The following is a 72,089-nucleotide window of genomic DNA, read 5'->3' as shown; positions in this document are numbered from 1 at the left end:
TTTTCCTAACATCTAAACTGAGCCTGCCCTGGTGCATCTAAAGACTAGATGGTCTTTAAGGCCCCTTCCAATCCAAACCATCCCATGATTTTATATCATACAACACAATATGAATATAATGACACATATGGAAGTCAGTAGCCATGATAAGTGCTGAACTGTTGTTCACCAGGAATTAGAGGACACTCAAGGAAACTGGCTGGAAACCAGCTTAAGAAATGTTAAAAGAAAACAATTACATGCATAGAAGGTAGCAAACTTCTGGGACTTGCTGCCACAGCAGAGTGTGGATGTCAATAGTGTCAGCAGGTTAAAAGAGGAATTAAACAAATTCACAGAGAATATACAGATCATTTCTTTAAGGACTAGGCAAAGCTGTACTATGTATAATTTCAATGATAGCATTGTGGATGTTGGAGAAGTATGAAGGGCATGACCAACCAAACGGGAAGGCTTGCATAATCTTAAACATCACAGCCTGTTGTCATTAAAAATCTGTGCAAATTTTGCAATCCTCTTCAAATGAGGCCAATATACCATAGAACCAGTGTGAACTCCCACGTATCATGAATGGGACTAGCTGGTAACCCAGTAGCTAGCTAAGGGATGTGATGGATTCAAACCTGCTTGGTACAGACCCCTTACTCTCAGAAACCTCAGAGGACTTCTACCATTTTGATTGGATAATACAGTCCAATCATACATGGTGCAGAGTGGACCTCATCAGATCTTAAGCAAAATCTGAATGCAAACATGAGTATGGATTGCTTACCAAAACACAAGAACCACATTGTTAACACTCCACAGTGTCGTTTTTCTGTTGACATCCAAAAGACACAGAGTGTCCTGACCTTCAAATTTTAGGACAGAGGCAGACAAAATAACTCATCATTTGGGAAAGAGCCATGAACAAACTGGGATTCACTGAGCTGCATCAAGGTTTATCAAAGCTTTTTGTTTTCTTGGTTTAGAGGATTGTTTGGGAGCATATTGTAAGGACACTCTCAAGTTCAACATTCCCATTTCTAAGTATCTGCAAAACATCCCCTAATGTTCCTGCCTTTATATCATGTATTTTTAAACATCAGGAAATCCAGACTACAAGGGAAAAAAAAGCATACTCAGCTCTTCCAGCAAATGCCAAATCATGTTATAGCTTATTCATCTGTTTTGAGTTGAGTTGAGTTGAGTCAGAAAGAATGAGCAAAACTGATGGAAGGGGCCATTTATGATGGTTTACTAAGTCTTCCCTATGGCAGTTTTCAGTTGGAAGGGCGGTACTGGTCACTGTAAAGAACCTAAACCGTGGCCTGTATGTCAGCTGATAATGTCAAAGACAAGACACAAGGGAAACATTCACCCTTGCAACTGCTGGTGAGAGCAAAGTCCTAGGTTACTAATGGGAAAAGGGACATCTGGCAGCAAGAGGACACTGAGAAGCATCACAGGCAAAACCCCCAAGAATCTCTTGGCAACACAATACCCAGGGACCACAGTACATTGTACTCTGCTTGCTAAGGTGTCTCAATCTCAGACACTCAGTAGGCAACTCCGAGTCTTCCATAACTCAGGTAGGTTAACTGGGAACTACTGGCTTCAGTTTCACTATCCCAGAGCCTGTGTGGGTTGCAGGAATTTTCTATGTCTAATTTATGTGTGCCAGCCTACAAATTGCCACCAACATATGTTGGTAAGGAGATCTGAGAGGAGGCTTGAAGAAATGCACATGACCCTTATATCTCAAAAATCAGAGCTAAAATTATATGTTTAATCCACTTCCAGAGCCTATTTCTCATTTCAACACCAGTAATCACACCTGTGGCTCTGCTAAATTGACTGGTCTGTTCCAGTCTTGCACCACACCAAGTCTGTTTAGATTCCTGTAGATTAACCTCAGTTTTGAAAGGTAGAGGTAGCAATAGTTACTTCTAAGTGACCCGAAACACTAGTTACAGGTACTATATGCACTTAAAATTGTATTGATATTTAGTTCCAGGAGCAGTAACCTTTTACCATGACACACAGACACCTTTTTACTCCATGTGAACTTGTGACTTCTGAAAAAAACCCACAACCCCAAACTAAACAATCCAAACCCAACCCCAACTAAAAAAAAAAAAAAACACCAACACCCTGTTTGCTTCATTCCAGCAATTTTGTATTGCATAAGCTAATGTTTATTATTGGCTAAATCCCCCCTTGCCTCCTTACCACAACAATGCATTTGCGTGGGAGCAGTATCATCCTTGCTTTTTAAAGTTCAAATTACACAAACTCCTCCTTTACTCAGCTGCCAAGACACTTTGAGGAATTTATTAGGAGATGAAGGAAGGAACAGGTCAAAACAGGCTGTCGCCCTATGTTGCCCATCCTAGATAAACCCTGGTGCACATACTTACCTAGAAGCCTGGACAGAGAGATTCTGTTGTCTCATCACGCCTTTTTGATGTGGTTGTGCGTTACAGCATCCTGAACTCTCAACGCCTATTTCAAAGCACTGAGGCTGAGCTGCAACTTTCAACTCCTTTGAGACAAACATGGATCTGTGGGGTTTTTTTGGGGTGAAGGGTGGGGACAAAATAGAGTTTGAACTGCTAAACAAAAAAAGGGTTACATATGTGGTAACAGACGTTCTCCATCTGCAAGCCAAGAGTCTCTTCGTCATTTTACTTCCTTGAACTGATTAGCTCTGATTAACAACTGCTTCTTAGAAGCCTGTGTTGTAACATCAACTCCTCTCAGCTTTTTGGTTATTCCTCTCCACTTTATTTACAAAAATATGAGCTTGTGTCTGGTGCTCGCTTCTGAACTCTGCTCCCTTGCTCAGACAAGAGATCCCCTATGCACCCTATTTTCAGAGGTGCCTGGCTGAAGGTCAGCTCTTGAGCACATCTTTCACCATGGAAGTGGGTAAAGTTCAACCTTTATGAAGCTTTCTGTCTCTGTACCACACCATACCATGGCAGTTAGGTGTTGCACACTCTCTTAATGCAATGCTGTCTACATGAACTCTGGGTCTTGTAATAACTGTATTTCCACAGATACAGCCTGACAAGATGGGAGCATGGATGGAGCAGAGTGGATCAAAGGAACCTCTAAGAGTGGAAGGCAGGAAGCAAGGGTGCACACACAAGCCAACACTGCTCAACACATCAGGAGCTTTTCTGTTTTGATTTGGCCAGTAGGTCTAGGGAGGTGATTGTGCCCCTGTACTCGGCATTGGTGAGGCCACACCTCAAGTACTGTGTGCAGTTCTGGGCTCCCCACCATAAGAAGCACATTGAGGTCCTGGAGTGAGTGCAGAGAAGGGCAACCAGGCTGGTGAAGGGGCTGGAGGGCAAATCATATAAGGAACGGCTGAGGGAGCTGGGGCTGTTCAGCTTGGAGAAGAGGAGGCTGAGGGGAGACCTTATCACCACCTACAACTACCTGAAGGGAGGTTGTAGAGAGGTGGGCGATGGTCTCTTCAGCCAGGTGACAGGAGACAGGACAAGGGGAAATGGCACAGAGCTGTGCCAGGGCAGGTTCAGATTGGATATTAGAAAAAAAAATTTACTGAAAGAGTTGTCAGGGCCTGGAACAGGCTGCCCAGGGAGGTGGTTGAGTCACCTTCCCTGGATGTGTTCAAAAAAAGGGTAGATGAGGTACTTAGGGATATGGTTTAGCATAGGATGGGAATGGTTGGACTTGATGATCTTCCAAGGTCTCTCCCAACCTTGTGATTCTGTGATTTAGCTTTCACAACAGCTACTTAGTGGAATACAGACCAAGTTCTAAACTACTTCAGCTGAAAAAAAAAAAAGCCAGATGGCACTAATCCCACCCATGTATGACAATAGTCACTTTTATCCATAAACATGAGTGCAATTTTTCCATGTGATATAAGGATATTATATTACTTCCAGTGTGCTGCACAGTACTGGTTGAGAAAAGATGGACCTGAAGTCTGGCCTGCTCAGAGTATGGCACTATACCTGCTCCCAATATGTACGCACTTTTTTCTATGTGCAATCACTTTTTCTAAGTTTGTTAAGCTTCTGCTCCCTTTTTAGACACCTTGCCCTCCAAAGGACTTGCCCAAATGCTTGGAGAGACCACACCACTGTGCACTCCCAGTCAAGTAAAGGAAAACCCAGGCACAGTGAAGAATTTGCAAACTGCAGATTAAGGCCTGAGAACAGAAAGAAAAATGGACAGAGAAATTACATTGTCCCCCTGTAACTTACTGTTGCCAGCATTCAAAGAACAAGAATAAGATTAATGGAGGCTGCTTGGGTAGGAGAAAAGTAATGAAAACGTGAGGGCTGCACATCAGCTAAGCAGAAATGCACTCGGATGGCCACGTACCTTCGTACATACAGTCTGCATGAAGCAGATGATGTGTACTTGAGACAATCACTTGCTTCACCTGTTGGTGTGTATTAATATGCATATACTCCTACTCATGGACCTTGCTTTGATAAGGGCAATGTAATCCAAAGCGTGCTTAATACAACCACACTTTCAAAACACTATTGGTAACCTTGAGTGCTGTTGTTATTCCAAACCTTTGCCAGCTCTGGAGACTTTCATTTAATGTGAAACCAGAGCTGATTTTCAACTGAGTTCACTCTCTTCATGTGAGACCAATATTACTTATCTAGTTAAAAGAAGTTCTACCTCCAGGGTTAGACATGTGATTTCCCTTAGACTTCTGGAAGCATTTGATTAAGGTTTCTTCCTCTTTCCACATTCCTGAAATCACCCAATATTGAAAACACCAGTGATTATCTCAGTTTGTTTTTGTCCTTTAGGCTTTATTGCACATAAAATAACAGGTTTGGAACTTGCAAAATAAGTAACCTTTCCACCACGTTCAAAGAGCTCACTGATTCCCATCAGAAAGTATCAGCTGAACCCCATGCACCCACCGAGGCCAGAAGACAAGCGCAAGCCCACAAGGGGGTGGCTTAGCTACTACAGACCCAAAACGAGCAGGGGGGCCCGGCAGGCAGAAAGGCACTTTCTGGTACTCAAGCTCCCTGGGACCTGCTCGCTGGGCACTGAGGACATGTTTTCAAGCACCTTCTGCCCTGTGTGCTTCTCAAACATTGGACCTTAATAAGAATTGATGAAAAGAATAGCTGATGTTTATGCATGCCTGGAAGAATAGAAGAGCTGAATGCCATGGTACTGAGTGTATCGTATAGAGCTCCTCTGGAACAGAAATATTTAAGCAGTGTTTTACCCCAAATGAAACAAGAACTCGCTAGCAACAAAGATGAGGACCTCATCTAGAGAAGTGGTGTACCTGGTATGTTTAGCAGTCATCAGCTGACTCAGGCAGAGGAAGACTCATAGAATGATAAAATGGTTTGTGTTGGAAGGGACCTCAAAGGTCCATGATGAGAAGATGAGCAGTTTTGACTTCATGACTGATCCAGGGCTGATCTTGACCAAGCCTTCCTGACTTGGCTTGAAAACAAATCAGATTGCAACAGGACCTAAAGCAGCAGCCATAAAGAGACTGTACTTATCCCTGGATAACTAGATTTGATTCCTGTAGGTTGCACACAACCTAAAATGAAGCTGATGCCTTGATGCTGCAGTCATGACTGCCTGCCTCCAAAATCCAGCAAGAGGAAGCCTTGCAGAGCTCAAAGCCAGCCAAGCAAGCTGTGGTGAGCTCTGCAGGTCAAGACAATATTACCACATGGAGGAAAGGAAAAAAAGAAAAAGCATGTAATGGGTTACCTCATTTCTGGCAAGCACGAAGTGGACAGCAAACGATCACCTCAAGCACTGGGAGCTAAGAGGAATTCACAGTCTGCCCATAACCTGCTGCAAAGCACTCTGAAAGGCAAATGAGATTATTAATGTTAAATAGGACACTGTTACACAGTTACAAGTCTCTTGCCAAAAAAAAAGGGTATCAAGTGGGAAAACGAAGATCCAAGCATTGAGAATTTGTCAGGGATTTCAGGGTCTGTCCTGTGGGAGGAGAAAGAAAACTTGATGTGCTGCAGTGAGTGAACCCCCGTTGATATTAATGAAGGAGAAAATATTTGTACTGGTGTTTGGGAAACAGTACCTTACCTTTACTGGACAGAAGATGGGAATACTTGCTCATCACTGCAGCAAGGAGGCAGAATTCCAAATGTTCAAATATATAAACCCCAAAGACCTGTTTAAGTCAAGTCAATGATGCAATTGCACCCTACAAAGCTTCACCTCCAAATATCTCCCTCTTAGGATGACCACTTGTATCGGACAGCATGAGGAGTGACAATTGGCACCTCAAGAAAGAGCCAGGGCAAACACAAACCAAGGCAAGTTTCATGTAATTGGAACTACATGAAGTAATGAAGCAGCAACTGACAATGGATGTGAGGCTAAACCATAAATAATGCAGCTAAATTTAGAGCAGATCTACAATAACACAGGTTTCAGGTAAATAAAGTGTTTTCAGATCAAGAAGAGCGTTGCTGTGATGCTGAAAACTGAGATCAGAGGATATATTTTTTTATGGCTATATAAGAAGTAGATAAAACTTCATAGAAAGCTCTTTGATTTTTTTTATTCTGGGACCTGCCTCCAGTTTCTGCAACAGAAACTTTCTTGCCTCTCCAGAAGAACACGCGTTGGGAGATAAGAGGCAACACTGTTCCCAGCGTGGGGGCAGAAGCATGCCAAGAGAAGCTGAGAACAGGACTTAGCTTCCCTGGAAGGCCTCAGGCAACAACCAGAGCAGATTAAACAAGGTCAGAAAAGTGCAACAATAAACAGATAAGAATGCTTCTGTTGCAAGCCCAGGAAGCCAGGCAAAGCATCAACAGTAAACCCAGATGCGAGCTCGGGAGCTTGTGTTGTACTGCAGCAGCCCGAGGAGCCGGGTTTAGCTGAGAAAAGACGGATGCGCCATGGGGACCACCATCCTCAGCAGGCTACCTACCCCTCTTTCAAAGCCCTGAGATAACAATTTTGCTGACACCTTACCTTTCCATTGTACAGTATGTTCTGCCTTCCAAGAAAACACAGGAGGTAAGGGAAAGAGAGGGAAAGAAAAGGTCAGATAACACATCCTGCCTATTAGGAGGAGACAATACTGATAACGCTCCCCCGCCAAACCCCTCATGCAAAACCATCCGCAGTCTGATGGAAACGTTGCCTGACAGAGCTCAGGAGGCTCACAGGGAGCAAACTGAGGGAATCAGCACAATGCAAATAGACGAAGGGAAAGTTCACCGTAAGCGGTGCTCAAACAGAGGAACAATAACGCAAATTTATTCAGTAGCCGGTGGTCAGGGGAAGCTACCCACCCTCTGAGTGGCTTTTGAGACTGAAACACCCCAAATACTCCCCTAAGCTCTCTTTCTAGCCAGAACTAGATATATAACAGTAAAAAAAGTAACAGAAACACATCCAAATAAAAACATAGCTATTGCACTTCAGATTAGTTCCATATGAAGCCTTAATTTCAAACAGATGACAATCACTATGTGAAGCAAACAAGAGTGAGAAATGCTGAGTAATGGACTCTGAAATACAGTAATTTTAAACCACCTACTTAAAGAGTAGCTGGCACATGAAATCCACACATAGGCATTTAGGACAGTGGAAGCACTAAGACTGAACACTCACACTTCTTGACGTGGCATCACATGCACGGGAGGCTGATGGGACAACATGTGCTCTGCTCTCCGTCCCCCTTTCTCTTCTCCTTTGAACTCTGGTATCATTCAAATGCAGCTGAGGAACTTTCTGTAACAAAAGCCTGATCTAACTTTTAAAAAAGTCAAACTCAGGGTGTGAAACAGTTTCCCCACCTTAAGTCTTCGACACATGGTACAGTTGTTGGAGGAGCATTTCTGGTAGGGCCATGCCTCACGAAAGGAGTCCTACTGTATCTCAGTTAAAAAACAATGCTTTCCTCAGAGGGCTTTATTTAGTCTTCATTTACAGGTTCAGAGCAGTATTATAAGGTTAAAACCAGACCATGTTAATTTATTCAAATCCTCTCTCTCTCCTCTCCATTGTTTTTAGTCTATCAGGAATGACTGAAAACTCGCCTCCTTCAGCTGAGCAATAGGACAGGCTAAGTCGATTCTATGCCAGTTCTTGAAGTACGGTAAAATATAAACACAGAAAAGAAAATTCCTGGGAATGACCCCTATTTTCCTCCTGAAAAGCAGGGTGGAAAAACCACATAAGATTCTGCACATTTCTTTTTCGGTTTTAGAACAAACAAGACTTAACTGTACACAGCCTCATCTTCAGGGCTGAGGTTCTGCTTTACATAGCCAAACAGAAAAGCAAAGCAGCAGATGATTTTTGTTTTATAAAACACAAGAAACTGTATTTCTTGCATTCCTCCCCAACCTCTCCTTCCCACCCCAAAAAAAAAATTAAAAAAAAAAAAAGACTATCACAGATACTTTTGATTTACTTACTCAGAGACCACAGGAGAGACCATTTATCAGCAGTGAGAATTATTAAGTGGAGCTACCTCTAGTCTTTAAATTAGGGTACTTGCCGTCTGTCAAAGCAAAATTCACAAACTAGGTCAAAGTCACGACCAGAGTCTTGAAAATTTTAACCATTACGCTCCAAATGTGGTGTCAACTGCAAGAACTGACTGGTTTTACACAGCCAGCTGCAAGCAGTTCCAGTGTTGTCCAGAAAGCTCTTTGATAGGAACTGGAAAGATTTGCTTTCTCATTCCTTGTATTCCCTGGCTTTTTTTGGAAAGGGGACGGAGCCGAGCAGTTCGGATGAGGAAACTCCACGCTTACTACAGGACTAAGCCAGCTATGACAAAGCCTGACAGGACAGCTGGTAATTACTGCTAATTCTACAGAATCCTAACATTTCAGGTCACAGAATTTACAACATTATTAGGTACACAGAAAAGGTTTTAATTTATTTCATATGATTTTATGGCTGCCTCTGGCCTTGCACAGTTATAGTAACCGATGCTCCTGGCTTTCACAACAAAGAGGGCACCAAAAGTAAGTCCAATGCAAACACTTCAAATCTGTTTAAAACAATTGTAAAATGGTTTTCCCTGAGATTTGATCACTTGCTGCTCTGCAAAAGATTTTTGCTTGAAATGCCCAGAAGTTTTCTGAAAGGTTTTCGTTACGCAGAGGAAAAGAAAATACCGTATGTCTTCGGAGAAACTCACAATGCAACTCCACGCAAGGAGAACGATAAAGGGACCTAGTTTGGGCCGGTTTACATTCGCTGATTTTTAAGTTAGCCTTTCAGAGGTGCTGCTAGCAGTATGAAAACCATGCTGAGGCTAACAGCCACCAGCAAGATCACTTCAGCCTTCATAGCACCAAACCAAAGAGCTCTTATTCCCCCCACCCCACCCCTTTAAAACGTCAAAAGATCAAAGTGCTCACAGGCTCTTTTTATACACTGCCTGGAACCAGCGCTGCCATCAACCTGTTTTTGCCTTCGCCAGCAGCGCTAAGCTGCCACTTTGACAAGGGCTGGTTGCACCTTACAGGTGGGTGCAGCAGAAGCCATTCATGCCAGGAGTACCCAAGCGATGCCAGTCAAGGCGCAGTCCCTCACAGGAGGAGCCAAGGACGGCCAGAGCCGGGCACCCACAGCGTGCCAGGGCCGGCGTCAGTGCCGGTCCAGCTGCCTCCACCGCAGCGGTTCAGCTACAAAGGCAGTCAGATGAGACCACAGAAACAGATCTTCCCTTTGAACACCGCGCTGGCTTTTCGATACACAGTAATTTTGCAACAGGGAGGGAAAGCAGAGAGGGGATGATAAATGTCAGGGAGATATAACCAGCGCTGGGGAGGTTTTGAAATTTAATGGTGTCTTTGGTTACCCCTGGTTTGAGATCAGAGCAACCACCCACCCTCCTCTTTCTGATTTGGTGAGAGAAAAACCACATGAAGCAACTGCCTGCTGCAGCGCAAACAGCGGGAGGCAGCGGAACAAGAACAATTACATCCCAGGGAAGTGCTGAGCGATGGAAGAGCAGCAAGACACCACACCTGCTTACCTCCTGCTCTGCCCACGATTAGGTCTCTGATGTAACCACAGAGTTACATTTTTGGCACTCAAGACGATGGGGGGAGGAGTGGTGGTGGAGGTGTTGGGGGAGAGGAAAGGGGGAAGCACAAAGACAAGTTGCAATGCCAAGAAAATGGGACCAGACCCAGAAAGGAAAAAACAAGCTCTTCAGCTGCCATTGCCTTCAAAATACTTTCCCAGTTCTTTGCAACATGACACACTGGATCTTCTTCGTTAAGGGCAAGGAGTTCAAAATAATTAGCCGTGGAGGTGTTGTGGTTTTTGTCTTTAAAAATCTGTGGCTTTTCCTTCCCATGAACTAGATACTTGTGCTGACCGCTGCAGAATCCTGCCTAACGAGGCTTTCTGTCAATGCACACATTTAAGACTAAGCACAGCATCTTACATTCTCTGCTTCCCTGTACCTGCACCCTCCCCTCCCACAAAAAGGACATCTAACCTTTGTTTTTCCTTTGACTGTTAGGCAAAGCTGCCTTTTCTTTGAAAACCAGCCTAGTCTATGCACGAGGGGGAAATGAGGGAGAGGGAGATGAGCGGTATCTCTTCCCTGAGAAGAGAAGGATGGTTTCTGTGAGCTACCCCTTTTGTGAATGACACTCGAGCAGGGCACAGATCAACAAAGATGGCCCTTCTGACACAACCACTGCTGCTGTGCTTCAGAGGAACTCCTGTGACTGAAATTCCAGTTCCCAGGGCTGGTGCAGCTTCAACCCTTAGACAGACACTCCCCCAGCCTCAGCACGCCCACCTCATTCAGGGTATCCAGCAATCCCTCCTGTGAAGCAGGCACAAACAACACCATGAGAGTGACGAGAAGTCACGATGAGCAAATCTTCAGAGGGATGCTGCTTCAGTTCACAACATTCCATGTTTGTTTCCAGTTGTCATCACGTTTAACAGACCTCTGCTCTTGTCTCCCAGTAGCCTGACCCCGTGCCTACCACAAATAGGCCGGAGCCTGGATCCCCGGGCTCTGCTCAGCAGCAGCAGCTGGGAGCAGAAGCGCCCTGCGTGTCTCTGTGGTGGCAGCAATACAGAGCTGGTCTTTCTCACTGAGCTGGGTGGTCCCCAAGGATGTGACCAGCATTACTTACCTGCCCATAAGGCACATGTGAGCTCAGTCACCTGTTTCAGAGGAAGGATCATAAAACAGTAGGTTTGAGTTTAACTGAAACTTACAAAGACATCTCTTTTTCCAGCGTGGCTCTTCTAACTTAAAGGAAAATAATCTGTCTTTCCTGGGACCCAGCTGTATGTATTTATTGCAGGTTATTTGAATCAACAGAACAAGTCCCAGGAAAGCATAACTTGCCTCTGTGCTCACCTGGAACATTTCCCATTTGGCGTGGCTACATATTCAGCAAAAGTTGGTTAAGAAGATACGTTACCTTGGACTAAAACAAAAAAATCCAAACCCCAGATAAAATCCTGCTTTCAGTAAGTAGAGAAGTATTAGAAATCAATCTTCAAGAAATTCAGAGAAGTAACATATTCAACAGTTCACTGGGCTTTTATTTTTACTACCCCCCAAACTGTGAGAAGTTATTCAGACACTGTATGGTCACTAGCAGGGCTGGCTTTTTTTGGGATGGTCTTTTTTTGGTAGGCCAGTAAGGAACAAGTCTGTTCCAACTCACGTTTGTTTATCCTGTTACCTTTTAATCCAAGCTCCATCAGGTAGAATATGAGCTCCTATTCCTTCTCTCCTTGATTATATACAGCTATATTAAATCTATTTTAGGCAGATAACATTCCTAGTCCAGGCACATCCTAAAAAACTGAAAACAGCAGCCCTAAGTTGAAATTTACAGTCATCAAGCTACATCCACAGGATACAGGAACAATCAACTTCATTGGCCTTTTGCAACAGCTTCGTTTCCAATAAGCTTCATGCTCTGAATAATCAACACAGTCAGAAGTTAAGGTTCACTTCATCAGTTTAGGAAAAAAAAAGGAATCACAAATTTGTTTTAAAGTGAGATTACCTCTAGCTGGAGCTTTTCAAGTTGTAGTCTGCTGGCACATTTGCACCTTGGTTAATTATGTATCACAATTCTTTATTTCTACTTCCACAGTGGGAAAAGCAACTCTTCTGCTTGTCATATTTGGGGAGCAGATGTGCCTAAGCACCACCTAAGTTCCTTCTCAGCCGCTTCACTCATAGCCACAAACTGTAGAGACTCTTATGGAAGGGGGGGCAAGGGGAGGCAAGTGAGTAGAGATATCTGAACTGATTCCAGTTGTGGCTTTTCAGCTATTCTATTATGCAGTGAAAGATGTATGGACCCACCTATGGTGCTAACATGAAGTGTCTGACACACTGATAATTTATGACCTGTCAAGAGGTTTCTTCTCACAAAGAGCAACTTCACACACACTTTACTGATGCCATGTTAGCCCTGGGCGTTCACATGATCTTCCTGAGAAGAGGCAGGAAGAACACTTGATATTACCCCAACTGCAGCAAAGTAATCTGCAAAGGAGGACAACACCTTCCACTCTCAAAACAAACCAGTGGTGTATATGCAGAGATGACCATTTCCTTAGCTTGGTCAACCAGTGTGGCAAACCCCCCTGGGTGGGCTCATTTAAAGACCCTCATACCACTGAGAAAGACAAAACTGTCTGTGGCAACAGAGTGAAGCATGGCTTTTGAGGTACGGGGTCGTATGAAAAACCCAGGAACACTTACAACGAATGTGGACTTCAAATTAGTACAGGAAGAAATTTAATCTGAACTACTGTATCTCAAAAAGGCTTCGGTGAAGGTTGGTGCAGGGTAGGGGTATTTTTATCCATAAGTGCTTTTACCTTCTCTGTATTTCTGGCAGAATTTGATCTTCTCACAGATCTCTTCGCAGGTAAGTTCCATCAGGGCAATGCTCATCTACCTTCCTTACGGAGCTGTAACATCACAAAACAGGAACACAGCAAAAGACAGTAAAGCAAACAAAACCCCACAAACCAAACCCCTTACAACACTGACGCCCACAAAACCTAAGGACAAACCAGTCCCCTTCAGTTCCTGCTGCTCTAACCAGCAGGATCAAGGACCGCAGGAACAGGAGTCTGAACATCATACACAGGTACACACTGCGTAACCCCTTTCAGCGCTGATGAGCGTACCTCACAGGGCAGAGGAGATGCACCCCCCTGGAAGAGCCGTCTCGTGCCCACATGTGCTATCAGCCATGGGAGAATTGTTAGGCACAGTGCTTTACAGTTCTCCATCAGGTCTGGGAGAAGGGGTCAGCATCCCTAAGGCGCTTTGAGAGCAACAGAGACATTCTCACTATGACTGCAGACCCCACCAAACCACCCTGATTATTACCACACTGCCATCGTTGCTATGAGTCACTCTCTGTGACACCTTTCCAAACGGGCAGAAAGCTGTACACCAGCCTTTCCGGTCCTACAGCCAGAATCACCTCTATTGGAACTCTTTTGTAATTTCCCACACACCACTGACAGGAAGAGAACAATTAATGTGTCTTCTCCATGTCCAAGTCAAACACACAATTAACAGACAGACTGAAAGGGCCCCACTTCTGGAAAGACGTCAGTTACATGTTCATCTGAGATTTCCTACCCAAGATACAGAAACCTGAACCAATTCAGCCCAGGCACCAGCATATTCAGAGTATGCAGTAAGTGAACCACAAGCAAATCTGAGGCTCGGTGCACCAAAATCACCGATCAACTGCACTGTTGCACAGGGCTGAGATGAACCTTTCAAGGCAAGAATGCAACACAGAAAGATGGAAGTAGCACACAATGCCTCTTAGCAGTCCAGAATTGTGAAAAGGAACAACAGTGAAGCATTTCGTCACACCAGGGACCTGACTGAGCAGGCTGGGATGGCACTGACACACCTTAAGTACCACACGTGACAGTGAGGGCTGTGCATGACAGCAGCTCATACAGAAGGAAAACAGCCTCAAGTGACCAGGTGTGCACACTCCTGCTCCAGGGCTGCACTTCAGTTATAATCAGTTGAAGTAATTTAATGTCTTTTGTCTAAATGACTTCAGGTAAGTACACACACATGCACAATCCACAATTGAGCGATTCTTTGCTTTTTTGTTGTGTAGTTTACATCTGAGATCGCCAAAGACCCAGGCCAGATCAGAAGAATTACTGGCTTTGACTACAAAGGGCAATTTTGAGTGCTACTACATTTAAGCAAGCCATAAATGTGGTAATACAGAGTTGGTTCCTGTGGTTTTCAGCATCTGGGAATGAGAGAAGATTTTTGAGTTTGAGACTTGCCTCCAGTTCATTCACATCTGAATGGAATTACACATGCAACTTGATCTCACCGCCCCAAGGATACATTTCTTTTTCATTTCACATGGGGAGAGGTTCTTTACCCTGGTAATGGAAATGACACTTTCCACTTCCAGCACTTCTCTGATTTAAAAGACTGCAGAAGAAACTGCAAGCAAAGGGTTCATTGGAATGCAACAAGCCATCATGTACCTCATTATGACAGTCACCTACAGCGACAGCTGTTATATCCTGAGATCCTAGAAATTTACCACCAATATTGGTCATTTGAGCTGTGTCCATCTAACCGGTACAGATGTGAAAATACCACTTCTAATACTACTAATCTGGTTAGCTACCTGAAAACACTTTCAGACTAAAAAGATCCATTACAGACCCGGATCCTGTGATTAATCAATTGACATAGAGCAAAACTATGACAGAAAACAGCAGCTAGAAAATTCTTCCAGTTTTCACCGAACCTGAAAAAAGGTTCCTGCTCTGAAACAATCCCAATCTCCTCATTGTGCAGCCAAGGCAACTACAAGCCTTACTCTCAAATTCTTTGGTCTGAATATTTCCAATGCTGAAGTCTCCGCAGCAATGAAGGCTGGGCTCCTTTCCCACTTCCTGTGGGCTGGACACAGACCCAGGAGTTTTTCTTGGCCCACTTAACAGGATAGGTGTCTGCCTTAGCCAAAGTTAAGTTTGTAGGAAAACACATTTCCAGAATATAGAGGAAGCAGTGGTGAAGTCTCTTAAAACACTGTTCTAACCTCCTTTCTATTAGCAGTTCACTTTCAGTATATAAACTATACATGGCCAACTGGATATAGTCCCAGAAATGGGGAACTGACATAGCAGACAGAGTATCTGAAGAGGGAAGATTTATTATCAACTTTGAAATGTACAGTGAAAGGATGAGAGGCAACAGACAAATCACAGAAAAGGAAAATCCAATTAGGTGTCGGAGGGGGGGAGAATCTTCACACACAAGGGGTGTTGAACACAAAGAGGTTGGCCAAAACTGAGAACTTGACTCGTCAAGGCCCTAAGCAACCTGATTTAACTTTGAAGTCATCCCTGCTTTTGTAGGGGTTGGGATCAGATGACCTGCAGAGGTCCATTACAACCCAAGAGAAAAGCAAAAGTGAGAATGTCAAGAAACTTGCAACTGAAGCAGTATCATTAAATACTGAGAAAGAAGTCCAAGTTATTTAAGACAGTAAAATACTCAAAGGTAGGTGGTTAAACAGCATACAAGGAAAGAAAGAAAAAAAATCTATAAATACAATTTAATGAGAAATGGAAAGGAGAATTGTTGTGTTATCAGCTAAACGTTCAGAAGACTAAAATGCCACTGAGAATTACTTCATGAAAACATTTACTTAATGCACTACTAGAATGCATAGTGGATAGCATAGAAATAATGTACATCTCTAACAGCAATACATGAACTCACCTGCAATCTTTAAAATAATAATAATAATAAAAGAAGACTCAAAGGAAGGTGACAAAAATGAGACAGAACTCCACAAGAGGTCAGACCAAAAAGCTTTTCCGAAGAATACAAATACAAGGCATAAATAATATCAAGATTAATACCTCCTAAAGACCCAAAGAAAATGCATTCAAAACTGAACAGAACAAGTTCTTCTGCGTGTCTTTAGTTGCTGCAAAGGCGAGGAAACCACTACAGATCATTTCAGAGGCAGGTTACCATCTCTGCCCCAAACAGCTGCTATGACAATTACTTGGTTTGTTGTCAGAAGCAGCAACTTGCTTTGGTCCCCAGTGTCTGCTTTTGATACAGAGCAGCATCACCTGGCTGCAGGGCTCGGCATAGTGAGGATCAGTTGACACTGCAGGAATCGCAAACAGAATGCTGCAAACGCACCCTCCAAGATCCAAAAGGAAAAGCAGCAATATAGTGAGTCAGTTCTCATCTCAGCCTCATAACTTCTCGTCTCAGGATAACCCACTGGTGATGTGACAATTTTGCTTTCTACATTAAGCAATTATTAAGAAGAAAAACTATTTTGTTATTCAAAGCAGCGCACACCACGGGCACCACCGTCACATTACCACCCCAGCTAAGGTCAGCTGAGCAATTCTCAATTTTTAGAGTAAGACACAAACTATTTCCTTAAGAATGTTGTAAGAAATGGTCTTACAGAGCTGAGAGCAAACAGCACTCTGACACGAAGTTCTGTCATTTTAACTTGACGTATTCCTGCCTTACCCTAGATCTCTAGTGTTACAATTACATTCAAACAAAATACAAGGCTCCTAAAGCTATTCCCATCTATTCCTCAACACACAAACTTTCCTGCATTTCTTCATTTGAAGGCATGGAGAAATTGCTAATGCAGCGAAGGAGAGCTTTGAGTAACTATCTTCTCAGACAATCTTCTGAAGCATATCTGCATCTTTTTACTTACCTTGAAGGAGAAATAAGGCAGAATAAATCTGCCAGGCTTTTTCTCATCTCTCTAAACGCATTACATCGCTTGAACAAATGGAGCAACTCAACAGCATTCTGCACAGCAAGAATTAGAAAGATTATTTTACTTTTGCTGCTAACTTCTAACAGAGGTCCTTCTTTTTTGCTTACAGTACACATTGCAGATTAGGACCACTGCTGTGATAAAATGAAACGTGACTGCCAAGCCCCATTGTACAGCACTACCGTAAGAATAAAGCTACTAAAATGCAGCTTATTTTCATATTGATAAAGCAAACCAGCAGACCGAGAGAAAAACTTTCATGGCTGTACGTACAGACAGATAACTGCTTTGTGCCTTTCAGTACTTAAACAGACTCAAGACAACCTGATCAGACCTGGCACAGTGTACTCACCCAAAGTCTGCACCATAATATGTAACACCCTTCAACTCAGCTAAAAAGGCACTGGTGTTTCTCAATAAATGTCTTTGCACAGGCAAATGAGAAGAGATGGAGAACAGAACACTGGCTTTAGAGCACGCATTGGCAATTCATGCGAAACACGCGGAGTGCAGGACAGAAGGAGAACAAAAAGTTTGCTAGTTCTCTACAAAATACAGCTACCCACCCTTTCTGCCACTTCACCCATGTGTACTGGCTGTCAATGTCAAACAAGATAGCAGTGGTCTCATTGTTCCCCTCCTACATCTGATCTGAACGAAGGAGCAATAAACACAGAGGCACTTCAGATCAGAGTGGGATTTCTACTGGAAATTATTCATAGGTCTAACACAGGTATGGTACACAGCAAGAAAAAACACAGGTTAGGTTGTGGGGTTTATTTCAGAACAGGTTAAATAAAAATAGCTAGAGGTTCTAAAAATCCCACCTCAGACTTCAGTACGAGAAGGCACATCAGACAGAGAGGAACTAAGTATGCCTAAAAATCCGAAGGGACAGAATCAGCTAACACTCCTATTCAGAGCTGGGATGTAGAAGCACGATGCCTGTGAGTGAAGGACCATCACTGGGAGACTACAGCTGCACAGACACCAAGGAAGCTCACTATCCTCATTTGGGCTAGGTGAGGGAAGGTAGAAGAAAACCATGCTTGGCATCACCATGCTTGACTGGCTGAGAGAAGGGGTTTGAGCCAGATGCCTAGAGAGTGCAGATGCTCTCCCCTCCTCACCTTCAGCAGGGCAAAGGAACTTCCTCTGCAGCTAAGGGTCAGTAAGGTATAGGCAGGAAATGGGCTTGCTACTTCAGCTTTCTGAAGCCAACAGCTTCATATGTGGGTTTTATTTGACCAACTTATAAAATGACTCATCAAATTAACAAGGGTCAAAATCATGGTAACAGTGAGGCCTGTCTACAGGTTTAGTTGTGGCACAAGTCACAGAACTTAATTTTTATTAACAGGATACCACAGCAGTATTCATAAGAGCTAAATATATAAAGTGAAGATACATTCCTTTTTGTCCGTTCAGTTATGTGCCATGTACTTAGGAAATCTATAAAAACACCCCACTTTTACACTTTGCTTCTGATGCTCCCACTTCTCATTCCATGACTGGTTCCACACCTCTGATTCAGTCTCTCTTCCCTGAAGATGTTTAAGGGATGTATTTTGGTTTGGGGAAATTGTTTCTGAGCTAAAACATAACCTCAGTTTTACTCACCTGCCAAAAAAACCCAAAGGTAGTTTGCTAAGAGAAGCTAAAATAAAGTCCAAAACATGATCCAAACCATCATGCGTTCGTGACACCGCAGAAGGCTGCAAACAGTATTTTGGTGGGATAATATGCAGTATCAGACAGCTACAAAGTGTATTTCAGAAACAGTATAAAAGCAGGAGGGATTGCAAAGGATCTAAGGAGCGAAAAAATACATCAAATGATGACAACATCACCCACCCCACCCTTTTCAATGACCATACCAATGGCAAAAGTCTTCTCATGAAACTATCAAGACAGTTGTTTGGGGTTTTTTTGTTTGTTCCTTTTGGGGGCTTTCTTTTGTTTTGTTGGGTTTTTTTTCCTGGGTTTTTGTGGTTGGTTTGACTTTTTAAAGTCATTTTGGCACAGTTCAGTACCTTTTTGATAAATGTACCACACCGTTACTTTTGTAAATCCACTCTGACCTCCTAAGATTTGCAGGGCTATCCAAATGAGGGGTCAATGAAAGACAGTTATGATATTTAGATGCTTTATCCGATATTAACCCCACATCATATTACCCTGGGTATTTTTAAAGCAGCAGCATAATACTGCAATTTCTTAACATTTTCCCTGTTTGGTGTATGAAAACTCTCGTGCACTGCTGCAGAAATAACAGAGTAACATGGACCAAAGCAACCTGGAATAGCAAATCTAAAACGGCCACAACAGCCAAATATAATTCCACACAACTTTTGCATGAGTCTAGGTTTAATTTGCTTTACAGGACAGTTGGCCAAACAATGACATTGATCATAAAAATATCCTCTCCATTGAGCAAATCTCATTTTTCTTTCCAAAAGAAAATTCAACATATATTCTGAGCTTTCAGTGGCTCGTTTTCAACATCAGCCCACACAGGTTTTTCTTAACAAAACAAAGCAATTCAGTTAAAAAAATGCAGACCAATGTAATGACATAGTCATGTTGCTTTTGGTTATGTTAACTTTAAAAACCATGCCAATTTAGCTATTTTTCTTTAGATTTTATTAGAAAAAAGCAGCAGATCAACATTACAGTTCAGAGTCTAATCTAAATATGCACTTGACAATGAAGCACATCTGAATATGAAGTGAAAAAGGATTCCAGAAAACCTGCAGTTTTCCTGATCTCCTGCTACCCAAATCAGGCATCGTATCTTCTGGCTTTCTGATGACTGAAATCAAACAAGGAACAAAAGACTTATTGCTATGAAAACAAAATTGTAGTACAGTAGTATGAGTCTTGGGCACTAAGTGTGTTCTGTCAAGTTAACTTAGTAATTTCAAAGTGTACTTAAATCTTTTGTTTGGCCATGAAAGTCCATAAGCTGACAGACCCAAGGATAAACTGAAATGGCAGGTCTGGACAAAAAAAAAGTTAGACAGCATGTTAACCTCCAGTTTTCAGACAGTAATAAAAAGATACAATTTCAACAGCCAAGAAACTAAAATTTAAAAACAAAAAAAAAAAGTTGATCTGACATTCAAGAGCTAAGTTTATTCTTATGCTCATTTTGTTTGTGCCCAAAATAATTTCAGACCCACCAGAAAAAAAAAAAAAGTATTTATGGACTATCACACAATTGAAAAAGAGAAACAATTGCCTTTTGACTTGGATATTTTTCCCCACTGAGGTATAAAATCTACATATAAATTTGATACTTCACTATAACAAATTGTACTTTTCATAGTTCTGATTTAGTTTCCATTAAACCCTGTTTACTTTTTGTTTTTAAACCACAGAATTCTTATTTCATGTTACTGAACCTGGTTTCCAGCTCTCTCTTTCATTTATTTGTGGATCTCTATTTAGTAGTCCAGTTACCACTGCTAACCAGGAAAAAAATAATAATTCTTTCTTCATTACAACAGCACTTTCAGCAGAGGATACTGATGTGCAAGCAAACTACAACGATATGCAGCTCTTCAGAGAGACTATTTCATTGATTATGTTTCCACTGTCCAAACGTTCTCTACGTTATTTGCTGGAAGAAACTCTTTTGATCTTGTAAACATCAGTGGGCGCAGTTTCACTAGTACGTGTGGTAGTTTCACATCCTCACACAGGAAGGCTGGTTCACAGCTACCCAGGAGCTGCAGGAGTTCTCACAGCTGACCAACTGTGGGTTCTGAGGAGCAGAAGTTTCTTCTGTTGCTACTTAACAGTGTAGCCAAAGTATCAGCCGAGGTAGCCCAGTCAATCCTTGCTTTTCTTCAGAACCTCTCAGAATATTTCTGGAAGGGTGACATTGCGGAGCAGCCACTGCTGAGAGCGGCTGCCGTTGCAGTCTCTGATGCTGGGTACCTGGCTGTCCTCTTCGGTGGCTTTGTCCAGGCACTGGTTACTGTTCACATGCAACAGGGTTAATTTCTTGAAGACAAAACAAAAACAAATTAGTCTTACAAAAGTCACCAGGCATAAGCTAACCAAAAAGTTTCTAGTGGCCGTGAAAATTCTTCCACAGGTAAGCAGAACCTAGGCAGAACAGGTGGGCCTCATGTGCACAAGCAGCAAAGGATAAGAAAAAAACCCCAACACCACCAGCAACAAAAATCCTCAGAACCATCAAACCAAAAACCTGAGTACAGCCTCCTCCACTCATACAGCAGCTGAAGGATTAAGGGAGACAGAATAGACTTCAGAAGACAAATAACACAAAGCTTTTTTCTCTGCACACACCTTCCCTCCTCTGTTCTTTTTTTCCCTAGTACATACAAAGGTAAAGGGGCTTTTTTCCTTCTGCCTCTGGTCAGGAGGCATGCAAGAACCCCCCTACAGAAAAAAATTATTAAAAACAATCACCCAACTACATAGGCAGGAATTCTTGCTTTTAGTAAAGTTCTACAGATTGCTCCTAGATTCTCCATTGACAGAATAAGGAGAGAAAACCACATATGACCAAATTTATGGCTGAGGATCAGCACAGGGGAAGTTTGTTTTACAGCCTGTGGCAAACCTTTCAAGGCAGATTATTGCAATTTGCTGTCTAAAGGATGCAATGATCTTACCATTGAAAAGGTAGAAAGAAAATAAAAAGCACTTGCTGCTTGATGAATCGCTGCATGTAGTAATATTACTCCACTTATTTACTTAAGCCAGGTAAACTAACTACATTAAGAACTAGAATGAATGGTTCCCAAGACTCAAATTTAATCATTTCAATTAACATTCGTTCCTGAAAGCCTTCAACAGCTTTCTTCAGTCTCCCATCAGCAGTTGCTAGCAGTGTGCAGAAATCCTAGCTGACATCCACATTAACTGCCACCCTAATCGAAAACATCACCATTCATACGTATTTCCTTTTAGTTTTAAAGGCTGTAGGTTTTGCTAACACATCAGCCCCTAAAATCTATAGCAAGCCTATTTAGTTAGAAATACTCCCCCCCCACTCCATTTTCTTTCCTTTTACATCAGTGAAATGACGTGTTAGTAGCGAAATATCCACACGTTCCCTTTACAAAGGAGTCATCCTGATTACACTGGCAAGATTCTTCTTCCACAAATTGTCTGGGAACTGTTTTTCACAATAACTGATTTTAAATTAGCCAGCTTGATAACTATTTCTTTCCAGCTAGTGATTCTGTAAGTCAGAGTTCTTGACTGCACTACCCAACCACATATTTTTTTTAGAGCTTGTAAATCAAATTAGTGATGAATGGATCAACAGTCAATGATTTCTAGGTCTGGCAGTTCAACACACGAACTTCAAAACAGATTTGAACATCACGTACACGAAAAAGAATGATTAAAATAAAGCTGGTTTAAGCTTCTCTACCTTAAACATATCATGATTAGAAATGTAAAGACTTTTTATTGTTTTATAGCATACTCATTTTTTTAATTAGAAAAGTATTTCCTTCAACCTCATACAAAAAGAGGCACCAGGTGCTAAAACTGTTACAGGATCATTTTTATTATACCTGGAATATTTTCCCACTGTAAAACAACACTAGTAGACTATCTCCAGATGATCCAAAACACATGGAAAATATTCTGCTAACAGCTCTCCCAAAACTCACCAGGTAACTGCATCAACACAGAAGCACATTAAGTGACTGCACCGTGAATCAAAGACAGAGGGAACATAGTCCTGATTTTGGTTCCTGTAATAGTGGTCCCACTCTGGAATACGTTGCTCTATAGGCTCACATAAAAACACAAGTTGTCTCATTTTAATGTCACAAGTCATTAAAAGACTTACCACTGGATCATATTCCCAAAGCTGATTTCCTTTTAGATGGTGGCACTTGAGCATTGTTACTGGGCCATTGAGTTTTGATACGTCTAAACACAAGTCATCTGTTCGAATTTCTTTGTTGGCAGTATATGAGAACACCTAGGCAGAACAAGAGGAAGAGAGGAACTGAGAAAATACTCATTCAACTAAGATTCCTGAAGCAGGGAGAATGGGGAAATACTTGTGCACTATTTCATTAATATCTGCTAACCTCCTCCCACCCTGCCCTTCAGCAAGTATATATATATTTTTTTTTATGGTGTGTGTGTATATATATATACACACATGTATATGAGAAGAGTTCTTTAGACAAAATTGACATTTTCAAACTGCAGGCAGCTTTCTGCATAAAAACAGAGGATCCTCAACACAGGTAATCTTTGCAAACCTGAAACTAATTAATCAAGAATTCTTAATAGAGTGAAAAAACATACATAAAACAAATTCCAAAAGTGAAACTTGGAAAAAACCTTAATTAAAACCAGCATCTGAAGTTTCTCTGAAGGTAACAATGTCAATCAGGTGGTCTAATAAAGAGACATTTCCAGAAAACCTGCAGTAGGTGAAGCCTAGCTTGTAACAGCCTCATCCTCCCCTTGTTTCATTTTTTACTTGAAAGTTGATCCAAAACCTATTGCAATCAGGTCTCAAAACCTGCAAACGACAAGCCACCAACAAATCTCCTCATGCATTTCCTTTTGCAGGCATCTTCTTCAATCAGGCTTTCCCAAAAAGACTCTAAAATTGTTAAGTTTAAGATAACTACCTAAATAATCAGAAAACTGTAATGATGAGAAGTAGCATTCTGAGTAATTCAATGCATTAAGATAATTTAAAAGAATTGTCACCTGATTGCCTCCCATCCCATGGCAATTAAAGATTCCAACTTTCTCGTTTTCCTTTCTTGCCATGTTATCCAAACATTGATTTGTCTCCACATTTCTTATCTGGGATTGAAAAAGAGCACATCACCAAAAGTTGTTGTTTTGGGAAAAGAACCATTCCAGTCTCAAACCAGACCAGTATAGCCTTTGCTACACACGCAGAGGTTACACGAATGACACGATGAAATATAACACGTAGGATCTGTAGTACTGCAATGAGACACCCCTATCTGAGCCTCAAATTCCAGCACAACCAGGTTACAGAATCATTTGGGGACTCTTTTTGCTCAAGGACTCAGCCACAAGAAGAATGGACATAACTGAATCTCCATCCCCAAAGTGCCAAAAGTTTTAAAACACTCTCTTAGGCACGGTGGGTTTAATTCCTTTTGAAACCATGGGTGACTGAGTTCAATTTCATCCCTTCTTGAAGTTACAGCCTTAATCCCTGTATTACTATATAGTAAGCTGGCATGAGTGTCAGTCTCCTGACCGTCATGCAGCAGCACAAATACCTGCTCTATTTTGTCAAAAAATTATCTTTTAAAAACTAACAGTACAAAGTCACCCCACAACAGGCTCAATATTTGTCTCAAAATGACTTGTAAGGGAGAGTAGGTGGCTGCTTACTTAGGACAGCATCATCTGTTCTACCTCTGCAGTCACTTAAGAAACTTTAAGGGGAAACAGACACACGCCTGACAATGTTTAGGGATCAGTGAAGAGGGTTTCTGGGGGTAAAGTTCAGAGTAGTTTTTAGGTCAAGTCCCTGCTTGACCTGGTCTATTTTTTTTCCACATAAAACAGCTCATAGTCTCCATAGAGAATGTTATAAAGAAAAGTTAGCTACAACTATATATTTCTGAAGGAATATTTCTAAAGCTCTTCTATCCAACTTTCAATACTGTACTGGGTAGTACAGTACTGTAATTTGAAAACAATTAAATTACAGTGCTGTACAGCCCAGTCTTCCGCCCCATTGAGAAAACAGGTATGTCATTTTACAGATGACAGGAACATGGGTGCAAGAGACTTGAACTTGTTGGCACTAGTCAGTTCAGAATACAAGCTTACTGCATGCTGTGCAGTACATAGGGTAGATACACATCCACATAGGGTAGATAAATACGTAGGAGAAAAATCTTACCTCTCCCAGAGAAAAGTAATGGCGTGGAATTTGGGAATCAGGATAAACATTCTCCAGGTACCAGGAGAAAGGCTTGCACTGGAGCTTGCGTCTCAGTCCCAGTCGTGATGATATGTCCCCATAATCAACTTTAGTGACTCCTGTAAAAACAAAATAGTTTCATTACTGGCTGCTAGTAAACTTCCTATAAATTTCACTTAATACAAAAGTGATTAGCATTACTCTTGCAAGCATAACATAAGGTTTTCTCTCTAGAAAGTCATCTCTACACAAAAAATTATACCCATTTTTTTAATACAGCATTATGCTATTTATATTCTCAGAGAGGACAGAAGTTGCTACTTATGACTTCATTTTCCAGATAATTATGCAAAAGATGGAATCACTACATCTGTGCTGCACACGACAATTTCTTACTTGTGGTTTGTGAACCAGTTTTAATGCAATTGCTTACTAAGTTATCACAGGAAAAAGAGTGGAACCATTACTGTCACTAATGCCCTTCTATCCCCAGTGGCAACTGCAGCATAACAGAGCAGTGGCCTTCTGTGGAGCAAGGAGAGTTCCACTTCAATTTCATTCTGCAAACCAGGTACCACCTCTGCTGGACCCTCCATCAGCTGTCTCACTGCACAAAGAAACAATCAGAAGGCAGCCTTCATACAGGGAATTAATCCTTTAATAATTCAGTATTTATTCAATATAACTACAGCATTTGCAGGAAGTATGTTCACCATTAGGAACGTTACAATTTTTGTGGTATTTTGCTTGCCTTTTTTCTCCTTTGCCCCTCATTTATCAAAAGTGCTCATTCTTCCTGTATCTTCCCACCCCCCCTCTATGGTTGCTTTAATTCCTTCTGAAAATTAATTTGTGCAAGTCCCCTCTGTAAATAGGTTGAGGAAGGTGTGTATCATCAGCAGGTATTTTTGCCTCATGAGAATTAAGCACCGTTGCCATTAACATTCAACTAATAAGGGTAGGATTTTTTTTTTCATTTTCAGGCATGACATTCTATTATTTTCCACACCACACTCCATACCACAGAGGCCAGAAGTAATACACTAAAAACAATACCCCAAACCAAACAAAAACCCAAACCAAGCAAGAACCAAGTCCTAAATTCCCCACACAGACCACAAGTGGCTCAATTGGCCACCACACCTATAGATTTCCAGCTGCATACCATTTTCAGAAATCCTTCCACTTAGAGCACTGTAAATTACCTCTAAAATTGTTGACCTTTTGAAAATGAGTTTGAGACATTTCAAAGTTGGCATACCATGTTATTAAATCAATCTGCCAGCAGATGGTGTATTTCTACTCAATTAAGACACAACTGCATAATTTCTGCTAAATGTTTGCAAATATCAATAAAAAAAATTAGTAATTTCAATATTCCAAAAAGAAAAAAAAATGCTACCCTGTCTTTAAGGCTTTTTTTTTTTTTTGAACTAAAGACTTTTTTAAAAAGATGCTGGAGAACTATGTTAGTAAGGGAATGAAAGCAAAGAGAATCTTGGTTTTTAATGACATTCTGAAGACCATAAATGAAATTTTAAAATCTCCTGGGATATAATCTCAGAAAACTTACATCTGGGCTTTCCAGTCACAAAAGAAATCCTAAACCCAAAGATAACCACAAGAAAAAAAAAAACCTGACCCCAAAACACTGCCCTAAAAGCAAATATTTATTCTACACCAGAAGGAGCACTCTCTCAACAGATGAAGTAAGAGGAGGAAGCTGTACCAGACACAGCTATGTATGGAGTTTTGCATTTTTCAGTGATGAAAGAGCAGCTGATGGATGAAACAGTTATCATGCCATCCTTACAACCACCTTACAGTTTTCAAAACTCATTCAGTTTGTAGAGTTTGCTGTACTGACCTTCAGAAAACACCACAGTTAAGGCTTCATCAGATCACTGAGCAGCAATAAGGATTAAAGTCACAACCATAAAGAATCAACTGTGAAGTAACACTTAGTGGCACACAAGCGTGCTGTTTCCTAAAGCAGTTTCAAATATCACCACCTAGAATGAGAAGTGCCCGGCTGCACTTCCCTTCTTCACAGTGAAATAAAGGGTACCACTCCATTTAACCATTTTTATTCTGAATGATTGCTTTAAGAAATCCTCTCAACTTAGGTCTGTGCCAAGCCATGTACTGGCACACAGACTACAGTTAGCATTGGGCTGGCAGGCAGACTGAGCAGCAGAGCTGGTATAGTTGCCTTAGGGGTTGAATTACTCAATTTCCTAGGTTTCTGGTGCCATATTTGTTACCAAAACTAGCTTGAGAGTTCCTGTACATTTGTACTATACAGTGCAGCAGTAGTTACTTATGTGTAACAGTTCTTTTTTTGGGAAAAAAAAATGGAAGCAAACTAGGAAAGCTGGAAAATATAAATTATATAAAAAACTAAGTACATGTCAAAATTATTACTTCCTCTACAGACCTGAAAATTTATATACACATAACTGATATATGCCCTCCAGTGTTTCTGTACTTTTTTTTTTAAGGCTCAGCTGAAAAAACCCAACAAAAAACCCCAAAACAAACCACAAAACCAGAATTAAAAAAAAACTTTCTCCCAGAGGGCATTTATGCCAGACCCTACAGGTATGAGGAAGACAGGAATGTCCACTACTTGTTCTTTCAAGTATTTGGGTTTGGTTTTTAAAAAATAAAAAGCCTTAAAAAATCAGAAACAGCATTTAACAGTACTTGCTACTCCTGTCTATACTTAACCACACAATACATACATATCCTGCCCCCAAACCCTAATTACATTAAAAGCCTGGACCTCCTTGATGATTGTTTGCCACAGGGCCTGCTGTTTGCTGTGGGATGAGCATGTGTTTTCCACACCTGTGCTTAAAAATATACTAAACACACACTCAGCCAATCATAATTTCTGCTGGGCAACTGTAAGATTCATCTCTCCACTTGCTTGTGCTCTCACTGTTCTTGAAGTTTTGTGTGCCATACCAAACTACACTGATGAGTAATACATAATGGTCTTTCCTCATGCTTTTACAAAAGCATACATATAAAGATGTCTATCAGTAGGACACTTTCTTCAGTTTAACTTTTTTGCCACCTTGCATTCAAGCTTCCCATCAGCTGTGTTGCAACAGTCCTGCCATCCTCAATATTTCAAAAGAGCTGACGATGGTTTGCCAAGTTCAATGTGTGGCAACATATTTATGCTAAACTACTTTGAAAAATAGTATCATGCTTTCATTACCATTATAAATTGCTCAACCATTTTCAAAAGCACAGTATGAGAACTTTCATCTAAAACTAGTCTCCTGTTAAATAAATCACAGAACTTGTTTTTATTTAGCATTGTGAAATTCAATAAGCAATAATAATATAAAACCAATTTGAATGGCTACATTATTTGCATTTCAAATTAAAGCTAATAGGGAATACGAGCTGAGAACAAGATCACATGGAATTGCTCTGAACCTATTTAAGTGGCATTGCAAGATCTACCATAATGGATTCAGCCCCTTCTCTGTCCTCCCCATCACCCACAAATAAAAACATCATCTGTGTACATGCTGAGCCTTGATTTACCATGCTTGGATAGAGACACACATGCAGTGAGTAGAAGCTGACCCTGAAAACTGGATCAGTAGGCCAGCACATCTATGTGCTTGTTTAGGTGGCTGTTGCTTAGGCAGTTCTGCAATGCTGTCTTCTCAGGCCTTCTGCCTGCCCACTTAGCCCCAGTAGAATGGAAGATGCTTTCTGGGGCAAACTTTTGGTCAGCAATAAAATTAATTTCCATACAATCTAGACAAGGCTTAACCCAAACTCACTGGACCTGCATTTTGGGATGCTTTCAGCTCCCCAGCTTGCTGAATGACAAGGATGCATGCTAGCCAAGAAGCAGAAGGGCTGGACATCAGACTGACATGCAGCACAGGGAAACCACGTGGTCTAAAAGCATCCATGCTTCACACTTAGAATAGGGATGCCAACAATTTCAACGACTGTTAATTTATCATTAAGAAGTAGTAAGAAGAAGGTAAAGGGGAGGTAGCTGTGGGTAAGCCAAACTAATGCTTTGCAGCTGCTGCCCTGGAGGGGGGGCAATGGGGGCGGGGGCGGGGGGGGTGCAGCTTTCCTTTGCTCAGCTTCAGATTCCTAATGCACCTCTTGTGCTGACACTGGTGCTGACTAAAGCAGTAGAGAGCCAGCTCATGGGGCAAATAATCCTGACAAGGCCAGCACGTAGAATCAGTTGACAGAGATGAACAATAACTGAGCAGAGGTGAAGCCCTATCACCTGTCATGAAAAGCAAGGCACTCTCCTTATAGCAAGCTGCTAGACTGACATAATCTCTTTAAGCCTCACCTTGGACAATCCAGTCCTAGTATTTTGGACTGGAGAAAGTGATGTAAGGCCAGGACTAGAAAATAAAGAAGTGGCAGAGTCCACAAAACAATGACTGGAGGCAGGAATCGGACTATTCACCTGCATGTGCTGGATCTATTTTCCTGAAAGCCTAAAAGAAAACACTGCCCTGCTGTAACCCATGGCTGTGAAGAAAACCAGCTAAGGAGAAAAGACTACAGCTAGTGTCATTGCTGCTGTGGAGAATAGCTGGGGTGTGCAATGAGATAGGCTTGATTTTGGCTGAGCAGCATCTGATGCAACACTTTCCTGCCCAACCTCCACCTGTACCTAACCACTTCTAAGCAGAGAGAGAGGGCTTCTGAAACACATGAAAGCTTAAAACAGACAAGTAACAATTTCTACTAGGAAGTGCTTAATAAAGAAAAAAGGATTACAGGCTTACTGTTCAAGAGGGTGGCTTTCCATTTCACTATATTACATCAATTGTAAAAAGTCTCCTGAGTTCCTATCATTCAAGGAGTAAGCCTTCTTTTTTTTCCTCCTTCTAGACAACACAGATTACATGAAGTGGGAAAGCTACCTGAGAATCTTAGGTTTGATTTCCTGAACCAATCCCTCTGACATACTTTGTTAGGGGAGCAGAAGAAAAAAAATATATAATGGCAGTAACAAATACCTTGTTAGCTAGGCTCAAAGATGCCTGCCAGTATATTACATCCTTCAAATTCCAATTTTCTCATCCATGTCATGAGACTCACGTCAACTCATAAGGAAAAGAAGCCCCAAAACTGACTGCAGAGACAACTGCCTGTTTTCCTCGCTCATCTGCACCCAGGCTTGTGAACCAGCACCAGCTTAAAGTTCCCACCTCGTTCAGTGCAAGAACCCGTGACACTGTCACAGTAATACTGAAAGTACACACTGTGCGAGCAAAGAGTTTCACAGGACATACTGTAGTCTAGCAGAGGGGTCACTACACCATTCTGCAGGAACTAAGCATTTACATTTTTGTCTTAGAAGGATACCTGGAAAAGCAGGCTATGGCTAAATGAGCCAACATAGCAGAGATTCGCTGAGTTCCTAACACAACTAGTAGCCAGAAAGACTGAAATTTACACTTTAAGAGGAGCTTCGCAAGAACATGTTCCTATCCACTGATCATTCAGGTTATTTGCATACAAACTGCAGAGGTATCTTTTGAAAGGAAAGAAAATATACAATGCAATTATACTTTCACCATTTCAAAGTCTTTACCGTATTCTATTTTAAATTAATTTCTTTCACTCCTTTTTTGCAACAGGAGAATGCATGTATATTCCACAAGACTGCAAAGCTAAGAAAGTGCCACCCAAAAACCCCAATCCTACAGAATACAAACAGTATAGCTCCTTTGGTAGCTTGTGGTTACCACATGAATTTGAACAACCATGGAGATTTTACATAAGAGAGACTTACCATGGTGTTCAGTAATTTAGATCTTTTTGAAGAATTACATTATTTTAACAGTGAGGTGCTCCACCTATTTGGTACATTTTAAAATCTAGCTTGACATGGATGCACAAAAGCAATGTTTGCCAAAAATTATTTCACCTATTTATATGCAACTTTTCTGAACAATATATCCATACATCTCACATTTGAATTTGCAATATTCAACAGCAACAACACAGGCCAGTAACATAAGCTGTTCACTTCTGATTTCACCTAAAAGGCTTTGTGTAGGAGGAAGAACTATTTTTTTTAATTAAAAAAATCCTACAGTCTTGAGTAATGCATTCTCTTAAGACAAAAAAGAAACTATAAGTCTGCAGTTATTTGTTCTCAAGTATTCTTAAAACCTGTAATCTAAAATTTTACGCTGTTCAGGCTCACACTACATTGTATTACAGCTTTTAAATTTCAATACTAATGGGGGCTTAATAAGCAAGTCATAAGGAAACACTAGTTTTAAAGATACATCTTTGGAAAAGCAGGCATGGCATGTGGGACTGCTGCTTAATATTTAAAGCTGAATGTCTCAAGTATTTAGAGAAGCTGTTTGGTGCTGCCCAAAGTTTGTGTATCTGGTTGGGTTTTTTTGACAACAACAGAAGTATCCTGTAGTGGAAAGTGATTCAGTATTTCCCAGGCTTCCTTTCTTTTCCTGATTTTTTTTTTCCCCCATAAAGTTTGAGTTCATAGGAAATTTCCTCTCATGCTTTATATCCTCTTGTTTTGTTTACAGCCATTTTAAAAACCATAATAAATATTATCACAGTCAAGTATATTGGCAACTTGCCCCTATACTCTGGATAGCGTAGTGCAAACTCTATCAAGCCAAGATGTATTAACTGTTGCCCTTTCTGCTACGGGGTTTAACTTAAATCATTTCTGATCTATTCAACCTGGAATGTCTACAACTCAGAAGCCAGAAGCCAAACTCCAGCACGTTGATATGTATTTGGTTGGCTGGTTTGCTGCACTACAGCTGAGCTATTTGATGTTACACTGAACTTGAATTCTATTCCACATGAAGCTCATTCAGATATCACATTAACATTTACAAGAAAACCCCCCAGACAACCCCCAAGAAACAACCACAAAACCCCACCTTCAGGGTACCTCTCTGGCTAATAAAATTAATTTTCAGTCAAGACCCTCCTTTTTGTACATTTTACATGAGCATTGTCTTAGAAACTTCAAAGCAATAGCATTTTTTTTAAAACACTCATGTTCTTTATCAGTAGTAGTAGCATTTTAATTTTCAATAGGTATTTCAAATAACCAGGTTTACTTACCTGGGGAAATGATGTAAAAAAAGTTTTTGAATTCATCCATCCAGACTTCTGCAAGTCTCCTGTTATTTTTGTTGATTATCTGCCCTGTACCTCCTGGGAAAGTGTATGGTGTTGCTTTTCTGAACACATGCCCAACATGTGAACAAGTTACAATTTCCAAAGTGCCACCACACTGCCAAATCTGAAAATGATAGAACAATTATTGCAGAGCTTCAAGTCATTTAAATTGGTAATCACTTGCTCCTGTTCAATTTGGAGAAACAACATTTGTTGAGGTCTAGAACAAACACACACTGCACGGAAAAGAACGGCATGCCTGTTTCCTGGCCAACAGATAAAGATGCTCACAAGCCTGGGTAAGGTAGTGTAAGAAAGAGTATGTCAGGCCTCACAGCACTAATGCATCAGCAAAAGGCTACTTCAGAGAACTGTGTGAGCTGACAGTGAAGGAAAAGGCTCTTATGAATCACAGGGAAGTAACAGGTGGTCCTGTTACTGTCCTTCTGTCTGAAAAAGTCTGTTAGAATCTCCATGTAAAAGCCCCATTTGTTTGCCAAGTAAAGTTTCTGAAGATATTTTCAGTTTTATCTTGGAATTCTAAAAATGGCAGAGTGAGAAAGCTGAGCTACCTCAGAAGCACCCACTGACATACACTGAGCTGCTAAGTGAAAGGAAAGGAAATAGTGCTGTTTGGTAGGAGAGAAAGTGAGAAGAGTGCCGATCAGGTTCACACCCAATTGAACACATGCAATCATTAAGCTAGAAAACAGCAAGGAGAGTTTGTAACAGGTGCTCACATTTCACTGACACACCAGTGACATCACCCTTAACTTACGGTCCCCGGATAGCTTTCCTAACCCAACTCCTTTCAGCACACACACACACATTCACTCTTCAGAATGACCATCCCAATCTGTTAATCACCAGGCTCTGCCAGCCATTCACTGTGCCCTTTCACTGACAGACACAGTCTTCAGGTATCACCGCTGGAGGACCGTGACAGGAAGCCAAGTGCTAATAACTGCAACACGAGAGGGCACTGAAGCGGGCGGCAGATACCGATCAGGCGGAACTCAGGGTGCACTGTCCTGAACAATGAAACACTGAAAGTGATTTTACCTACCCTGAAAGAAATTTCTAAGTTTTCTCCACCCCAAATATCCATTCCAGCATCGTATGTTCCAATTTCCTGAAAGTAATCTCTGTCTATTGAGAAGAGACCTCCTGCCATTGTAGGTGTCCTAGAAAGAAAAATAAAACAAGAACAAAAATTAAAAATAGGCGACAGTCACTATGAAAACAGACTTAAATACATTTCACACTTTAAAAGCCATTTTGTGTATTTCCCAAGTTCCTAACATGTTCCTTCACAGTAGGCTTCCATCCAAATTCAGTTACCATTGATCTACTTTGCTAGCTTAAAATTTTCCAGAGATGGAACGAGTTAGTGACAGTTCTCCTTATTTTCTCACTTCAAATTGGAATCTGGGCAGAGAAAAAAGCCCCCAGAAAGCTGCTACCATTCCTACAAAGACTTCTGCTTTCAGTGCTGGTAACTCATGAAAGAGAGACCAGTTTCTTACAGGAAATTTACACTCCTAGCAACTATTCCTGAAAAAGTTATTGGAAGCCATGAAAAGACCTGCATGCTCTCCCTCTTACTGCTTTATACAAGAAAATTGTACAGTCGGGGTTACATACACGGTTTGGGGTGGGGTTTTTTTGTTTGGGTTTTGTTGTTTTGGTTGTGGTTTTTTTGGGGGGGGGATGGTGTCTTCTTTTAGAGATTTAATTTTGTAGAAAAAATTACCCTGTGCTAGTTTATCCTAACTTGAGCAGCACCTCCTAAATTTTCATTTTAAATCAACAAACATAGAACAGGTTAATTCTGCAATAGGCAGACAATGTAAATTTTCAGTTCAAGCACACAAATTATTTACACTTCTAGTAAAAAGGATTTTCTATCACTAATCGTTTTCCTGAAACACTCTGGGCTTTTTTTGAAAGACACTTGAAATACAAGCTAGGTCACAATCTAACCAAAAATCTACGTGGCTTTTTTTCCCCTAAAGAGGAACTGTGTGTGCACACTGCAGGGCAGGGAATATTGGCTGTATCCTCAGAAGGCATATGGATTTCTCAAATGAAAACCAACAAAAGTTAGGGCCATATCCTCAACTTTATGGTAAGTAAATGCGCACTTTTGAGAACAGTAAGGCCAGAAAACGTTAAGTTTGCATTTGTTAAAAATACACATTACACACAAGTAACCTGTGTTTCTTGTATTTGTTGTAACATCTAAATGATAACATGAGCATAAATCCACCTCCCATCCTCACACTTTGAAGACATGAAGTTTACATGTGTCTGCACACACAAACATATGCACCAAAAATTGATACATCTTTTCAAAATATTGTTTACTTTGTTAAAATAAAAAGATAAAAATAAAGCTCAATCAAGATTAAAACAAGCTTCAATTAAAACCTTAGCATCAGTATAAAAATAGTAAGAGCTAGTAATTCACCAGTAATTGACATAAAAACATTTGTAAAGTGACAACCTGCTTCCTTTGCTGCCACCAAAAGTAACCAACCAATGGAAGAGAACTTTATGCTACAACGCAATTCCTTCACTACCTACAAGACTAACCCAGCAAAGATACCAGCAAACATCAGGTGAACATTTTAACCAATTTAATTTCTCCTTACCTGACAGGAAGGGTCCGATCTCCTTTCCGACGATCCATCTCTCTCTGAGGAACAGGATACCAACGGAAATTCAACTTCCAGTTGAATCCACCATAGGTCATGTCAGAACCTGCCATATATTCAAAGGTGTCATCGCTAATTACATCAATGATGGGGCACACTACTGTTCTCCTAGAAAGAGAAAAGAACCAAAACCTATTAGTTAAAGTGTTGTAAAAGGTTGGGTTTGTTTGATATTTTTCCCCTTTGGTTTTACCACATGCAATTTAAACTCCAAATGCCATCTCTTAACGGTGCTCGATGGATTGCTAGCACGAAACATATTCAAATTCTGGCTCCCTAATGAGAGTTAATTCATCTAAAGGAAAAGGTGTTATTCTCATTTGATTTTGGCAAAATTAGCTCCTTTTTAAAATAGCATTTGCATTATTATGAGTAATAAATATTCATCCCTCCACAGAAGGAAAAAATGAATGCAGCTTTCTTACTGCTACACAGTGATTGTACAGAAAATAAGAGCTTTCATTAATAGTTAAGTGGTCAATGTAACTTGCATGTTTTGAAATTAAAACTTGGTCATTAGCCCTGGGGGAGTACTCTCATATGCCTTCAGGACTAAGAAATGATAGTCATTGTTAAAAAACTACTACAGAGTCAACCAAAAGAGGCATTCTTGTCACTATACTGACATTATTAAAGCATATATATTCACAGAAACTAATTCCAATCATCATAAAGATACCTAAGTAACCCGCCTCAAGCATGCTTCCTCTTACAGAAAGCTCTGTAAAAAGATTCAAGGGTTGCAACTGAACTCAAAGGACTTACTTAGCATGGTCATTTGCACAAATTGTGACAACTTATGTATTGCAGTCTCACAAAAAAAATTGTATTAGCAATTACTTAAAGGTTAGTAATATGTCTTAGCACATTTCTGAAAAAAGATTCTTTATTACTTCCAGCTTTTTCATTATATAATGCTTTTTTTGACAGTTTTAAAAGTGGTTTTATCTACAATCATAAGAACAAAGACAGTTTTAACAACATACATAACAGCTAGTCTATTTAATATGCTGCTTACTAACAGACAAGTAGGCAACTACAGTTAGTGCTCAGCTATATGAATGGTTAATAAACCAGACCATTCTCTCACTTGTTTGTTTTTTTCCCCAATACAATTCCCATCACACTATCATGGATACAAGTGTTGTGAATATTGACTTAAAATAAAAATACAAGGCTATGTTACTGCAGTGTAGAGGATTCCAGTAACCATTCTAACTTTAGAAATTACATCCCAGAAGACCAAAGCACAGCATAGAATTCTACAATACAACTGCATTATGAAAGAAAGAAATCATGAGCATCTGAAAACAGTAGGCTTGGTATTTCTTGCTCAGTGTTACATGGGATCAGGACTCCATTTCTTCTTCAGGAATATCTTCCTAAATTCATGAAGAAATGGACCAAACTGCAGATGTAAGAACTCACATGGAATTTGAGTTCTCTCAGCTCCATTCATGCTCAGATCTCCTGCACATTGTCCTATGCATCCTAATACAAGCATCATTGTAAACCAAGTTTTACTTATTAGATGCTGTACTGAACTCATCTTTTATCCATACACGAATGAGAAGTACATAATTCATCCAGCCCTTCAGAAAATAAATATCTGCTTCTAGGTTACACTAGAATTCTTGGTACATTTATTAATAACCAAAAAACCCCAATATGAACCAATAGACGGATAATTACCTGTCAGCTTTGATCCTTGCCAGCAGAGGTTCAAGCCAGCCTACTGTACATTCACAATGAGCATCTAAGAAGGTGATGACCTGGCCTTTAGAAGCGGCAGCCCCCTTTAATCTGGCTCTAATCAATCCAGAACGCTGTTCCATTCGAATCACATGAACAGGTACTTTTAATTTTTTCACATAACTCTCCAGAGGCCTTTTCAAGAAGTCTGCAAAGAATGATCAAAACCATGGAAATTGTCAGTTATATAGTCCAGCTTTTTTTTTTTTTTAAATTAAGAGACTTTTCCTCATTTCTTTTCTGTCCTCCTACTTTCTCAGCTAGTTTCCTCTGCTGCTTATTCTACATTTCACAATATGCCCTTCTACATCTCCATGTGTTCCACTTGCAAGAGCAGGAAGTTTCTCCCCCTCTTCATTTCTTCATTACAGGAAACACAAAAGTGAAGACAGGGCAGAATACTTACACAGAAACCAGATGGAATAGGCAAATTTTCATTATGGAGTAGATGTGACTCTTAAAAACATATGCACAAGTGTTCTCGGACAGAACACTCCTCCACCAAGAAAATACAGAAAATTACCTCCTACAGGAACGTAACTTACAGATAATTTCTTTGCAAGCAGTTTAAAACATGATTAAATCAATTTTTCAATTGTGCTTTCTCTAGAGTTGGCTTTTTTTTTTAATATTATCACTGCGACACCAAAACCCAAATATAAAGCCAAAATCAGCTTTACATCAATAGGGGTTGCAACTAGGTGATCTTTGACATCCCTTCCAACCTAAACCACTCCATGAATATCTGTAATATCAACAAACCTTAACTTAGCTGAGGAATAAATCATTCAAAACAGATCATCCATAACTGGCTACCATATGCCTAGAGATGCTATGTTACTTGCATTGCAAAGGGCTGCCAAATTAACAAATTTCCCATTGCCAGGCACAGTTTTTGTCCATCATGAAAAATTAGAGTACAATGGATGATGCCAAGGAAAGAACAAAGAACTGAGGGAGAATGCAACTGACAGTCACAGACTTCTGCAATAGCAATATCTTGCAGATTTGAAATCTGCAAAAAAGGCTAAATAGTCTTATAACACAGCTATGGAATATATTAGCTTATACACTCAAGGCACATGGGAGTTGTACTACAACATTGCTAAGCCTGTAGTAGGATTTAGCAGAAGATAGTAAGTACCTCATACAAGAATAAACATGACACTGGAGGGGGTAAAAAAAGCACCACATGAACTCTTAGTGGCTGTTTTGTAAATCTCAAGAGGCAGAGCTGACCTGAGGGTGATTACCATTCCTCACCACTGCTCCGGATGAATGAGTTCTAATTGCCTCCTCATTTTTTTCTGTGCATTGTTGGACTGTCACTAAAACCCACAGAAATTAGTTCTGACACAACTTGAAAGCTGAACTGTGCTAGAAGAGGCTAAGAGTTTGATAGATCTTAAATGTTTGTCTCCAGAGGAACTCAAAGCGAGTTAATTCTTCTTTTGCATATTAACAGAGTCTCAAATGAGTAAATGTTTATTAGCAGAAACCAAGTGTACACGTCTGAACATTTTACCCCTTTTGGGGCTGAGCACAGAGATTGCTTGGCTGACAGTCTGTAGCCAATGCAGCCTCATCTCTTTACAGAGTAGCTTTCCAAAGCCACCAATATAAAAGAAGTAGAATCACAGTAACATTTATAGTTCTACTGTATATGGCTTCCATGAGATACACAAAGAGAACGCCACGGGGAAGCGTTTCTTTCTATGCCAACCACCTCGTGATCACACCACACAAACCAACACGTTCCTCTGCACATTTCAGGTGTAGTGCAGAAAAACTTCTGAGGTAGTTCTAACCACTTAAGCCTGAATGATTACGAGCTGTGACATTGGTCCTCAAATGCACAGTTATTTTAACAGAATGGTAAAATTCCCCCAGGAAGGAGGGAAAGATTTCAATAATACAACTGCAGCCAGTCAAGAACTAACATAAACCAGAAAGTTATGTTACAGAAAGTCATGGCCAACATATTGCACATAGAAATCTGAAGTCCTGCCAACATTTTTTCCTTAAAGTACTTAAAATTTCAATTTAAGTACTTTTGAATTTATCTTTTTTAAGTATGCATCCCAGGGATGGGTGCAGTGTTTTCACTATGGAGGGAATAGAGTTAACCACATTTAACCATGTCTACAACAATATTCTTATGAGCTACCACATTGTTAAAAACTTCAGAATGGAGTATTCCCAGAAAAAAAAAAAACACTGTGCCAGACATTCAGTAACTTTGCCCTTAAAATATTACTCGAATTTCATCAAAATAAGCAAAAAGGCAGAGTTTGATGCCTCATCCCTACAAGAGGATGGAAAATAACTCAGGTATAAAGATTCCTCTGCTACCCACAGTTAGGGTTAAGTGGTCAAATCCAAACAATGCCCAGATCTGGCACTGTCTCCATAACAATACACATACCCCACAGTCTGGTCCCTTAGTCCAAGTAGAAAAGTCTCTGGAGTTTTGGACTAGTAATACATCCAGAAACTGGTAACAGTTTCTTGTAAGTCAAGACTTGATTTTTTTCTTTTTTTAAAAAAAGAGTACTTGAATAGTCTTTTAATGCATTAATACATTTTGTTCTACAAGAAATGCCAGAATCAAGCTATAGAGATTGTTTTCTATACAAACCTATTGGTCATATTTATACTAAGTCCTATATTAAACACTCAAATGAAACGTTATATATATTATACAGAGTGACCTAGCATGACAGCTGAGTAAACTTCTAGTACTGCCTCATATGCTTCAGAGTGATGTTTTGATAGTAATTTTAAAAAAAGAAAAAATCCCCCCCACACAATACCAAACCAAAAATACTTCTACTTGGGAACAATAACAATTCATATATTTTCAGAGGTACAACTTAAGTTTTCATTTTACTCTTTCTGCTGGATATGCCTTTCAAACTTTTTATATTAAAAGAGCACATAATTTTACCTAGCACTATGGACAGTTTTTAAAAGAGTTTCTTCTGCAGTTTCTTTAAACTACTAAGTTTAAAAAAAAATAAATATAGTTCAAGTAAGAGCATAAGTTGAAAAAACCTTACCCACTCTACTACTGAGTCATTTACATGAATATAAAAGAAAACATTAAGTTTCAAACAATTTTTTTAATTAAGCTACCATAAAACACAGATTTATCGCACATAAGCACGGAAGCACAGCTTTAAGAATTGTGAATAGTTTAATAAAAAATCATTGGCAGTATTTTAGTTTTTGTAACATTGCTTTGATATATCCAACTAACTTCTGTAACTGTATTCTATCCTGATGCAAGCTGCCTGCCCTGCTTGGCCATTCAGTGCTGACCTAGTTTTCAGGACTGACTAATCCTGAATTTTCCTGTTTAACTTTTTTTTTTTGGTTACCAGAGATCAATACTTTAAAATCCCCATGCAGTTATGATTGGTAACTAGAGAACAAGGTTACAGGTATGCCTTATTTATCCACAGCTTTTCTTTTCAGCATAAATAAGTGCCTGGTATTATGCAAATTCATTATTCTAAGAGCATGACACTAGCAGGTACAAAGTGTGCTTCAGGCAGAGTGAATGCTTACTTTATTTCAATTAATATGACTCTGATGTTAGAATTTAAAATACACTACACTCAGGCTGAACACTTTCTTTTTCTGGAAAAGTCTGCTGTTTCACTACAACACAAACAGAATGCTTAAGTAGCATATGCTAAACCCTTCAAATTTTCAGGCATCATCCCATTCCATTTTGTTTAATGTGAAAGCATGCTTGCTGAAACCATAACATTTATTTTTTTTTAAACAAAATACAAAAAAAAAAGACTTCCGTAACTCTTGAAAATAACTACAAATGAAAGATTCCTGAGTGCTATGAAAGGAAGATCACAGATTTCAAACCTAAATACTGGAATGGGTTCAATAACACCACCAAAAAAAAAAAAAGAAGTCTGAAATGCTATATATTTCAGCCTGGAATTAAATTACTTTGCTTTTATTACCTAACTCAAACCCAGAAACAGAGAAGTTATCTAGAGAAAGCCACAGGCTTTTTTTTACTGGACTAAAATTCTACTTCATAGTGAGGGCATGCCTATTGCTATATTAAAATACGTTTTTTCTAAAACAGAAATTGAACAGGCAAAACATAAGAAGTGTTATATATACATTATTTTAATATTAGCTTGCTCTTTATTTCTAGGTTATATTGAAAGCTGACCTGTTACAATTAATAATTAACACTAATTTGAATTAGTGCCAGGGACTGTTTTTACAAATGAAATGACATCCACTAGCAACAACCATTGTTTTCCTAGCAAGTGTCTGTACACAAAAGCTAAATAACCAAACAGAAAGTCACTATCTCTATTATATTAAGGAAACATATCTATATAATAATCTAGGGTAGACACTCGGAACCCAAATATCAGCATCTGTGTTAAAGTGGATTGTTCCTGGCAACAATGCAAAGAGAGGTGAGCAATTTCACATGCATTAGAACCAAAGAATTTTTTACTTCTTTATATAAATGTTGAAAAGCTTCAAGAAGTTGTGGGGTATAATTACAAATAGCCCACAAGTGAAAACAGTAAAAGTTTGATCTTGTGCCCTTCTAAAAGCAAAAGCTAATCATGCCTCTCATGTAATCTGGAACCCATTTATATGGCAGCCTTGCCCTTTGTATGGGCATTCTTCCTCTGTGGCCAGAGTGTAATTGTATTTAAGGTCTCTGTCCCTTCTTGTGCACTGATAGTGGCTGAAGCACTTACAATTAGTATCAAGTGAGAGAGCAAAAGCAAGAGAGAGTGCCAGGGAGAAGAAAGGAACACAGACCCAAATGCAAACACAACCAAAATGGAAACAGGTTGGTCAAAGCTCAGTTAGCTTGTACAATCTTTCTTTAGTCTACTCAGCTACTCCATAACCAGATGTACTCTAGAACTACAGAGTCAGGAATAGCTTAGTTAATATACTAAAGCATCATACACACATGCAACCTTAAGAAGAAACTCCTACTTTCTACGACATTAGTGCAAAAATCCACTCCTGAAGTTCTTCAGCTACAAAAAACATTGCAATGATTACTAACTATCCCAAAACGTCTTGTTAATCACTGAAATCCATACACCATATTGCTACTGAGACCATACGACCTGAAATCCAGTGTCTCTTTTCACATGTTGATCTTGTTCTGACAGATCTGGTCATTTGGACAACAGTCACTGTCTTATTCTGAAGCTGGAATTAGCATAAGCATCAGAATATGGATTTTGCAGCACTGGTGAGAACCAGCAGTCAGGGATGTCACCATGCAGGGTGTAAAACCCTTCCATGACTAAAACGTGTCCTGCTGATACAGACAACAGCCCACAGCTGGTGGCTACCAGGACTTCTTTTCTAGTGGCCTACTAGCTATTATTCCTGGTGGGAAAAATTAATTGTAAAAAATACAGAAAAAAATACAGTGATTCAATATAAAAATATAGAAAAGTTTTTGATGAAAGAAACACATACATAATACACATATATATAATCTTTGTACTTTATAATCCATACCACTGAGGAAGATTAAGCATGGAACAAGCCAACAATTAACCAAAAGTAAAAACAAAGTATTGTCTACAATAGTATTTCTACATGAAAAGAATAAAATCAGAAACTTTTTAAAAAATAAACAGCTTCAAGTTTTGTCTATTAATTGTTACACATGAAAACTATGCTACATAATGAAACTTTCCATCTTGAACACTAGTTATTAAAAAGTAGAACTGCTCATAGCATAGACATGGAATTTCAACTTCCCAGTAACCAAATAATCAAAATTAATCCCTCTGAGCAGGAAGTTTAATGGTAGTGCTGACAGTAAATTTGGATGTGTGACAAACAGTCGCCTTTGCTATTATTCACCAGGTGATTCAAGTATTAAATGCCTTCAAGCTTTAGGATTTTGTTAAAATCCTAAATGGAAAGGGATAAACCTACTAACACACAAACTCTGTACTATCAACAGAAAAGTTTAACAGACAAACCTCCACTAGTTTTCAGTGGAGAATGACCCACCTGCACTTCAAAGTGGGTATTGCTCACTCTGTCTTCCCTCCCCTCAGCTACCATGTTTCCCTGAGGAGAGCTAAGCCCGCAGAAAGCCAGTCTCAATTTTTGAAGTACAAAGAGCAGCAAGTTAAGGCATCGATGTTATCATTACCTCTTTCACTGGCATCATCCACGAGGACAATTTCTTCCAGCATGTGTCGTGGTGACCTGTTTATCACACTGTGAACAGTTCGTAGAAGTGTGCTCCAAGCCTCATTGTGAAAAACAATGACAACACTTGTGGTGGGAAGGTTGTCTGCATACACCTTCGTTTTACACCTGCAAACAAAAACAAGGCACGTGTTTGTATAGGTCAAGCCTTCAGTTAGAACTGAGTTTTATCTCTGAATATCAATGCTAATATTCAAGATACATCAACTGTATGTAAAGTATGGCAAAGGACCAAATGGTGCACGGATTTATATTATTACCTAGGAAACACCGTAACTTTTTATGTATACATCTATGTATACAATGTGAAAGGAGAACCCCAATTCAATAGCCAAATGAAAGCAGCTTCCCTACTGCTAACACAAAGATTATTTACTTCTGCTACCCCTGTTTTTGTGAATAGCAGCATGTCCAGATGCTCTAATCCAAGCCCCTAATTTAGATCTGCATTCCTGCAGAGGGCAATGGGGAAACCCCTAGAAATGCAAATGGGGATTTGCAATTAATAAACAATTAAAAAAACAATTAATAGACAAAGGGGGAATGGAGAGACACACACAAGATAAGAAATGGCAAACAAACTAGGAAGTAAATCCAACAGAAAGTATATAATGAGCAAAACCAAACAACTACTAAAAGGTTCAGAATTCTGGACAGTTGATGTTTAGAAAAAAGCCAAGACTGCATGCATGTTACCCATAATACTGGTAAGTTAAATATATTTCATCATTTAATGTGCTTATATTACGTAAAGAGGGCTTCCCTCCTCACTGAATACATGTTGGAAGTGCTGTAAGGGTTCAAATTAAGAAAGAATCATATTGACATTCCAAATAGTGCATGGAAGAATATAGGTTTAGCTCTCCTAATAGCATATATAGGACATTTATGCAAAACACGACATACATGCCAAGCAAGCCCATATGCAGCTGACATTTTACACTCCACAATACTATTTTAAAACAAGTGATATTTTCAGTATCTCCTAGAAAAAAAATATCAATATGCTGTTCATAAAGTACTCTAACAATTCTGCTCTAAAATATAACCATGCAAATGTAAGTGTTCTCTGCACAGATCTGTTCCTCCTGTATATTAAAAAAGAAAAAAAAAATCTCATAGAAGCTTATGTAGGATTTTATGGTACTAAATCCTTTAAGAATCAAAGCTAAAGAGATACATGTAAGATCTCAAACACAAAGAAAACACTGAAGTGGAAAGAGACATGTATTCATTGGAGCTTTATTCCAACAAAAAAACTTTTATTAGATCTCAAATTGAGTCAATTCACTGTAATGTAACTTGATCTAAATGCTATTACAATATGCTAACAAGTATTCGTAACCATCACCTTAACAGTGCTGGGGACCTGAGAAGTACTTACTGCACATCCTCTACCTGAAACAGACAAGAGCACTACTGAAAGAACAGACTGCCAGTGCACGATCAGCATCTAATCCCACCACAACCAGTGACACCAGGAACATGAGTCAAAACTGGGCTCCTGGCATGAGTATTTTGCATGCTGGGTAACTTGCTTAGCCAGAGCTCTTCCCAGTGAAAGCAGCTCTCATGACACATGGGTATTTCAGCTCTGAGGTGGTGACAAAAGCCCAGTGTGCTTTTGTCACCCAGAAAAGATCAGTAAAACCAGGTACAATTCAAGAAATGTCTGGAAGATATTTCTTCACTCCTGTGAAGTTATGTTTCATTTCTGAATCATATCATTGGACCTGTAAACACTGTCTTCAATATTACACTTACCTACAACTATGGCCAAATTTAATTGTTCACCATACTGAATTGAATATCATAAAATTTTTAGGGAAAGCAGACATATATCCCTATATTTTCCAATTTAATTCAAATATAAAAAGCCCATGAACTATGCCAAGTTATTTCTGTGGTATCGCTTGAAAAATAAAATAGCTTTTCACAAAGATGCTATGAATTTCAGATGAAAAATTCAATACATACACCAAATAATTTTCCCCCCATGGTTGTCACTTGTTCAGCCTATTTTGCTACTTAAAGACACATTCTCAGTGTTTTATTCCTTCTGCTGCCCTGCTCCCTAGACCAGAAAATAAGTGACTGTAGACTTTCAGCTATAGTAATAATACAAATCTGCCAATAGCTCCACTACTTTTTGAAAGAATATTTGTAAAAAGTTGAAAGAAGCCTGTTAACAGTTCTCCCTGGAAAGAAATAACAATGTGTCATTCACCAGGGATATCTTGCTGGGGTGGTCACAGGTACTTCTATTTTAATATTAAATCTTTCATCTCCAGCCTTTCCTTTTTTTATGGTTTTACAGAAGATTTTATTTTACTGCACTCAAATCAATGAATTGGTATAATAAAAGCCAGCCAAGTCATCAGGGACTACCATGTTTATAAACCATTATGCTGTCCAAAGAATAAATGTATCAAAAAGTTTAATATCCATCTTTGAAGGAGAACTTGTTAGCGCTAAGGCGGCGGTTTACAGGAACTTTTTGGGACCTCCCCTTTCACCCCAGCATTCCCACTGGCCCATCATGTAGAAAGTGAACATCCTCCTTTCTATAAGGAGAGCTGTTGATTCCCACCCCCAGAGATCAAGCCTTTCTGGGGTGACAATTTAAGAGCATCCCTGATTGCTTGTTTACCAATATATGAAAGGTTGCCAGTTGTAACAAGAGGGTGTTTCTTGATAAAGCTGTTTGGTGTAAAGTTCTTCTGGAAAGAGTCATTAATGTAGGCATGATACAGGAAAGAATTAACAGTGTGATACCTGATTTTAAAACGCCTTTCACCTGCCTTTCTATACACAGGTTTTAGCTAGATTTGCACAATTTTTTTTCCTAAAAACATATATTTAAAAACCCGGCTTTTAATTTTGAAAACACTGGTATACACGCCTTACCCCCTGAAATATATTGTTCCAGAACATAAGACAAAATAGTACAGTTGACACCTGTTATTAGAGCTTTAGTCTTCTATGAGAACTTCATGTTTTATCCTTACTAACAAATGTTTAAATTAAGAATCCTTTTTGTCTTTCAAATGAAAGTAAATTACCCCAGAAAGCATTAATAGAGAATTTAATATATAACATTAGTTTCAACAAACAGTTATGCAACGTTAGTAGCAGAATATAACCATGAGGGGTATGACACACAGGGTATGAATTAAAGACAATTTGAAATTTCATTCACTAGTAATATATTATACTCCTTTTGTTGGATCAGGCCTCAAACGGTTTTAAAATTGAGTGCATAACATTAGGAAGGCACACCATCTTCAGCAATTTAATGAAGGTTCCAAACAGCAGCTGAGAACGTTTACTTCACATGGAATGCATCATCCTTTCCTTAATCTGTGGCATTCACCATGCAAACTCTTAGCTAATATGACTCCATATATTGTTTAAATAGTGGAAACTCCCCCAAAATGTCAGGCATTTCACATGCAAGAAGAGACTTACTGCCCTATTACCTAAAGACAAAGAAAAAGAATATGCCAGATTGTTAAAAGTATGATCAAGACAAAAAGCCTAATTAGTCCACATTTCTCCATGTACACACTCCAGTGCTCAAAACAGTAATGCTCTTTATTTCCTAGCTAGTCTACCTCTCATGCACTGCAATCCCCAACTTCAAATGCATTAGCTTTGTATTCGTCCCGAACATTCGATTTCTTGCCTTCATGCAATTAGAAAATAAAATGGAAAATTAATTAGGAAATAAATTAAAGCTATTCAAGTTATTTAATGCCTCATCAAAATCAGGTTTCAGAAAAAAAATAAGTTTATGAGCTATAGGTTTAAAAGTTGTTTTACGAAGGAGCCACAAGATGATAAAGACACGACAGACTCTTCTCCAGCTTCTGTAAGATAAATGTTCTTCACAGAATTTCATCTTTTTGTAATTTCGCACCATATATTCAAAATACTTTGGCCTGGTCCCTTATAAATACACAGCTACTCATAGGTCCCCATCTCCCCAAGAGCATAAGGCAGTGTGACAGGTCCAAATCCACCATAAATTGAAATGAAGTTTAATAGACTACAAGCAAAGAAAGGTCATAAGCTAGCATCTATGTGTGTAACACTGATAAAGAACAGTGACAGCAAAATAAATACAAGTTGTTGACTGTAGCCTGATTTTAAAGTTCTGCATCCATTACAAAAGTTTTTAAAATGGAAGGCCAAAAGCAACCATGTCTTGGGTCATGCTTCTCCATGATCGCAACTTTCTGTGAAATTGAATCTTATGCAGAAGATCTGCACATTTTGGAGAGCAAGATGTTTAGGGGAAAAAAAAGTCTCAAGGAGAATTTCATTAAATGGATTATGTGTATCCACTTGAAAACTACCTGATGCTACTTCAAATGCACCTGAAGAGCCTCTGAATAAACTGCTTTCCTCTTTTCTTTCAGCCCAGGGTACAAATAGTCCACAGGAGACATTACAAAAACAATCTAGAAGAGACATCAAGTAAGGCAATTCTGTCCAAATAAAATTAAGCCATTAAATCTCAGAGTTTAAGTGCTGCTTCAGCACAATCTTGCAAGGAAAGGAGACAACTCTTCATCTTGTGCTACCTACATCAGCACAACCATATACTCTCAACCCTCCTCTGCATCTGGCAGAACCAGGAGCTTCTCTTACGAAAGCAAAGGAATGAAAAAAAACTTATTTCACTACTGTAGGGACAGAAGAAATCTACTAGGTGACCTTACAAGATCCTTCACTTGAACTCCCCTGAAGGTGAAATTCTTCTGACATCTATCATCTGCACTGCTCAGTGTGCAGCTCCAATATCAGCAATGGTTACCTGCTCCAACCATTGGCACCCAACATGCAGAGGCATCACAATTCAGGACACCGTCCCTTTGCTACCCTAATATGCCACCTCTTTCAGGCTATTGTTGGGACTTTGAGAAACACTTCAAAGAAAACGTGACCAAAGAAAGTGCAGCCATCTTATTACAGAATACTACTTGACATTTTATTGATACTATGAAATTGTATTCATGGATCACTTAGAAATTATTCCTAAAACTGAAGATTGAGTGCTACACATGTAACACTGTCACATCCTGAAAGACAAATATTTACAATGTTAGCAGTGATATGTTTGCACACCCTTCAAAGTCATGTTAAATAATTTCTGAAAGTGATGTCATAAAATGAGATTTAATATCCTCATAACTCTTACGTACTTCTGTTTCATACGCTAAAAATTGCACTCCAAAAAAGTTACAAACAAGGTACAGGACTTGCAGAAAATCAATTACATACTACCCTAATGTTTATGCAGCAAGACACAACAAGAAAAGCCTTTTTCACTGAGGAAAACATGAAAAGTATGTGTTTTCTAGAGGATGATGTCATACTTATATTTCGTATTAGAAATAGATGCTAAATTTCTAAAGACTATGGGGCAGACCTCCACCCCTTCTGATGCTGCCAACAGGTTATTCTCCACAGAGGAGCAACGAGACAAGTAACACCAGAGAACTCTTTTCGAAATATGACATTTTCAAAACAAGGCCACTCATGTTTACCTAAACAAACTAAAAAAAAAAATAAAAAAAAAAAATCAATAAACTTAAATGTTTCCTGAGCCATATCATATTTGCTATACCGGATAGTTATTTTATTCCCAGATTCCACCAGCCTTCCACAGGAGCAAGGCACGACCAGTAATTTACAGTGGCTCAGAAACATTAACAGCAGTAAAACACATATGAAATCCTTGTTTTCTTGCCCAGTGCACACAGCCCAGAGCACTGGGATAAAGGACAGAGATGGAACACAAGCAAAAGCATCTCCCATGCACTAAGCCGTTTAGTTGGGAAACGGCACTACAGCACAGATTGGGGCAGTATGATAATGCAGTACCAATGCATTTTTCAAAGCAACAAATCAGGGACTCTCACACACACACACATTTAGTCATCTTACAAATTCAGTGTGATCTTCTATCTGTACACTACAAAAAAGGTATAAACTGCATCTCAGAATTTAAGTTTGGCAAAGAAATAATCCAAGTCTTGCTGAAAATCAGGTTAGACTTGAAGTTTTGAGGAAATGCTACACAGCACAGCTCCTATAATAAACCTGTTTAGTATTGCAGATGTGGTACAAACAACATAGTCTTCAGGATCAGTATCCTTAGACTTGAAAATATTTATATTATTAGGATTAATTAAAAAGTTAATTACAGACGGATAGAGAAAAAGAAAATACAATCAGAAAATCTGAACTCCTCATGACACCTCAGGCTTTAATTACTGATATCAGAAAAATATCACTGCATTGCCAAAAGACTATCAGTATTCTGTTGTTTACCCATTTGCCAAAAGTAACAGCCTGCAATGAAATTATTGTAACAAACCTGAAGGACAGCAATGGCCAATGCAAAAACTCCTCTCTCCTTAAATCATGGGTGAAAAGTTTTGAAGTAAAACTCAGAGTCACCCTGAAGCTGATGAGACTGACCTACATTTCCACTGGAGGATAACGCCCTTTAACAGGGGTGTCAGAAAGTGTCAAAACACGACAGCAAGAACCACCAGCACTCGAGTGGTGTGTTTCTGGTAAACACTCAGTCTTTCCTGGATATGAGCAGCAGCCTCACGGTATCATTATGATCTGGGTGGTAATAAATCTCCTTCTGACACAAATTTTAAGAATATCCCCAGCCCCCAGACTGAAAACAATGAAGCTGGATCAAGATGTAATTCTCACACAGAAGCAGCGCAGCTGAAAGGGCTAAAAGCAACACACCTCTGAGAAAGATGGAATCGCTGTTGTAAGATGCCAAACCACTTTTCACTACACAGACTTTGCATACAACCACAGCTTTAGCTTGTGGCTGCACAAAGAGAAAGCACTGCAGATAAGGCTGCAGGGAAATTTTATGCTACCCCTGAAGCTGCATTCTCCAATCAAATCCCAACAACGTGGTTTAGAAAGAGGTCTTCATTTCTGTAATTCATACCACAACTCCAATTTATCTTTCTGAACAGGTGACCTGATTGCAGGCAAGTCCCTTAAACATTTCCATCCAGCCTGCTTAATGTCTGCCTTCAAGAGTATTATGTAATTTACCTGACATCAAGAGTATGAAATTTTCCTTTCTTCTGATCTCAAAGATTTGGATATAAGAAAGGTCGCATTATCTCATGAGTCAAGTAGAAATCTTCTTTAGACCCTGGAAACAAAATCCAAAATGGTCCTTAAAACCATTGTGGTTACAGAATTCAAACAGAATTTCACAAAAATAATCTGCAATTGACTATCTTCCTTGTCCTGAAAGGGATTATAGGAAAGCATCTCTTGACAGAAGTAAAACCAATTCTGTCCTCCAAGACTGAAATTGAACCTTAAGTACTCTAGCCAAATTATCCTCCATACTTGACATATCGATTTGAGTAAAATTCAAGATATGGCTGCTCATCCAAAATGTAAGACACTCATAACTAAGAATGAGATTGCCACATGTTTATGTGTATGTACACATACACACATATTCATGCATGTATAGGTATGTGTATATATATACCTACATATTAAAAAAGTTTACAGGAAGCAAGCCAATTTTCAAAGTAACTTTTTTCCCCTGTAAGCTTTATCCAGGAAAGCAATTTATAGGTTATTTCTTCCAACTAACTCATTAAGTCAAAATGAACAAGAATATTTTGAAATGCTGATCCCACGCTGGGCTAGTAGCAAGCTATATGCACCAGGAAAGCCAGACAAAAGATCCCAATAGTCCTGCCTGAAAGAATTGTGAAGTCCTGTAATGTCTCACAGGCTTTCAGACTTCAGTGTGAGGCTGCTGATTATCACATCAGCAGATACCCTTTTACAGACATCAGGTTAATTAACAGCCTGGATTTCTAATTTGTAACAAAACACTAGATACACTTCTGGAGTCTTCCACCACCTATATGGACAACTTTGCTCTGTATTACCTTCTACAACAGTATGACCTGAGCTAAATGAACGCCAAAAGTTCACAAAGCATATCACAATGTCTGACACTATTTAAATTCCTACGACCTTATGGGGACTTTAATCCACACTTTCTGAAAGAAAGTTCCTCCTAATCTGGTGCAACCATGCACTGATACCAAAAGCAATAATCCTACTTTTCACCATTACAGTTTTACCCCATCTCTTTCTTTGCACTCGATCTGGGAATCATTAAACTGCTGGGTGTGTTCCTTCAGTTTGCTGATACAATAAACCATACTTTTTTCCCCTTTTTGGTGTGAAATCCTTCAACCAGTCAGTGAGTGCCAAGGCCACACGATCATCATATCGGTACCAATGGAAGCAAAAAGACTTTTGGCCACAGTCCACACCAGAGTATATGTAGTATAAAGCTAAGCCCATTGCTCTTCTCCTGATTTAAAATGATTTAAAGACAGTACACCTACACAAGTCTCACATAGAAGTAAATACTTCAAGTGTTGCCATTTAAAATGTCACACATTTGAATCCAAAAGCACGCTTTTACATGTTTGCATTTACTAGCTTCACTACAAATAGGTTTGCTCAAACTATTTTCCTCACACAGAGATTGTGTAAATTCTATGAATGTGTCATGTTATGACTCAACAGTAGTACGTTAAAGTATATAGCAATTCAAATTGCTCTGAGAAGCCAAAAGTCCAAATTCCAGTGTATTCTCACATGTATATTTCAGGCTTAACATCAATAATACATTTCTAAAGCACACACAGGAAAACCAGATCGCAGCCCCATAACTGAAAAGCATTATATCGTGTCGTATAATTAACAGTGCCTAAATCTAAAGCCTAAATTTAAATATGGTTCTAAGCAAAGAGATGACAGAATTAGTCATATGAAGAACTTCCTCAGAAAGCAGCAGAGTATAATTGCTGTAATCTCCATAATATTCATGCAAGTTAGACCAAGAAGAATGTCTTTTAACCCCTCATTTCCCTCCAAAAAAGTTTACTTCCTCACAATTGTGGAAGCAAGCTTGGCAGCAGGAACTCAGCAGGGTAGATTGATCCAGCATGGAAGCCTTCACCAGTAACTTAAACTGATCACATTACTGTACTAGTTCAACATTAAGTTCTTAGACATCCCCATCTTATTTTTCTATTAAGTGGCTGAAGTCACAGTTCATACACATTTAAACCCAGTGCACCCAAATATGTAGAGCCATCTGGATAAAATCTGATTATCTACACCACTCAAAACCCAACAGACCTACTTCCTAAATACAGACAGTTTGAGGCCAGTACAGTTAAAAGATCCCAAATGCTATACAGAACTAACTGGGGTATAATAACATGTCATATACCCTTAATTCTGACAAAATTATAGCAACTAAGGAACAAAATTACAAGGAAGAACTTTTATGCCAAGTTCTACAAAACCTGCAGCCTTGCAAAAAGGTTACTAAGGAATCCCAAAGTTATCCACACCACTCCTTGATGCAGGTTTCCTTGGGGAAGCACATTACCTTTCCAAGACATCTCAACCTGCAAAATATAACACCCTCCTAGCGCTGCATGCAGTGGGGACCAGAGCTTATGTGAATGACATCATTCTGTCCCAGCCATGCCTGCACTGTTTCCAGCCTTGACCACTTGTGCCTGGAAATGTGTTTTGACATGCTCTTTTGTAGTGTAAGAAAAGTCCAGATTGGGTTTAAATTCTCAGACCAAGGACCAGAAACATATGTTTCCTTAAATGTTTTCTATATTCCAGAAATTATTATATAATGAATACAGCCTGGAAAGCTCAGCCTTAGAACACAGTATTCACTCTTCATTTTGCAAAGTGGCTTCCACATCACCTCAAACAACACTGAGAGCAAAACCAAGTCACACAACACATACAAATTCCATGCACAGAATCACACCATTTTCCAGCCTGAACACCGGTCTAAGACACATAGGCACAGCTGAACCCCTGTTGCAGTCACTGACACCTACTTTATTCATTGCCTCCCTCATCTTCAATAAAGACTCTAATCGCCCATCTTTTACTCTTTGCTGTCATGTCAAGCCCACAGCTGCATATTTTCCTGGCAACTGTGAATCAACTCCCACTCTGATGACTGATTCACAGACCAGAACAAGACATGCTTACAAGAATTATTCTATTAAGAATTTAAAACCAATCTGCTAACTCCTGCTGCTCATTCCCTGCAATACCACCCCTCCAGAGGTCACAGACTTTTCAGTTTTATCAGTTACACCAACCTGCCTTGCTCCAGGTTCTTGAAAGTATCCACAGCAAGAATCATCTGGGTTAACTTTTTCTGTTAAGCAAATCATTCAGCTGGGATAATGAGAAGACTAAGTGGAATATTGTTCCCACTTACAGTCTCAAAATGACTAGCAGTTCAGGCATATGTCACATTTTTAAATGCCTTGGTAATTTAATACCAAATAATAAAAATAAAGCTGTTAATAAGACTGGGACACCGCTCAGCAGAACTGTAGATGTCTCATACTGAGGAGTTCCCTGAGCTGGAAAAGCGCCTAGAAGTTATTAAAACAGCTCACATTTTTGTTCTTCTAGTAAGGAAACAAAATTTCTTGGCCAAAATAGAAACATGATGCCTGGAGTCATCTATAGAGATTAACCTGTGAGCACTTACAGATTGAGCAGGTACACAAATGTGCTTGCCTTCACACAGATGACAGGGGGGTTTGGCAGAACTAGAAATTAATGTGAAGGATAATGTAAACTACTTCAAAAGCTGCTCTCCAGCTGACAGGTTATGTCATGCCCATTAAATGGATATGGCAAATTGGTCCCGGCACACCTAATTCCACCAGCTTTGCAATGATTAGCCATCAGGCAAAACTTTTACAGGCTTCTGTATTTCAGAAGAACTGACATGCTGAAGAATTACAGGACTTGAAACAGTCATGTCTTCTCCCCACGCCACAAAGCAAGGAACCACAAAACCTGTGAAGAAAATAATTACATGGTTGAACAGCTAAGTTGCCTTTGAACACATCCAGCTCTTTCAAAACCTTGACTGAAAGTGCTACTGGCAGCTGTGCTCTAAGCACATAAATGTGGTAAGGAATGATTAGAAATTACCCATTCTCCTTCTCCCCAAACTATTTTCATATTAGCAGGGATATAGATAGAACAAGTCGTAACAGAAACAACTCCACTAATGCTGCAGAAAGTATTTCTGACCATGTGAGTATTTTGACTAATGAGATGAACACTTTCATAAGACAGACATACAACACTGGAGCCTAATTACAGTTTTTTACAATTCTGAAAACGGCCACAGTGTTCTTGAAAAGTAACATCAATCCACATACACAGATTAAGATATTCTTGCACTGGGGAAACACACTCCCCACTTTTAATAAGCATGACCTTACAGAGTCCAAAAAGATGACAAAAGGAGGCATTTGGGGTTTTTTTTCCTCTCAATCTATTAAAAATGCACACAGCAAATAAATATTAAAATTGTTGGAATTTACAAAAACAGAAAAGAAAGTCCACCTCTGACCAGAAACCTCACCTAAAATTTTATTCTAAGATTCCACTTACACAAACACACAGTACAGTAACAGTATTTGTGTCCAAACAAATGGAAAAGAGAAACAAATACAGCACCACCAAATTTAAAATGCATCTTTCTGCAAAACACAACTGCAGAGCATAGCCAACTGTGCCAGGAAAAAAAAATAATTCTTCTAGCTCAACTTGCTTTTAAAATTGTAATTTCATTTGTCTGTGAAAGCTTGAGCGATGGGAATACATTTTTAATCCTCTATAACAATTTCTCTTTCCATTTTTGGTTGATTCAAAGTCTAGACTTCACAAAGCTTACAGTTAAGTCAGCTTTTTAGATCCATATATTTATTTTATCATTTATTGTATTTACACTATAAAAAAGGTGGAATATATACATGCAAATTTTCCAATGTGAATGTTGGTAAACAGATGATGTTATTTAGTTTCTTCCATACATCTAGGGTCAAAGTTACAAATTACTCATGTTTACCTTCCAAATAACCATCTGTTGTAATTATAATTTCCCCAAAGTTTTGTTAATTCCTTCCATTCAGTTCTTCCAGAAAAAAACCTCACAGAAATCCCTGCAAATTAGCATCCCAGCTTTGACAAAAGTCTCCAATGAAACTCACAATTTTCCTCACAGCTAAAGCAAGTTGAGAAGGAGAAGTGGAAGTTCTCAGCCAGTGGAAATCGCCCTTTTACAGTGAGGCGATTCTTATCCTACAGAGAGAGTGATAAAAGGGGCGGACGCTACATATGAATCCGCATGAATGCCAAGAGAACCCCCTGCCAAGTTACAACTACCATCAGAGTAATGAAGTGAGAGAAAAGGTTATAACCCACTCAAAACATCTGTCGGTTTTGAAAGAAAATCCTCCAAGTTCTCATGATTTGCATTTTTCCACTATACAGAGAAGCATGCAAGTAGTGACTATAAAATCTGACTAATAATATACCTGAAAAATTAATTTAAATGTTACATTCACTCAAACTTCTGAAATAGTATTTTGAAAAAATATCTGGCTCAGTTAATAAGAACACCAGCACTACCAGAAACTCACAGAATCACAATCATCATGCTAGATAAAAGTACCTACAAACCAGTTCAAAATCAATCTTTATCAATCAGAAGCGGTCAGAGCTTTATCTCATTCTTCTAATATTATCTTTTGAGGTAGGAAATTAAAACAAATGAATCCAGCCAGCAGACAGGCCTTGCATATACAGAAGCAACAACAGAGCTTCCAAAGAAATGGGTTTTCTGTAGCATTTGATTTTTGCAGGAGAATGCAGATAATTGGCTGGGAAAATCCTGTTTCATGAGCTTTATTTAACTTGAGAGTCCCTTTCATAAACAAGAGAGGTTGGGGGAGTCATCAGCTGCCATGCTGGAGTAGCCCCAGGAGAGTAAAGCAATCTTAGTTTTATTTAAAACAAGGCTACAATTTTCTTTTTAATTACTTATGACTCAAATAGCTCTGAAAGGATCAATATTATTTCAGAGGCAAGATTAAAAACAAACCAGATGGATATTAGAAAACATTATAAAGCAATCTAAATGAGCCTTTGCACATTTCATTAGGTGAGAAATTTAAGTATTTCCCATCATAAAATCTTTTCTATTTCATATAATGCAGAATTTTAGTCTGTCTCATTATAAGCAGTACATGATTTTTTTCAAATAAGTTAAATGTCTTCCTGAAACATCAAGTCTTACCTTCACTTTTTTTCCTTTCAACTACGCAAATTTTTGTTCTCCAAATAGGTTTCATATTTGTAATCAGATTAAAAGTTAAATAACACTGAAGAAAACTGTTCTCTGCTATTCAATCTTATTTTACAAATAAGTACCATACATAAAGGAAATCCTTCCATTTTTAACTTCAACACAGTAACTTACTGAACAGAACTCTTGTTTTAGGTGACACTTTGCACATTTTTCATTTGAGTACATTTTTAACACAACATAAAGCACTTACCCTTCTAACCTGACATCAGGTAATGATCTGTTGAGTGCAATCATTTCACTTGCCATTAAATTAAATTGATTTATTTTAAACATTTCTTTCATTTTTTCTTGCTCCTCTTTCGGAATGACCACAGGCTTCCCCATCTCTCCAGGTCCTTCATGTGGTTTTTGTATGGGTTCTGGAACTACGAATAAAGAAAAAGTTGGTAACTACTTTTATCTTTGCTTTTGTTTGTTTATACTTTATTTTACACTGTAGGAGTGTTCCTGTTTAAAACAGAGTTCTAAAACCAACAGGTTTTGGAATTGAAAACAATCTTCAAACTGGGAGGAGTTTAACAGAAGCAGCTGAGAGCTAGTCAGACACCACAATTCATTTGAAAAAAGAAAACAGTAAAGGTTTATAACTATCCACCATGTCCTAGTTGACTTTACTATTAAATTTCTGGAACAAGAGACATTTCTATCCCAGGTTTTTGTTGCACACACAAGGTTTTCTGGAAAAGTTGAAATTTCCCTTACAGGGATTTTAATGAAGATCAAATTAAAGTAAAATTGTAGGTTTAAATTAATTTTCACATTTTTGCTTTGACAGAACAATATTAGCATTTGCCGTTTAGAAACAGTTTATCTTGGTTTTACTCACATTTTCAGTGAACATAATTAAATCGTTGAGTTTGACGTTAGCACTTGAAACAGAAACAGTAACACTTGACATGTTTAAACCAAAGAAATCTCAAATATCAAATATGTGATCAAACTGATGAGGGAGAGAGGGAGGAGAAAAAGAATCCAGACTCTTGAATTATTTATTTGAAAGAAAATAAGTTATAAACTAAACCATTAAGATAACCATGTAGATTTAAGGTTTTTTTTACAAATACCCATTTACTTTTCTCCTGAACTGAAGGTTTTTAAATGCTTGGATGCTGAATTTGAAATAATTACTGCATTACAAATTCCACACAAATTTTAACTGAAAAAGTATTTTAAGATCTAAACAGAGGAACAGGATGTGTTTTAAAATAAAGGCACCAAAGCCTTCCATATAAGCCTGGCTTCAAATTAACTTGGATTTGCCTCCAGGACAGCACAGTGTAATTAAAGTTTATGCCAAGAGCAAATAGCCATAAAGAATAAAAATATAAATTTTAAAAAAAGCCTCCCAACCCTTCCATCACAGCTGAAACACTTAAGACCTAAAATAGATACTAGGAACTGGAACATTTGACTGGTTTGTGTACCGCATCAATTGGTGACAAGCACAATGCATTTCTTGGGAAACTTTTTTTTCATTACCCAAAGCAACAGCACTAGTTGCAGTAACACAGTAACATTTAGTAGAGAAATTCCTTGCCTTTTGGTTTGTTTGCTGGTTTGTTTTTTTTTTAACCAAACTCCCCTTGACTGCAAGTAGAGTTACACAATACTAGGAATTGCCAGCCAGCCACTTGCACACTAAAAAAGTGATACAGTAAGTACGTCCAAGCATATCCTGAGCAGACCGATTTAGGCACTTGGTTTAGCCCATGGTTAAAACAAGCATACCGTTTGTTTCGCAACTTCACCTCCTAAGAAACTTGCTGATTTGCAATTCCATAATCTTTTAAAGTTTGTGCCTTTTGGGGGTAATCAACATAAAATTATGGTATACTATAAGGCAATTATTTGGGTTTAATTTTATAGATTCAGCTTGACTTTATGATGTGAGCTATGATAAGTATTTTTATTAAGTGCATAGCAATTAGTATATAGGTACCTAAAATGATTAAACAAATGCTATCAGAATAGGTTTGGGGTTTTTTTTTCTGCATTCTAATCCTACCATATTTTCTATTTGGAAGAAAAAATGAGATTTCACCTATAGTTTTAGGTTTTTCCTTAACTTTGATTAAACCAGTTAAACTGAACAGTTAACTGAAAACTCATCTTTCACATTTGCAGATCTGGCTGTTAAGATGCTAATTTAGCACAGCAGTTGAGTTGGATCCAGGTGGACAATTCCACAAGTTCATCAGTTTAATTTTTAAATTTCATTAGCAAATATATACTACCTGATTACACATTTTACCTAAATAAAGTATTCCTCCTGTAGAAAAATCCAGCAATAGGTAAGTAGATATTTTATGAAACTCACTAAATGTAAAGACAGTCAAGCTTGATATGCAGAGATGAATTTCCAAGGAGTTTAACATCTTCTCTCAGACTTCTTTGTTTACAATGTGTTTTTTCACAAAAGTGTGTAGTTTTCTCATAGACACAAACCCATATTCTCTCAAAATGACTAATATGGTTTGTTAAAGATTTCAAACCCCAATGGCCTTGTCAGTTAACCATAAAAAAAAGTTTCTTCTGAAAACTGACTGTAGGCATGTACTGATTACATACTTCCAACAAACTGAAGTTTAATTTACAGCCACAAGTTTCAAAGAAAAATGACTTGATCATCTGATCTGACAGGAAATTTAGTAATGTTTTTCTAGACCTTTCTCATTTTTATCAGTACACCGTTAGTTTCAAAGGTGGCATGATATCTTCCAGATCTTCATTAAAAATCAGGAACTCTTTGTGTCTCTAGACTAGAAATTCCTTTTTACCAGGCAATATACCTGATAAAAAAACAGATATTTCAGAACCTAAGATCATCTAAGGACAGAAAGATGGATTTTCCCCATCTTTAGGGGACACAGCAATGGTAAACCGACCAAAACACCAAATTCAGTCACCTCTGGAGGAACCACCACAATTGCATGCAAGCTGTCTGGACAGATAAAAAGTCACGTAAGTTTTGTCTTGCACACACCTTAGCTTAACAGAACAAGCCTGGTTTCTGATGAACAGTTCCTATATATATATGTGTGTGTTTCATATCTTGAACCTGCCCTCCTGTCTTCTTCACAATTTATATGCAAATAAGAATGTTCTGAACCAAGTCACAACTTAGACATTGTATCTTCACCAAAGAGGTCAAAAATCGGAGCACAAGGCCTTGTCTGGCACTTGACAAAAACGACTGGTCCTAGTTTAAATCTGTCATTGCCCCAAGACAAAAAGTGTAAATAGCAAGTTGCTGAGCTCACAAGACTCTTGCAATACTAATCCTAGGTCTGAAAAATCGGGGTTTTTTTCCCCTGGGGCTTCTAATCATTACTCAAGTGGAATGCCCCATGGAAAAAGGAAGAAAAAAAAAAGAGGAAAAGACTGAATTTTGAAGTTTATTTAGAAATTGCATCATGTGCCAAAGCTGGAAGTTCTTTTGCAGTCAAACTGTTCAAAAGCTTGTAACTGGGTGTAAAGGAAGGGCTTATTTGATCCTCATTTAAATCAAGATCTTAGAACTCACATACACAACTCGTACAGGATTCTTACAGAAGACAATTACACATGCACACACAAAATCTTTATTAGCAAAACAGTACTAGGTTGTTTTTTTTTTTAATGAGTAGTCACTTTTTCTATTGATAGAGAACAATTTGAACTCTCTTTGAGGCTAGAACTCTTTCAGACTTATCAAATTCCATTCCAGGCCATGAAATCCAAAGTGTAATGCCAAATCCCCATCTGGAAATTACAGTACTCACCTAGACAACCTACGACGTTCAAGCTTTGAAAAAAACTACTATAAACACGGATGATGCTTGCTAAGGTTTCCTTCCAACCTCAGAGCTGAGCACTGTAAAGAGCTTCCCCCTGCTCTATGTTTCCCTCTCTCATAGTGGGCAGAAAAAAGGAGCAGCAGTATCAGGTGGGACAAGCACAGGCTCCTTCTCAGCTCCAACAGGTTGATGATGGAATCACCACTGCTATTAGGTGTTCTGATCACACCATTTCAACTACCAACAGCAGACACAAATACCTGTATCCCACTCATCTTGTGATCATGTACACATTTTTCCATAAATCCACATTCCTTTATTATTTCTTATTTTGAGCAATCTGTAAAATATAACAGTAGCATACATACAATCCAATACTAAACACATGAGCTAAAGCTCATAATTTAAGATGGTAATATCTTATGCCATCAATACCAAGGAGAAAGATGTTTCCCAGAGGCAATTTAGACCATGGATCTTTAAGCCTCATTCTGAAAAAAGAAAATTCCTTTGTTTTCTTTATTAAAAACATAATGAAAACACCCTTCTAAATTCATAAAAACCTGAACTGTCCAAAACTATCCTCAAAATCCTTTGCTCCCACTGAAATATCTAAGGACCAATTTTTTCCAACTAGGCAAGTGCAGCCTAAAATAAACTTACAGACGCTTCAGCAAAACTTACTCATGTTTTGAGTAGGTTCATTAAATGCCATGGAATTCTTCCATGAATTGCAAAGAGAAGCTATATACCAGAGTGACATGGACAAAGAGACTATTAAATTCAGAACACTTACATAATATATGCTGAATCAGGAAACTAAATTATGGAAATATATAGAGGGGAAAAAGTGAATTGAAAGAGCAGATTTTGATAAAAGCTTTGCAGAAAAAAAATAGCTTTGATGTTATCTGAGGATATTCTCGATTCTATTCATGAGTAGAAATAAAACCACTAAAGATTCCAAACCAGCAAACTACTGGAACATGTAAGAACATCTAAGATCAGGCATGCAACTAGGTTAATAGGAAGCATCACACTTTCAACTACAACCACAGTTCCTAACAGACATTTTTTCACGTACCTGACAATTTAGCCATTTAAACAAACAAGAAAAATATACAGTACTATACACAAAGCTTTGTCTTGTTGGTTGGTTTGAGGTTTGTTTGTTTACAAGCCAACAAGATATTAAAAACATATCAGAAATTTTCACACACGTTTGGGAATGGTCAGACCGGAGACTGTATTCAACTGACCAAAATGAGTGTCACATGCAGAGAATCATAATACCAATATTTAAATCCTTCAGATTTCCCCCTCGCCTGAAGGTTCCCCAGGATCACAAAGTCACCTGAACTTTCAATGTCATCAATATATCAAACCAAGTTTGCTATATACTTACTTCAACTGCTCTTAGCTAAAACAAAAAAAATACAACCCAAACCCAAAAACCAGCCACACTAAAAATCGTGTTTGCAAAGCAGCTCTAAATGAGACTGACTTAAGTTATCTACTTAGCATCACGTAACAGCTCTGTGGGAATCCAAAAAGTGGATCCATTTCCTAACAGACTATCACTCATCTTTATACTCAAGAAAATCTCTCAACTTCTGAGAAGAGAGACCAAAAAAAGATTGAGTTCCTATTAAAGGCATACTTTCTACTTAAACCTAATTCATTTTCTCATCACTTATCTACTTACTGAAAAAGAAATCAAAAAGATGAAACACAAGTAACTGAAAATTTAAGTCCCTTCTGCAAAACTCAGGGGAGCCTCTCTAAAATGTTTCCACAGCTGCATGCGTACAACTGCTCAGACATACAACACAAGGAATTTCTACATTTCTATACATTGTTGTTCTCTGTTTTCACAGGGGGAATGGATGGGGACACAAGAAGACCAAACAAAACAAATCTAACATTCCCTAAACACCTCCCCAGTGTTACTGATCTGTAACAGAGCAACAGTGTTCTTAAAACATTTCAGAAATTTTCCCAGGGATGTCAGAGTTGTCCGTACAACAGGTGAAAAAGTTTTATGCATCGGAAAGCATCAATAACCTTAAATACATTTGTCTGATCAAGACTTAACATTGATCATCAGTGCCTAAGTTCCCTACAGCAGCAGTGAAACATACAGAGACCTTCCAGTGGGAGAGACACCACACTACAAATCTGTGTGTTTCACAAGCACGTTGGAGGCAGCAGCTGCCTGCAGTTCTAAATGCCTGTGCCGAGACGGTGCCGGGTTGATTCTCCCTGCACCAACCCTTTTTCCTATGTGGTCAACTAGAATGAGCTCCCTAAAATGATGTTGGCAACATGAATAGTACTGACTTTCAAAAAATCCACACTCAGTTCATCTAACTGGTACCCAAAAGCAAAGATGGCAGTAACCAAACAGAAAGCTTATCTGAAGGGCTAGTACTGAATAGCACACCTCTATCCCAAAGAGAAAAAAATCACACAAATAACCATGTACCTATGTGCATGCACACACATACACACACTCTGATACTCTCCTCACAGCTGTCACTTTTGCAGCCAGGTTTATTCTATTTATTTTCATTACAACATTCATTGCCACTGTTCTAGTCACTGGCCAAATGTTGGCTTAGTTTGTGGGTTTGGCAGGGGGGTGGTGGTGTTGCAGGGACAGGGGGAGAAGTAAAGTAACATTGGTTGGTTTGTTTGAGCACAAAGAAGTTAGTCAAGTGTATCAGTGCCTTTGCCACCTCACTTGTGGGAATTTAGAATATGTTTTAGACTACATTACCTTTGCTTACATTCCTGACCTGTTTGTTGCATAGTTTTATTTTTACATGTACATTAGTGCTTACAATTGTACAGCTTCAGCAAGCATTTAAGTCTGCAACATACATCCTAGGCAATGTGTTTATCCCCTAGTCATTCAAAACAATACTGAACATTCTGCAACCCTCAATACTGATGCAATACTGTCTTTTCAAGGGGTGGCAGAGGGAGTGAAATCAAATGTTTCAAAGGAGTGTAATTTTAAATAAGCATAATTTAAAGATTTCTTGGGCAGAAAACTTACCATCTCCAGCAGGAAGGCCTCGTTCTTTTTTCTCATCACATTTGTTGCATTCACTGAAGTACAGCAATAGAAACATATCCAGAAGGACCCAAACCAAAGAGGTGGCAAGGACCACCTTGCAATATGCAAATTTTTTCATGGCACTTCAAGTCAAATACAAAAATAAAAAAGTATAAATAAAAATATCAACAGGTTGCTTTAATCCAGTTTGAGAGACCACGTTCTATACCTGGGAAAAAAGAAAAAGAAAGAAGTCACAAAAAGTTACCTGAGGGCAGCAGCTAAAAACATAAATTTTAACTATACCTTAAAGGTAACAATTTAGTTACCAAGTGCTGTAAGTATCAAAATGAATGCTCTATGCACTCCAACAAGATTAAGGGAACAAGGTCAATTAAAGCAGCATTACTCCAGTCTTTTCCTATGTTAATATTCATCATTTGAAACATTAACATGAGCAACCAAAACAGAGTGCTTTGCTGAGCCACTGGAGAAGAGAGTAGACACATCTAGTGAAATTAAAAGGAACCCTCTGGAATTCAGAGCAAGCTGAATGAATGAAAAACAGGAACATCTCGGGACACCCATGGCTAATATTCCTCGTGCTCCCATTACACAGTGCCTGCTGACTTTCTGGGCCTATCACTAGGAATGCAAGCCTATCAGTGCCTGTATTTTAGAGTCCAATAGCACATTACACCTTCACCAGAAAGACAAATGCATTGCTTCCAGCAAACCAAAAATAAACATTCCTTTTGGTAAAGGACAGGCAAAGCGAAGAAGCTAGACACAAACCCACTGTGATCACTTACCAGGCATTCAAAACAAATAATAATTTTGATGCTTCAAGTGGCTTTAATAGTTTAGTTTAGTAGTGCTTGATTAGAGAGCATATACATTTTTCAACATACCTAAGTTAAAATTTCAGAATGCCAACCTTTGAAATTCTCTTCTTTGAAATTCTCTTCTGTCCCACATAAATTACAAGCAGATTTCATTACTAGAGCTGCTTATTGCCATGACTGACAACTGGGTAGGACAGAATCAAGAATGGCTTTGGGCTTGTTCACTTACACTAAAATAGGATTTTTTAAAAATATATATTTTTTTACTAACAAGTTCCCCACCAGTGCTGACATGTTACAACACAAAGTACTCCCAAAGTTTCCCAGTGGGAATAGCTTACTAGTTAAAACCAGAATTGCAGATACTCACAAAATAAACAGAAATTAAGTCTCTCTTAAAATACACTAAAATTTTAAAATTGACATGCACACTGTTTCTTTTACATGCTTTCTCCCTAAACTGAAGAATTTTTTGGGAAGGAGAACTTTAATCATAAGACATGAATATGCAAAAAACCTCACAGAAGAAACTATCATTAAGACTACCTTTCCTTTAGTATTTTATCATCATGAAATGGGTGGTTGGAACTCTATGATCCTTGGGGTCCCTTCCAAACCAGACCATTCCATGATTTTATGATCATCACTTCATTCCTGCCCTTCCTCCCCACCCCCTTCTTGAAGTACATCATCCCTCTTCTAAATACAGTTTATTTCTTCTTACTGGCAGCAGAGAAGTTCGTGTCTCCGTGCATCCCTATACACTTAAGCAGCATAGGTTTGGATGGCACAGCAATGTAGAAGCCTAGAGGCTTCCAGTTGCATGTGACTAGAAGGGTGTATATCCCTCTTCCCTGTGTAGGGGTGTATCAAATGCCAAGAAAGAGTTTTGTTTGGGATAATCCGAGTTTAAATCTGTATAGTTTTGCTAAACAGGGATGACTATAAAATTAAGAACTAGAAAAATATCAAGTGCTTAATTACTGATGATAAACTAGCAAATGAAATTACCACAGAAAAAGCATTTTGTAAAATATATTAAGGAAAAAACCTAAGGGTTGTTGGTTTGGGTTTTTTTTTTGGTTGGGTTTGTTTGGGTTTTTTAACTAGACACAAGGATGGGACTAAACTCTGGATCTTGGTCTCGCACTGAAAAGGTCTATAAAACCCTCAGCTTGGTGATCAGAATGGAAAGAAAAACAATTTGTTACAGACTAACAAAACAGAAACCAAACCATCACTAAACCATTACAGACTATCTGCCTTCTCATCTTGACCGCTGTATAAGCATCCAGTCTTGCCATTCCAAAAAGGATCTAGAAGGATTAGAAAGGACCAGAGAGAAGGGCAAAAGGTTGTAGACAGCAAGGAATAGCTTCATGATAAGATGTAAGTGAAGAGAGTAGCATTCTTCCTGTCTGTAAAAGATGTAATATAAACCAGCTGGCAGGTCTATAAAATCAGAAGCTGCATGGAGATGGTCAAGAAAAACAGTTGCTTGTTTCTGTCAATAGAAATAGTAGAAGTAATCAAGTAAATAGGGCAGCAAAAGGTAAAAAAAAAAACAAACAAGAGGAAGGTATTGCTCACAACATGTAGTTACGGAGAGGAACTACCTGCCACAGTATCCTGCCAATGCTGACAGTCTATTCATCAGCTAGGAAATACCTACTTTGGGCAGTTCCTGACTGTGACCCTCAAGTCACTTTATGCTAGGAGAGGACCACAAGGAAATATCATTACAGTTTCCCCTGCTCTCTTCCTTAGATATACACTATCAACCACTGGCAGAAACAACTGTAAGCAAATAAAGTCTGTCTGACATGGTACAACTGTACTTAAACTCTTCATGCAATAGGTTTCTTTTGCTCATTCAGGACACCAAAGAAGTGATCTGGCAAAGAATCAAGTCATGCCACCACTCTGCATGTACTTAAAGAAAATAAATACTAATTAAAATAATGCATTTGAAAAGAAAGTTAAATAAATTGTTATAATCTCAGACTTCTTGAAGTTCAGACTCATGAGATATCTATAAAAATACAAACTATATCAAGTGTTGCCTGGCACTATGTCTGCTTCTAATACAAGAAAATTCCTTTGAGAGTTCAGTAAAATGTCAAAGAGGCACTTTGTGAACCCTTTGAAGTTTCAGGGAAGTGATCAAGATACATCAATGCAAAGTTCAACACAGACCAGGTACCATCAGTAAGTACCTTCCCTGTACCTTTAGACAAAGGCTCTCACTCCTGCGAGCAGTTTAACCAACTCATTAATGAAAACGAGTGGTAAAAATACAGTGTATGACAGCACTTCTGCTGTCTGCTTACCAGCAGAATTCAGGCAGCACAGCAGTGAAACAGGGGTGCCCAGAAACTGCTGAAGCAGCTGCTGTCAACATACCAGAGCCCTGACCCAAACAGAGCTCCAGAAAGAGGAGTCCATCATGCAGGGCTTGGGCTGTAAGAAACACAAGGTACCTCCAGCACCAGAGAGAGCAGTAAAGACAGGAGGTGTGCTCTGCTTCAGGTGCTGCTTCTTCAGTGGGAGGGGGTACAGCACCAAGTGGACAGACTGGTATACCATGAGCAAGAGTACATAGAGACCTTGCAGCACCACAAGCCTGAGCCCCATGAGGGAAGGAAGAAAAGACAGATAGGCACCACACTCAAAAGGTAAGTGAATGGAAACTGAGTGAGGGTAAAAAGGAAAAATCCAGGAAATTAGTGACTTGTGACAATAGAAGGAAAGCCTGCAGACACTCATTTCCAAAACAGTTACGCTGACTGGGCTGCTGTTGAAAGACTGATGACTCTGCTGAAGTTCAGCTCTTAGACAACTTTCCCTTGGCTATTCATCCATGTATGAATCAATGATACTGCCAAGTGAGAACATGAGCATGTAAGCAGTGACGCAGAACCTGAGAGGATAGACAGTAGGAGGTATGGGACCCAGATTCCGCTCTCCTCAGCTGCTCCAGTGGAAGGACAAGATTCGTGCAGGGGTACACAGTCTGTCAACATCTGGCTGTAGAGCTGGGTCAAAGGTAGGCTTCTAACACAACAGGACCCACTTGGAGGAAAGAGGGCTCCTGGTCAGGATCTGCGTGACAAAGTGATGCAGGCAGCATCATGGAGAGGCTGTTGCATTTCTGCAAAATACATAGAAGGCAGAAGCAGAGCTACTTTGGACGAATATGCAAACATCTCCTGAACATGTGAGGAGGTACTCAGGAGCCCTGGTGTTTAAGTTCAGAAGAAAGATAAGCAGAAAAAACAAAAAAGCACCTGTAAAGATACCGGGGGAAAAAAAATACTGGGAATAACACAGATGCACTGATCAGTAGGGCAGCAGACCTAGTGACAACATGTGTACATAAGGGTAAGATACTCTATGCCTTTTTTGCCTGCTTTGCTTTTTAGTAAGATACACTCCTGAATGCCCCAGATTTGAGTCTAGTGACAGAGTCTGTGGGAGTGAAACTTCACATGCAGTACAGAGTGAGTCTCTTAAGCCACTTGGACATGTGCAACTCCATGACACTAGATAAGAGTGTCATCTGAGGGTGCAGAAGGAGCAAGCTGGTCTTATTATTAGCAGGGTCATTATCATCTCTGACACGTCATGGTGATCCAGAAAGTTGCTTCAGGATTAGGAAAAATAAAAAAACCCCTATCATCAAGAAGTAAAAGGAGGATCTGAAAAACCATCTGCTAGTCAGTCTCACTTCAGCCCCTGTGAAGATTACAGAACAAATCCTCCTGGAACTTATATACAGAGACACAAAAAAATCCAGAAGGGCTACCAGGAACAGGCTGTACAGATTCACTGAGAGCACATCGTACTTCACCAATCTGGCAGTTTGCTTTAAGGGGACGACTGGTTTGGTGACCAAGGGAAGAACAGTAAATGTGGATACCTTGATTTTAACAGGGACTATGGCAATCCTCCAGAATACTTTCTCAGAACTGAGACATGACCTAAAAAAGTAGGGCTACCTAGACTGCTGGTCTGCTAGCTGGACCAGCAGGGTCTGTGGGTTTTGACCAGCAGTACAAAGCCCAGCTGACAGACATTCACCAGCCACGTCTTTCAGAGGTCAAAACTGGAGCGGATCCTGGCTAATGTCTTTACTTAGAACTTGGGGAATGGGACCAAGTGCACACTCAGCAAAACTGCAGGTGACACCCAACTGGGGGTGCAGCATACAAATTATATCCTGAAACAGGCAGGTTGAAAACCTCAAGAAGTTTAATGAAGTACAAAGTCCTATAAAGTCTTGTACCCAGCACTGAATAACCTTATTATCTCAATATAGTCTGGGAATCAATAGGATAGGAAGCTGCTATGCAGAAAGAAACCTTTGGAGCACGCTGGCAATTTTAACGTGAATCAGCAGTGTGACCTTACAGAAAAGAAAGTCAACAACACCTATAAACAAGTCCTGTAACCACAGCAATAATCCCAAAATGCATTGATTTAATAATTGCCCCTGTGACTGAGTAATGTAATAAAACTGAGGATTTTTACAAAAACGGATATTTTTCCTCCCTTCTAAATACTGGATAATTGATAACTCTGGTGGTTTAGCCCTGGCTGGAGGCCAGATGCCCAAAGTCACTCTATCACTCCCCTTTTTAGCTGGATGGGGGCAAAATATATATTGAGAGGCTCAGGAGTAGAGATAAGGACAGGGAGAGATCATTCTGCAATGAGCGTCATGGGCAAAACAGACTCAGCACTGAATAAAGGAAAGAAACTCTCTAATTTATGACACTGCACTGCACACACAGTGACACCAGAATTGGGTAATGAGAAGTGTGACCAGATCTTAGAACACCTCCTCCCACCCCTCCCTTCTTAGCAGACTTCACTTTAGTCATTATTTCTCTCTATTCTGCCCCCTAAGGTTGGGGGAGGAAAGGAGAGGAGGAAAGCGGGGGAAGGAACAGGGGTTTGTTCAGTTCCTCATGAGTTGTTTTCCTGCTTAGCCGGGGGGTGGGGGGTGGCACAGGCATTCCTCACACCCCTCCCCTGCTGCACTGGGGGTCTCACCCACTGGAGACAGTCCTTTGTAAATTTCTCCAATGTGAGTCCTTTCCCACGGGGCTTCAGCTCTTCACCAGCTGCCCCAGCACGGGTCACTTCTATGGGGTGCTGTCATAAATCACAGAATGCCTCTCAGTCTCTCATGCCCAGGCTGCTCCAAGCCTGGGCTCCCTGGAGTCACAAGTGCCCCCCAGCAAATCAGCTCTGGCATGGGCCGCTCTTTGTCTCTGTCTCTCTCCATGGAGGCTGCAGGTTCTGCCAGAAGCTTGCTCCAACACGGGTCACAGCATATTCTGCACATCTCCACCTGATCCAAGCATGGGTTTCTCCATGGGCTGTAGATAGGATCTTTCTCTCTGGCACCTGGGGCACCTCCTCCCACCCTTCCCTGGCCTTGGTTCCTGCAGAGTTTCTTATATCTTCTCACTCCCTTCTCTGGTGGCAAAACGCAGCTGCTTGCGTTTTCTTTCTCCTAACTGCAATTCCCAGAGGCGCTGTGACCGTCGCTGATGGGCTCGGCCTTGGTCAGCAACGACTCCGGCCTTGAGCCGGCTGGTGTTTGCTCTGTGGGGCCTGCAGAGAGCTTCTGGCTGCTCCTTGCCGAAGCAATAACCCCACCCCTCAGAACCATGCCACACAAAACCATAACAAAGACTTTATATTGTGGAAGTCAAAGGAGTATTAAAAACACCTTGGAACGAGTAGAAACAGAGGCTGTAACTTACTGAGAATAAAGTGAAAGGAGGAAAAATGAGTACATTCAAGTCTTGCTGCTTCTGAAGGTCAAGTGATTTCCACACTCACAAAATCCATTATAAACCTGACACTGTATAAAAAGGTCAACTTTAAAATTACAGCTCATATGTGCATTGTTTCACTTCACCACTTCTTTTACCAACACAGCTGACACAGGAAAGAACGCTTACTCTTTTCAGTATGACACGTTAACTTTTCAGTCATTTTTATCTTTACACCAACTTTATCTTTGCTTATACTTATGATCAGTCTTCAACATGGCTTTAACAGACTTGTCAAAGGACCTAATTGTCATTATTCAACTATATCAGTATTCTACACTGCATGCAGCATCTAAGCATACAAAACTCATGCAAAGTTTGTTTTCCAAACTTTCATATGCAAATAAACAGAAATTGGCAGACATTATGGGCTTTTCAAAATCCTGACACAACATTTGCCATTTCTAAGCTATTAATATCAATTTAAACCAAATGGAAAGTGATTAACTGAACAGCATGTAAGGAAAGATTGATGGCCTGCATAAAATTGAATTTTCAGCTTCTCAGCCTATTTAATAATGTGGGAGAAAAGACTGGCGTGCTCTAAGGTAACATATTAGGCGTATATATGGATTTTTGAGCAAACTTCTAAAAAAAATGAAGCAAATTCATATTGTCAATATGAGCATTGTCCAAAACTCCATATATCTGAACTATTAATGAGGCCTATCCAGTTGAAAACAGAAGGGATGTCAATACTTGACTCAGATTTCACAACTACTGTGCTGATGCGTTGTTTTTTTTTTTTTTCTTTTTTCTGGCCTGTTGCAAACAAGTGCTTGTTTGCAGAGAGCTCATTACCATCAGCTCATCAGTAAATAGGTTGGTTTGAGGATAAAGAAAGCGTTATTTAGTTTCAGTGTTAAAGCAAATATAAAAAGCCATTCACATCATAGGGTCAACCCATCACCTGTGGAAAACACAAAGATAAAAACATTTAAAAAGTATTCACAAACTCAAGGGTTCCAGTACACTCTTCTGCTCAGAAGTTAATGCAGAGAGAAGTACTCTTCGTTGGCTTACATTTGTTTGAGAGATTTTAAAAGGTTTCAGTATTAAAGTCAACTGTTCAGTGCAATTCAGCAACAGTAAGTTCTGATCCGTTTTCTCTCATCACTTCATACTAGTTTGAGCAATATGAGAACAATTCATTAAAAACAAACCTAGTCTTCAGAAAAATCTGAGAAATGTAGGTCAGTAAAATCAATCTCTATTCTTCTTGCTCTGTGCAGGACAGCTACCCTTTTAATTCATCAGAAGTGAATTTTCAATTCATAAGTCAATTTTTTAAATCGACCATTTGAAAAAACTATCAATTATGTTTCTAAAACTGGTAGAAGGAAATGAAGGAAGAATAAAACAGAAACATGAATAGCTGACTACACTTGAAAAAAGAGGATGAACTTAATACACACAGACAGAAGTAATGAGTTCATAAAAGGCTTTCCTATGGATACATTAGAATACTTAAACATGCTTATGAAAGTAGAAGCTCTTGTGAGATGAAAGTCTGGCTCATCACATAGAAAAGTAATGCATAAAAATAACAGGTATGTACTCAGTTCCATACAGTTAGAATCAGTTTGACAAAATTGTGAAGTCACTGCATTTGAACATCTGATTCTCCTGATTTACTTAGATAAGTAGCCTTTACTTAACCACTTAACTTTTATTAGTTCCAATTACTTCAACAGATACATAGTAAGGAAGCAACATTTCTAAACTGAGCAGAAACACTTGCAAAACCAAGCTCTTTCAGTTACTGCAAGGAAATTATTTAAAAGACACAGCTATTTTGGTACCTCTACTTCTGAGAAACATCTTAACTACATTCATTTAACTTTTGAAAACAGTTTATCAACAGTGCAAATTAGGGCACTTAACAGTTTCTGAAAGGAGTCAGTAAGCAGTGTGTACTATCTTGACTAAATCTCCTCAAAATATTCCAAGAAATCAAGCGAGCACTTGGTCAACACTTTCAAGCAATTCCCACTACAACACAGTCCTTCCTGATCTTGTCCTTAATCAGTGTTATTCAAGCAAAAGTGATCATTTGCAGATTAGGAGCTACCTTGTACGGCCCAAATGTTAATTATAGTGGAAATAGAGTTTAACTCCACTTAAAGATGAAATAAGTGAAAAATACTTGCAACAAGGACAAGGAAATGGAGATGATCAAACCCAAAATGAAATAAATCCAGCTGAGATTAGCTACTCCAGTAAAACCAGGATAACATAATCCCTTCTGTAGGGTGAAGAACTGCTGTGTGAAATTTCAAAATGTGACAGCAGAAGAGGCTGGTAATTTACTACACATACTAACCAAAATGGGCATAAATGCAAGGACATCCACAAGGACAGAGAGTTGTACAGACAGTAAGAGTTGCAGAGTCCTCAGGGAATTGGCTGATGTGATTGCCAAGCCACTCTCCATTTATGAAAAGTCATGGTGGTCAGGGGAAGTCCTCAGTGACTGGAAGAAGGGTAACGTTGTGCCCATTTTTAAAAAGGGTAAAAAGGACAACCCAGGGAACTACTGACCTGTCAACCTCACCTCTGTGCCTGGGAAGATCATGGAACAGATCCTCCTAGAAGCTATGCT

The 72,089-nt window shown here is 39.2% G+C and overlaps 1 protein-coding gene across 2 annotated transcripts; it reads right to left on the bottom strand.

The window, feature by feature from the left end:
* Positions 1 to 20,672: 20,672 nt before the first annotated feature.
* Positions 20,673 to 62,935, bottom strand: GALNT1 (polypeptide N-acetylgalactosaminyltransferase 1; the record flags this gene model as incomplete). Of its 2 annotated transcripts, none has more annotated exons than XM_084279733.1 (11): positions 20,673 to 20,819; positions 22,651 to 22,785; positions 23,535 to 23,633; positions 24,718 to 24,857; positions 31,867 to 32,047; positions 32,990 to 33,107; positions 34,578 to 34,748; positions 36,333 to 36,540; positions 42,583 to 42,749; positions 56,150 to 56,324; positions 62,797 to 62,935. In XM_084279733.1, 11 exons carry the CDS (start codon positions 62,933 to 62,935, stop codon positions 20,673 to 20,675), a joined length of 1,680 nt encoding a protein of 559 aa, XP_084135859.1. The 2 variants fall into 2 exon arrangements, with proteins under 2 accessions (XP_084135859.1, XP_084135860.1); XM_084279734.1 differs by having other exon boundaries at positions 56,150 to 56,318.
* Between the last annotated feature and the right edge of the window lie 9,154 nt (positions 62,936 to 72,089).

Source organism: Gallinula chloropus (genome assembly GCF_964237585.1).
Source record: "Gallinula chloropus genome assembly, chromosome: 2".
NCBI classification, from domain to species: domain Eukaryota; kingdom Metazoa; phylum Chordata; class Aves; order Gruiformes; family Rallidae; genus Gallinula; species Gallinula chloropus.
The sequence above is the reverse complement of the archived record's forward strand: the minus strand, read 5'-3'. Positions and strand labels throughout refer to the sequence as shown.